Source organism: Mesocricetus auratus, unplaced genomic scaffold (genome assembly GCF_017639785.1).
Source record: "Mesocricetus auratus isolate SY011 unplaced genomic scaffold, BCM_Maur_2.0 Super-Scaffold_100004, whole genome shotgun sequence".
NCBI lineage: Eukaryota > Metazoa > Chordata > Mammalia > Rodentia > Cricetidae > Mesocricetus > Mesocricetus auratus.
Window position 1 is genome coordinate 89,249,640 of NW_024429189.1, and position 57,495 is coordinate 89,307,134.

General features: G+C 41.7%; 1 protein-coding gene and 1 long non-coding RNA gene across 4 annotated transcripts; both read left to right on the forward strand.

Annotated features, from left to right (window-relative positions):
• Positions 1 to 14,456: 14,456 nt before the first annotated feature.
• Positions 14,457 to 29,334, forward strand: LOC121140498. 3 transcript variants are annotated; one of them, XR_005877367.1, is made up of 4 exons: positions 14,457 to 14,500; positions 16,331 to 16,457; positions 25,152 to 25,322; positions 28,787 to 29,334. It is a non-coding gene; the product is annotated as an uncharacterized LOC121140498 (long non-coding RNA). The 3 variants fall into 3 exon arrangements; XR_005877369.1 differs by having other exon boundaries at positions 14,468 to 14,500; positions 16,331 to 16,375; XR_005877368.1 differs by having other exon boundaries at positions 14,469 to 14,500; positions 16,331 to 16,375; positions 25,244 to 25,322.
• A 13,594-nt stretch (positions 29,335 to 42,928) lies between these two features.
• Bloc1s6 (biogenesis of lysosomal organelles complex 1 subunit 6) lies at positions 42,929 to 51,932 on the forward strand. The gene is made up of 5 exons (XM_005068544.4): positions 42,929 to 43,126; positions 46,551 to 46,692; positions 48,070 to 48,157; positions 49,920 to 50,006; positions 50,376 to 51,932. The coding sequence occupies exons 1-5, from the start codon at positions 43,045 to 43,047 to the stop codon at positions 50,493 to 50,495; spliced, it is 519 nt and encodes a 172-aa protein (XP_005068601.1). The 5' UTR covers positions 42,929 to 43,044; the 3' UTR covers positions 50,496 to 51,932.
• Positions 51,933 to 57,495: the final 5,563 nt, after the last annotated feature.

A 57,495-nucleotide genomic window follows, 5' to 3' on the forward strand; every position in this document is an offset into this window, starting at 1 on the left:
GGCATTAATTTTTTTAATCTCAAAAAAGTGTGTTCATTCTGGTCCAGCCAGAATGAAATAAAGCAAATTCACCTGCTGCTGAATTGCTTGTGTTCCCTAAAGAAAAACAAAACAAAACCCAAGATTAAAACCAAGCCTAAATTACCTTTAATGGCTTTAAGCAGACTACAGGAGCACACTCGACTGAGCAGGAATTACTACCTTAACCACAAAGAGTTTGGTGTATAATTTATACTACACAAACCTCATAGCCATCACAGCAGATGATAATTATATATAAACTCTGTAATTACTGTAGCTATTCTACACCAAGGAGAAAGATTTACTATCCTCTTTGTTATTTATATTTTAATAATTTATATTCTGTTCACTTACAAATAAGATGAAAGGCAGCCTTCCCTTTAGTACAATGTAAATGCTAAAATTTTTTCCCGTTATCAAATACTGTTTAATCTTCCTTGTATGCACAGAAACCCATAGACACTAGTTAGAGATGGAAGCCAGCTATCAGAAGTGAGTTCCAAAGGCTGGCCGACCTCCTTGAGAACCCCTGCTCTTTAGCCACCCAGCTATCTTCTGGTCAGAATCCTGTCCCTGGTGACCTGCCCACCTCAGGCAGGGTATCTCCACTCTCAGTCAGAAAGAAGAGATCTGAATATTCTAAACTGTAGGCTTCAGACTGCAGAATTCTGGCACTGGCCTGATCCTGGAAGAGGGCGGATAAGAGCCTCATTGTATTTACAATGGAGCCTGTCTGGCCGGTTGCCAACCTGGTTTGCTTGGGGCTGCAGAGGGTTCCTGGGACTTGGGACTTTGATTTACTGTTACCTGTTTACCTGGCAGTAAGCATAGATTCTGGAACCCTGATACTGACTGATTTGCTGGGTGGGGAGAGAAAATAACTAGGGGAAATAACTCTGTGCCTTCTGGAACCTGCAGCACATTGGGCTGAGTGTTCCCAGGGAACTCTGGGCAGAGCTCCTGTGGCACTGAAAGATGTCAGAGGTGTCTAAGAGTTAGGGCAGTCACCCTCGGCCAGGACTTTGTGGCATCAGGAATCTGGAGCCGTTAATGTCAGTCCTTAGTTCTGCAGCTTCGCAGGTGAGCAGCCAGCATGCGATGGGAAACAGCTCGTCTAAACGAAAAACCATGCCCAGAAACCGAATTGTGTCGCATGTCCTGGGAATATGGCGATGGTGCTCTGGAGAGGCTCTTTCCCAGGAACTAGTGACCGGAGCTGCCTTGCTGTCTTACAGCTAAAGCAAGGGTGTTCAGGAGATTTAAAGAACATTGTTTCCCTTGATGCGTGCTTCCCTCCTCTGAGTCACCCTCCACAGCTGGCTAACTTGCTTAGCTCCAGTTCAAACCCCTGCTCAGTCCTGCTCAGCGGTCCTTATTCCCTCCTCTTTTCATATCCCCTCCTTTACTTCCCTCTCCCTCTTCTGTCTCCCCCCTTCTTATCTGTCTTCCTTCAATAAATATTATTAGAATGCCTAGCAGATGCCAGTCATTAACTTTGACACTTAAACTGTAGAAAAAGAGAAAGCCCAGATTATCAGTCCTGCATTCATAGTTAGAACCTCTTAATCTTTACCATGATTCTTCCTAGATTAAGTGCAGACTGTTACTATCTATATATGTGTGTGTGTTTTTAAAGGGATTTATTTATTTTATTTTATGAGTATTGGCATTTTGCTTGCATGTATGAATGTGCACCATATACATGCCTGGTGACTTTGGAGGCCAGAAGGACACCAGATTCCTTGAGGACTGGAGTTACTAGCCACTGTGAGCGGCCATGTATGTATTAGGAATTGAATACCAGTCTTCTGGAAGAGCAATCATCGCTTATAACCACTAAGCCATCACTCTAGCCCTGACTTTTATGATTATTATTTTTTTTATGTTGCTTGACTGGCTTTGAACCCTGAGGTTCAAGGCAACCTCCTGCCTCAGTCTTCTGGGTAGTTGGGACTGGAGATGCTCATCATTGTACCTGGTTATCAATGTGTAGTTTGTAAAGTGAAAGCGATATTGTATTTGTTATTCCTAGCCCATTTTTAGTCTTGCATTCTGGAAAAGCTCTTTGTAAACTCTGGATAGATGAGATCTGTAGATAAGCAGCTCCATATATTGTGTTGTGATCTTGAGCAGGAAGTTTGCTTAATTCTGCCACAGCTGCCTCTAGTCCAGAGCTGTCATCTCAAAGCTCAGATTCCTGTCTTCACATTGCCAATAATTTGGATATGTTTTATCTCAAAGTACATTACTTTGTATTTTCTTCCACAAAAGCTCATTTTTCAGTTGTCTGATCACATGGTCAGACTTCTGGGCTCTTCTTGTAGAAGGCCGGATAATGAATAATTTCAGCTTCGTGGAAGAACTTGTGTTCGTGACAGCCCACCTTTGATGAAACAAGCAGGAAAGCATGCACAGAAGACAGAAAGCCAGTGACAGTGACTGTGCTCTGGTGACCTTACTTATAGAAACAGTTCATGTAATTTTTACTTGACATAAAGTATGATTTTTCTATTTCCTCCAACCATTGAAAAATGTAAAAACTCTTCTTAGTCTGCAGGTTGTATAAAGACAAGCAGAGGCTGGATTTGTGTCCAGGACCTGATCTAGACCATCACTATTTAGCAGTGTTGTTAAAGGGCACCTGCTCTGCCTTCCAGAGCATCACACTGTACCCGTGGGCCCCACCCAGACTGATGTGGGAGGGGTCAGGCTTTTATGCAGTTATGTTAATCCCATCTTCCATGGATACCATGTCAGCCTGTCCTTTGGAAATATGTCAAATGTTTTGAGAGGTCTCTAGATTAATTGTGCTAAACAGGTTTTTTCTTTAAATCTACATAATATTATTTCCTCAAGAATTAAGCCACCCAATTTTTTCCTTAGATATATCATCTTGACATCTTTTTCTGATGTTTTTTTTTTCTACGTGGTTAGTCTTTGTATGTCACAAGTCCACTGTGACTTCCCCCTGTTCACTTTAGAAGTTTTAAAATAATAATATTGTCCTGCAGTAATGATTTCACTATTTTGAGCTCACTCTGCTAGAAAACCTTATGTAATTTATTTAATTTAATCCTTACAATAATTTCGTAGATGAGACACTGTGAAAGTAGGAACTGAAAACAGTGACATCAAAGTTACCGTGTGAAAGAAGTCAGTTTGCAGAGGAAGACTGAAAGCCCTTCCTCATCCTGGTGTCATCTAAGGAACAGGGCATAAAAAGCAAAGCAAAACAAAGCACAAGAGATATACACAGGAAGTGGGGCACTATAGAAGACCACACATTGTGTGGCTGGACACCTTTGGGACTTATTCTAGTTTGCTTTCTATCACTGCCATGAAGACCATGACCAACAGCAACGTGGGAACAAAAGAGCAACGTGGGGACAAAAGGGTTGGTTTGGTTTTTGTGTCCTGGTCACATTCGGTCACTAAGGGAAGTCAAGGCAGAAACTCAACCCGGGTAGGAACCTGGAGGCAGGAACATTGCTTTCTGGCTTGACTTCCCCAGCTTGCTCAGCTACCTTTCTTTCACAACCCAGGACTGCCCAGGAGTGACCATGCTCATAGAGGGCTGGGATCTCCTACATCCACCACTAATCAAGAAACTGTCCTACAGACTTGCCTATAGGTCAGTTTGATGGAGTAAATCCCACAACTGTTTCTCACTTCCCAGATCTCTCATACACGCCAATAACAAGGGTCTTCCTTCCGCTCAGCATCCCACATCTATTCTTGAGATTGCTATTACTTTTCTTAGTAAAACTCTCTTTGTTCTTCCATGCCTAACTTAAAAGGCAAGGCTTTCTCTTCTTCTTTTCCCATGGTGACTACTGGAATTTTCACCTAAACTGTACTATGTTTTTCTCTTATCCTCAAATAAAATTGTTCCCAAGTTCCCTTCTGAGTAAATTTTTTTTACCACTTAATTATTTTTATTTAAGTAAATTTATAAAGACTAAGAACCCCTAATGGGCATATCAACTTCCCCGGTAAAAAATACTATTATTGCCATTTTATTTAATGAATAGAATAAATTTTATACAATATTTGTTCAAAGTCATAGAACTGGAAATCCGTCAAATAAGGATTTGTAAGAAGTTTGTCTGAGCCTAGTGCCCATCATGATGCCACTCCTATATTTTCCTCTTACATTAGGTCTGGTGGTTAGTGATGGCAGTGGAAATAGTATGTCTGTGATTTTTTTCTCTTAAAATTTAAATGAGTGGCTACACATTTTGGCTAATGGTCCTTAAATGTCATGTTGGACTTCCAAAAGAACTCAGGTGTTGTTCTTGTATTTAAGATCATCATCTATCTGTTCATTCACCCATTCAATATTCTGTACAGGCTTGTATACCAGACACATGCTATGTACTGAACACAGGCCAAAATTTAAATCTCTAGTTTGTGAAAAGACACCGGGAATCAGAGGCATTTGACAGGCTAAAGGAATGACTTCCTGTGGAGACATGACTGGGTCTACTAGTATGATAGGGAATTCAGGGCACACACGCTCTGATTCGTGTGCTCCAAGATGTGAGCGTGGGTGGAGGTGGCGTTCTGTTCTGGTTCAGCACGGCTCTGTGTGGTTTACTGGGATTCTCAGTTCCCTTCCCTATAAGTGTTGCTTTTCTGGTTCTCTGATGCTCTCATTTTCAACGTCATTTCTGGAAATTTTCTGGTGTAGATATTACCTTTGAATGTTGTGCTCTCTGAATAAGTAGCACCTTATTTATCTTAGTAGCTTACTGTGTGTATGTGTGTGTGTGTGTGTGTGTGTGTGTGCGCGCACGCGCGCGTGCCTGTATCTTGGTTAGTGTGGGCTGTGATTTCAGAACACAATACACTTTATTTCTGACAGTTCTGGAGAAGTAAGTCCACAATCACGAACAAGCTGCTGGCACATACGCTGTCTGGTAAGGATCCTCTTTCTGGTTATGGGTAACCATCTTTCCGTGTCCTCATAGTGAGAAGAGACCGGGAATCCTTAGCAATCTTTCCTGTGAGGGTGCTAATTGCATGAGGGTTCCATCTCCATGGAACTTAATTATTCTCAAAGGCTCCACTTCCTAATACATTGCCTTAGAGTTTAGGGTTTCAATTATGAACTTTGGGAGCACAGTCAGGTCACATCAGAGGGGATGAGGTGATTTAGGTGTAGGGTTTTCTTTTTAAATGTTTTCGCTTTTAAAATTGACAGAATTTTAATGATTTTATATTTTATTCTATATACATTACATAATAGCCATTATGAGGTAGTCAAGTTATTGCTGGGCAGTTGTGGCACAAGCCTTTAATCCCAGAAATTGGGAGGCATAGGCAGTCGGATCTCCGAGTGGTCTACAGAGTGAGTTCCTGGACAGTCGGCTACACAGAGAAACCCTGTCTCGGAAAATAAAATATAATAAAACAAAATAAAATTAAAAAATAGTCAAGTTACCTTAACCAGAAATGCCACATTGAAAGGTAATTGCATTTAGGATTCCTGGATACATTTGGAATCCTATTTAGGGCAGTTTGTTATTGGATCCAAACTTAATGGAACTGTGGTCTGGAGTTATTTATACCATTGGGATACATATCTGGGAGCGCAGGTTGGATCCTCTTCCCTTGGACTCGCTTGGGAAGACACTAGGCTTCTCAGAGCTGATCTGGGATGGCTAGCCTCTACATCAGTGGTTCTCAACCTGTGGATCATAACTCCTCTGGAGTAAAACAACGTTTTCACAGGGGTCAAATATCAGATGTCCTGAATAATAGATGTTTATATTGCAGTTATGAAGTAGCAATGAAAATGAGCTTATGGTTGGGAATCATCACAACATGTATTAAAGGACTGCAGCCCTGGGAAAGTTGCAAACCACTGCTCTAGGTTTTCCTAGCCCAGTGTTCCCGAAGGATGTGACTGACAGCTGATGTAGTGGCTTACTACTCTGTCACTTATTTCTATAGTGTGCAATGTGGCTTACTACTCTATTGCTGTCACTTTATTTCTATAGTGTGTAATGTGGCTTACTACTCTATTGCTGTCACTTATTTCTATAGTGTGCAATGCGGAATACAGCAAGTTAGTTCCCCACTGCTTTTGTCAGTGAGATTTTAACAAAATACCACAGTCTGGGTAATTTTTTAAAAGTTAATTATCTTTTTATGAGTTATGGCAATGAAACCCACAACTTCTTTCATGCTATATGATCGCTCTACCACTGAGCTAAATCTTACACACACCCTTACTTTGGCAGGGTCTTCCTAAATTATTCAATTGGCTTTGAACTTGTTTTGTTGCCCAGACTTTCCCCATCACACAGGCTGGCCGGGTAGCAGACACTGAAACACTCCTCTGGGCTAAAGGAATGGTACCTTTCTTAAACAGGCAGCAAGCAGTGGCATCCTCTTCTGCTTCCAGCACCCACTGGCCCCTCTATCCCATGAGATCTTTTAGGAACTTCTATTTGAGAAACAGTGGGGGCCCTTGAGAACCCCCTAACTAATGGCCCAACCTCTCTACCCTGTTTGCTCAAGCCCAGCTTCCTAAATGACCTCCTACTGACAGAGATGGCTGAAGTAAAACCACCTTGGTCATTCTATCTCTTGGGAAAGGTAGACATTCTGTCTCCTCGGAAAGTCTATCTGTGCTCAGATCTGAATTGCTGATAAACTGCCATATTTGTAGAATGAAAATATTAGTTTTAGGAGACACATTGCAACAGCCTAACGAATGCCTCACTGACAGCAGGCTGAGACTGTAACCTAACGCCACATTTCATTTTGTGTTGAACTTGGAGGTTTTAACCAGTCTTTCCTAACTTTTCATTGTGATTCGCCAATACTGTCTAGTGTTGACATATTAAGAAAAAGTTACACAGAGTTATCAGCAGTGATCTTCAAAACAGAACATTGTTAGCAAAACCTCTGTATGGGGGGCTGAGGATGTGGCTTAGCTGGTAGAGAGGAGTGCAAAGTCTTGGTTCCATCTTATAAAACCGCATGGGTTGGTAGATGTCTGTAACTGTAGCCCTTGGGAGGCAGAGGCAGGAAGATCAGAAATTTGGGGCTATCTTCGGCTGTATAAAGAGTTTAAGGTCAGCCTGGGCTACACAGGATCCATGTTCAAAACAACGATAAAAACTTCTGGGAAATAGACTGAAAGTAATGAGGGTGGGGACTTTTATCTTTCCCTTTAGCTCTGCACAATTTGAATTTTAAAAAACATGCAACTATTGCTTCCATAAATTACAAAATTAAATATAGAATGACATTAAATAAAAATACTTCACCAGTGAATCATTGATTAGGTATATGTAATGCTATAGAATGGAAATTTTTTTTCAATGGAAAAAAGTGGTTTTATGTGAATTTTAAGGAAAACAATGATATGGGGGGGCGGGGTGGTAGCGGTGTAGCTTTGTGTATACATGTATACCAAACTGGAAGGATACACATAAAAATGTAGAGATGACAGCTGGGGACACTTTCACTTTCTACTCCTCCATATATTAATTATTTTCAAGGACCATTTACAAACCACAAAAGATTGTAGAATATTGTGTAGATCCATGAAAAATTCTGAGAGCTTTCCCTTCTTCCTTCTTTCTTTCCTTCCTTCCTTCCTTCCTTCCATCCTTCCTTCCTTTCTTCCTTTCTTTGATGTTTTCATGAAATAGGTTAAGGGTGACTATATCGCTTTATGATGGAGTCAGAATCTCCACACTGGCGTGTAGTTAGGGTCTCTGTCCTGAGGTGTTACAAAAGGGAAATCTGTGAACTGATATGTCCCCTCTCTGTGATGTCCCATCTTTTTTTTTAATGTCAGCACAATTTCACTAGAAGTTTGAATCATAGTTCCTTTTACATTTGTAGAGTATATGTCATTAAGAGAAAATGGGTTTAATGCCCCCCCAACCCAGTCTTTGATGACTGCCGTAAGATCCACCACACACTTGGAGTCTTGGATTTGGGGTTTTGACTAACCAATATACCCACTAGAATTCTTTAATGATCTTGGCAATAAAGCCACTGACTCTGAGGCCCTGTATATTTATCTCCCTGCTAGGAGACTCCCATTGATCTCATCTTATTGCCTACATCCATTGTGATGAACTAATGAACACATGTGAAAATTATAAATGCTGGAAAGATAGAGGATTGTTATTAGTCCAAGTAACAAAAAGATACATAATACCACAGTCACCATGTTTACTTCTCTTCCTACCACTGGGAAACCACTCCCACCAACCAACCCTCTACCCCCAAATACAAAAAGGATTTTTCTTGTCAGGATGACTGATGAGTGCCTTCAGAAGAGTGCTGGGACTTACAGCATGCCCACAAACTTGTAGCAAAGTATTTCCCTTTTAAGCTTCTGCCTGGATTTGTCCCTGGCAGTATTAGGTAGGTCTTTTGTATCCCTTCCTTCATGATTTTTTTTACTAGAACCAAGGCTTATGCATCCTCATTAACAGGTCTTCTGATGGGGCTTTAATTATTTTAATAATTATTACAAATTCCCTGCCACTGCCCTTGTAAGAGTCGGGTTTGTATTCCTGTCATATCTGGGGTGAACTCTTTACTGCTCTGGGTGGTAGAATACAGCAGAATTGCTGCTGCTAACTCCCAGAATACTGTAGCTGTGGTCCTGGTCATTAGAACATTTCCTCTGATGCACTGCTTCCAGGCAGAATGACCAAATACACAGAGCCATTGCGCCAGAGTGGACCTGGGAAGATGCTCTGGTCAACCATCCTCCTTTAGTCTAGGCTTCTGGCCAAGAAGTCAGAAATGTGAGTGGAGCCATCTTGGAACTTCTGGACCTGGGTCTGCACAACTACCATCCCAAGTCTTTTTTTTTTTTTTTTGATGGTTCATATGTTGTTTGAACTTTTTATTTTTTATTTATTTTTAAATTTAAATTTAGATTAGAAACAAGGTTGCTTCACAAGTCAGTTCCAGGTCCCTCTCCATTTCCCTCCCCTCCTCCCGTGCCCTCCCCCAACCCCCCAATATCCCCTCATTTCCCCAGGGAGGGTGAGGCCCTCCTTGGGGGTGTCCATAGTCTGTCATTTCATCCAGGGCTGGGCCTAGACCCTCCCCTAGGAGTTCAGGGTGAGACTGCATCTCACATTGTTGGATGGGAGTCTAAAGTCCATGTGTATACTCGGGATAAATACTGATCTACTGCCCAAGGCTCAATAGATTACCTAGGCCTCCTCACTGACACCCCCATTCAGGGGGTCTTGATCAGTCCCATGCTGGATTCCTGGGATTCAAGAGTTAACCCTTGTCAGGTCAGCTGTTTCTGGGGCTTAAACCAGCCCAGTCTTAATGCCTTTGGTCATCAGTCCTCCCTCTCTGTTACTGGCTTTCTTGAGTTCAGCTCAGTGCTTAGCCATGGAAGTCTGCCTCTTAATGTAATATTTTTTATTTAACTTTTTACACATGTTATTCTCAATTACCTCTCCCTCCCCTTGTCCTCCCCCCTACCCCCTCCCTATTCCTTCCAACTCCCCATCCCACTCCATCTCCCCTCCACTCCCCAGGGAGGGTAAGGCCTTCCATGAGGGATTTTCAGAGTCTGTCATGTAATCTCTCGGGCAGGGCCTAGGTCCTCCCCCATTAGCCCAGGCTCAGAGAGCATCCCTCCATGTGCAATGGGCTCCTAGAGTCCATTTGTATGCCAGGAATAAATACTGATCTACTCTCCAAAGTCCCTTAAATTGCCAAGGCCTCTTTTCTGATACCCAGGTTCTGGGGGGGGGGAAGGGTGTCTGGATCAGTCCCATGTTGGTCTCTCAGTCATCAGTCTGGGGTCCATGCATTCCCCCTTGTTTAGGTCAGCTGCCTCTGTGGGTTTCACCAGCCTGGTCTTGATTCCTTTGCTCATCACTCCTCTTTGCAACTGGGTTCCAGGAGTTCAGTTCTGTTTTTTGCTGTGGGTGTCTGCCTCTGCTTCCATCAACCACTGGATTAGGGTCCTAGGATGGCATATAAGGTAGTCATCAATCTCATTATCAGGGGGAGGGCATTTAAGGTAGCCTTAATGCCAGTTGGTGCCATTTTTGTAGACCTCACTAGTGCCAGATTCCTCCTCCACCTTATAATGTCTCCCTCTATTATGGTATCTCTCATCCTTCTCTCCTCTATTCTTGCCCTGGCTCAACCTTCCTGCTCTCCACCCCCTCCCCGTGTTCTCCTCTCCCCTCCTCTTCTCCCCCTCTCTTTCTCACTTCTCCCTCTCCCTCCCCTCCCCCCCTGCTCCCAAATCCAATTAGGAGATCTCCTCCAATAACCCTTCTCCAGGTTAAAATGCATATCTCTCTTAGGGTTCTCGCTGCTTCCCAGACTCTGGTAGTGGAATTGTAGACTGGCAATCCCCTTGCTCCATGTCTAAAATCCATATATGAATGAGTACATACCATGTTTGTCTTTTTGTGACTGGGTTACCTCACTCAGGATGGTTTATCTTGGGGTAACTCTAACCAAACAGGTGAAAGACCTGTATAACAAGTACTTTGAGTCTTTAAAGAAAGAATTTAAAGAAGATACCAGAAAGTGGAAAGATCTCCCATGCTCTAAGATAGGATCAACATAGTAAAAATGGCAATCTTACCAAAAGCAGTCTACAGATTCAATGCAATACTTATCAAAATACCAGCACAATTTTTCACAGACCTTGAAAGGACAATCAATTTTATATGGAAAAACAAAAGACCCAGAATAGTCTGAACAACCCTGTACAATAAAGGAACTTCAGGAGGCATCACCATCCCTGACTTCAAGCTCTACTATAGAGGTATAGTCCTGAAAACAGCTTGGTATTGGCACAAAAACAAACAGGTAGACCAATGGAATGGAATCGAAGACCCTGATATCAACCCACACATCTTTGAACACCTGATCTTTGACAAAGAAGCTAAAACTATATAATAAAAGAAAGAAAGCATCTTCAACAAATGGTGCTGGAGTAGCTGGATGTTGACATGTAAAAGACAGCAGATAGATCCATATCTATCATCATGCACAAAACTTAAGTCTAAATGGATCAAAGATCTCAACATCAACCCAGCCACATTGAACCTCTTAGAAGAGAAAGTGGAAAGTACCTTTGAATTAATTGGTAGAGGAGACCACTTCCTGAACATAACACCAGTAGCACAGACACTGAGATCAACAATTAATAAATGGAACCTCCTAACACTGAGAAGCTTCTGCAAGGCAAAAGACACAGTCAACAAGACAAAAGGGCAGCTCACAGAATGGGAAAAGATATTCATCAACTCCACATCTGACAAAGGGCTGATCTCCAAAATTTACAAAGAACTCAAGAAGCAAGTCTCCAAAACACCAAAGGATCCAATTAAAAAGTGGGCTACAGAACTAAATAGAGAATTCTCAATAGAGGAGTCAAAAATGGCTGAGAGACACTTGAGAAAATGCTCAACATCTTTAGCAGTCAGGGAAATGCAAATCAAAACAACTCTGAGATACCATCTCACTCCCATCAGAATGGCTAAAATAAAAAACACTAATGGCAGTTTATGCTGGAGAGGATGTGGAGAAAGGAGAACACTCCTCCACTACTGGTGGGAATGCCAACTTGTACAGCCACTTTGGAAATCAGTATGGAGATTCCTCAGGAAAATGGGAATCAGTCTACCACAAGATCTAGCAATTCCACTCTTAGGCATATACCCAAAAGATGTACACTCATACAATAAGGACATCTGCTCAACTATGTTCATAGCAGCATTATTTGTAATAGCAACCTAGATGCCCCTCAACTGAAGAGTGGATAGAGAAAATGTGGTATGTCTACACAAAGGAGTACTACTCAGCAGAAAAAAAAATGGAATCTTGAAATTTGCAACCATCCCAAGTCTTTCTTGCTTGTTTGTTTTTAGTGTGAAAGAGCCCAAGTGTTATTTCACTATATCACATGAGAGTCAGAGTGTTAAGTTGACATTTTTTCTTTTGGCTGATCTATCCATTGCATGATAACAAAAAGAGTTTGCCATTAATTACCATATGTTGATTGTATAAAGCAATGGGTTTCATGTCATTTTTCTGCATGAATATAATATACCTTGATCATATTCACTCATCTGTTCCTCCTTTCTCCTCCCACATCCTTAGCAGTTCCTCTTTTATATATAAGAGAAAACATGTATCTGCCTTTTGTGAGTCTGGCTTATTTTATTAAAGTGATACTCGAGTCTACTCATATTCTTGCAAGTGGCATTTATTTCTTTTAAATTATTTTTTATTTATGGCTGGATAAGACTCCTTTGTGCATATATTTCATATGGCTAGCTATTCTTCCTTTGATGGGTAGGTACCTAGACTAATTCCATAACTTGGCCATTGTGACAAGTCAAACAATCAATGTAGGTGTGCAGGTGTCTCTATAATAAATGGCTTTGAAGATTCACCCAGAAGCTGACACTGAAATTCCCGATGGACCAAGGATATTCTCTGCTTCTCTGCCCCATGTTTTGTTTTGAGACCTTGACTGAGGCCAAACCAAGGTTCATAGATTCAACATACTTGTGCCTTAACATCACTTTCGGTGTGTCCTTCATTAGTGTGCTTGAACAAATTCTCGAGCTAATGACATGCATAGTTATTTGGGGGCAGTTTTTTGCATAGTAATTGGGAAACAGAAAGGGGCATCTATTCCCCCATCACCATTTTGCTTAACTTTTGAGGCAGATTAAATACAATAATGGAATCAATTTATCTCCTGTGGTAGTTTGAATGCATTTGACACCCATATTCTCAAAGTGAGTGTCATTCTTTTTTATTTTTATTATTTTTTAAATTTAAATTAGAAACAATCTTATTTTACATATCAATCCCAGCTCCCTTTCCCTCCCATCCTCCAATGACCCCCACGACCCCCATCCCATCCCTTTCTGCTCCCCAGGGAGAGTGGAAACTCCCATGGGGGGATCATCAAAGTCTGTCATTTGGGGCAGGGTCTAGGCCCTCCCCTATATGTCTAGGCTGACAGAGTATCCCTCTGTGAGGAGTGGGCTCCCAAAGTCCATTCGTACACTAAGGATAAATACTGTTCCACTACCAGAGGCCCCATAGACTTCCCAGGCCTCCTAACTGACACCCACATTCAGGGGGCCTGGTTCGGTTCTATGCTGGTTTTCCAGCTGTCAGTCTGGGGTCCATGAGCTCCCCATTGTTCAGGTCAGCTGTTTCTGTGGGTTTCTGCAGCCTGGTCTTAACACTTTTGCTCATCACTCCTCTCTCTCTGCAACTGGATTCCAGGAGTTCAGCTCAGTGCTTCCATCAGCTACTGGATGAAGGCTCTAGGATGGCATATAAGGTAGTCATCAATCTGATTATAGTGGAAGGGCATTTAAGGCAACCTCTCCATTATTGCTTAGATTTGTAGTTGGGGTCATCCTTGTGGATCTCTGGACATTTCCCTAGTGCCAGATTTCTCTTTAAACCTGTAACGGAAGTGGCATTATTAAGATATGTGAACTTGTTGGAGTAGGTGTGGTCTTGTTGGAGGAAGTGTGTCACTGTGGAGGAGGGCTTTGAGGTCTCATATATACTCAAGATACCTTCTGGTGTCACAGTCCACTTCCTGTTGCCTTCTGATCAAGATGTAGCCAGAACCACATCTTCTTGCATGCTGCCATGATGGTAATGTACTGAACCTCTGAACTGTAAGAGAGCTACCACAATTAAATGTTTTCTTTGTATGAGTTGCTGTGGTCATGGTGTCTCCACAGCAATAGACAACCTAACTAAGACACCTGCCTTTTCCATTTGTACGTAATTCTTACATTATTTATTTACTTGTGCATATGGCTGTGGGCATGTGTGTGCAGGGGTCAGAAGATGACTGATGGGAGTTTTTTTTCACCTTTCACCATCTAGGTTCCAAGAATCAAAATCAGGTTATCAGACCCTAAGCCATCTCACTGGCTTTGTGCTGAATTTTGGATATGAAAATAATTCTGGTTCTTTTAATTACATCCACCTATATTAAGAGTCTGATTCATTCAAACTTAGAATTTTCTTCTTTCTAATTTAATTTTATTTGGGTTTGCATTTTTGGTATTCTGGGAACTTAAATTGCTATAGGGTTCTTCACTAAAGTCATTTTTTTCTTATTGCTCCTAACTAAAATGTGAGGTTTCTCTTTAATCAGGTGTTTTGTCTGCACCCATTGTGTCGCAACTTTAGATGTATTCACGGTTTTTGTTGCCTAACTATATTTTCACATCTTTTTGTTCCCCTTTTTGCCTTGAATTATCACCACAAATCTAACTAAAAGCTGTAAGCAACAACTATGCTACAGCCTGAGTCTTACACTATTTAAAAATTTCTCTGGTTTAACCCATAGAAACAGCTGACCTGAACAAGGGGGAGCTCTTGGACCCCAGATTGATGGCTGTGTGGAAAGCATGGGACTGATCCAGACCCCCTGAATGTGGGTGTCAGTGAGAAGGCCTAGGTAATCTATGGGGCCTTGGGTAGTATTTACCCCTGGCATACAAATAGACTTTGAGTGCCTATGCTACAATATGGGAGGCTCTCTCAGCCGGGACTCTTGGGGGAGGCCCTGGTTGAAATGATAGTTACTGGAGATCCACCATGGAGTGCCCCACGCTCCTTGGGGATTGGACTGGTGATTGGGTGGGGGACTGGGGGTCCTGGTGGGGAGGGCCGGGGAGGAGGGGAGGGAGAAGGAGCTGGGATTGACATGTGAAACAAGATTGTTTCTAACCTAAATAAAAAAAATTAAAAAGATAAAAAATTTCTCTGCCATGTTACTTAGCCTATTATGTTTTAATTCTGCCTCACTCAGATTTTTGGGATGCAGGCAGACCATAACCAGATTTCCAGCAAGAATAACATGAATGGCCTCTGATCTCATTCCCTGTGGACTCCTTGTGTCTCTCTGACATTAGTATAGTCTTTGTGGTCCACATTTCTGTTGGCATTCTGCCTGCTGTGAGACAGGGCAGTAAAGCCAAACATGAGAAGAACGGCTTCTAGGACCCAGTTGAAGCTTTTTGTCAGCTGAGAAGCACAGATTATAGCACAAGTATCAACTGCTTAAGGTCTTCCCAGATGTACACCTGTAATTTTCTAGAAGCACAGATTCTAGCACAAGTATCAACTGCTTAAGGTCTTCCCAGCTGTAAACCTGTAATTTTCTAGGACTCTTGCCGGAAACTCTGTTATAGGGAAAGGACATGTACTAAACCCCTTGTGTTGCCCCAGTGGCTTCTGGTTTTATCTGATAAGATCACAATCCATCCAGCATCTCCAGAGCCATGCTTGCATCTCTTTGATCAAAGGAGTTGAAAAGGGAGGAAGAGGAGGAGGAGGATGAGGAGGAGATTTTGTAGCAACTTCTGTAGCTGTAACCTGAGAGCCACCAAAATGGTCTGCATAGATAGTGCTAAGAAATGAATCGCTCACCCCTTCCTTAAGAGATTGTCCTCACACTTAGATGCATCTTAGTTTCCGCTGCTGTCCATTGGGAGGCACATACCTCTATCTGTGGGTGTCTCGATTTCTTCTGAGCACCTTTATTTCTCATAACCCTTGTGCTCAAGTCTATATTAAAATATATTTAATAAAAGCTCTGATTCTTTTTCATAAACTGACTAGTCCTGAAGGTTCTTTTTCCATTTGAATCCTTGAACCTTGGTTTGGCGTCAGTCAAGATGCCTAAAACTCTAGGGGAACTCTTTAGGCTGCTGAGGTCCTATCTCACAGTTGGAGGTGTATGATTCTGTTTCCTTATCAGTGACATGTCACATTCCCCCAGTTAGGGCACTATAAGACTTGTTTTTAATCCTGCAGCTCCAAATTCTTCTGTGTTCCTCTCATAAATCAGCCCTGAAGTCCTATAAGTCACATGGGCAGGCTTACCACAGCAATGGTCCTGTTCTTGGTGCCAATTTTCTGGACCAGCCAGTTTTCTTATTGTCAAGCCTGACAGAACAATTTAAGGGAAAGGGAACTCATTTCTGGTCACAGTTTCATAGGAAGGCATGGTAGTTGAAGGGGCTCAGTTTCTGGGAACCTCTGGTGTGGTTTGTTTACATCTTTGTAGACAGTGTACTAGAGACCTTGGCCTTGAATTTGGGAGTGAACATCACCTTCAAAGCATGACGCAAGGGGTCCACTTTGCTTACTAGGTCACATCTGCTAAAGATTCCAAAACAGCATCTCCATCTGGGATGTATGAACCTATGGGGTACAGTTACATATAAACCTTAACAGTGCCATGTCCCAGTTTCCCATAATGCACCATTTCTTTCTTTTCTAGTCCACCAGTTGAATGAAGAGCTGAGGATACTATAGCTGGCCTCAGGTACCTGAATGGCTGGACAGAGCTGAGTTCCAGAACTTTGAGAATCTATGGGAATATGTTGAGAGATAACGTATATATTTGGGTGAGCTTTAGAAATACTAACACGCACCTGTTGCATCAACGTGTGCTGTTTGCCTTAACTCATACTATGGGTATTTTGAATGCCTCTGCTCCTGCTGTGCGCAGTTCCTCAGTCAGGAGAACGGGACAAGAATTATTACTGACTCATTCTAGTAATCATTACAGTTCTTATTGTTTCACTTTTAGTAAACAACCTAGGAGGTTCTGCTGGCATTTTAAGGGTTTGAAAAAGAAATCCCTGGGTTCTTAGTGCTAAAAAGCTTTTTAAAAATTAAATATAAAATAAACCCTTGAATCATAAATTCGTATCGTAAGTGTAGGCCTTTATTAGATAATGTAAGTACAGAGTGTTGATACTGATGTGTCCAGGGAGGTTGCATGGTCACATCTTTCCACCATTCATTAGTTTATTCATTCACTTATGTATACCACATATGGTATATACCATGTATGGTAGACACTGAGAACCAAAAGATAAATGAGACAGATTTAATTCTAATTGTCACATATACAATCATATATTCCCAGGGTAACCAGGAAAAGGGTGCTGATGTGAGGTCACTTTACAAGGGTAGTGCTATCAGCATCCATGTTAATGAGATTGTAATGTAATAAAGTGCCTGCTGTCTACTGCTCAACAAGTATGTGTCTTTAAGAACTCTCACTAATCATTCTGATAGACCTTTTGAAAATAGAAATTTCCAAAGAGAAAATCAAACTCCGACTCTAAATGGGGGTATCTGGTCTTCCCTGCTCTTATTTCCTTCGTACTCTTCAATAATAACTTTGTAAAAATATCCTTAGCTAGTTATCACTTCCCTTAGGTTAATAGCTAGGACTAGAATCCCTGTGTTATGTGATAGATAAGAGTTAAACTTGTCAAGAAACTACGATTTTAGACCTTTATTAGGATAGTTTGAGAGGCCATGCCTCATCTCACCAACTGATATTATATTAGTCTATTTTGCAGCTGAATCAAAATTCTTGACACTGAGTACTGTCAATCTTACCAGGAGAGAATAAGACTACTACCACAATTTTGAGTCAAATTTAAAGCAAGCTTCATTAAATATTGATCAGGATAATAGACAGTGTCCATGCCTGTACCCAGGATTCCCAGAGAATGGCACACGAATTGCATTATTTATGTGCTTATAAAGGCAAAACCTCCAAGGCTATGTACTTCCTGCCTTTGTCCAATTGACACACTTCCTGCTTATGTACCTCCTGCCTATGTGTGATCAAGCACATGCTGTGCAGTTGGGTCAACCAACCTTGTTTACAGAAGTGAAAACATGGGCTGTTTTCTTACATGAACAACAGCCCAAATATTTCAGGAAGTTTACTGTCCTTGGTCAAGTGGGCCTTACAGGTTAGAGATATTTCTGTTTTATAGATCTCTTAAGTACAGTAAGTAATTAAAACATAACTTTATCCTTCACAGTACTCTATAAAGAAAAGAGGGGTTTTTAGTTGACAGTTCTGGAAGCTGAAAGTCTAAGATTGGTTAGTCTATTCAGTCCAGCTTCTGTAGCTAATGGTATCAAGGCAAAAAAGCCAGAGTGCCAGGTCTGCTCTCTCCCTCCCCCCTCCCTCCCCCTCCCTCCCTCCCTCCCTCCCTCCCTCCCTCCCTCCCTCCCTCCCTCCCTCCCTCCCCCTCCCTCCCTCCCTCCCCCTCCCTCCCTCCCTCCCTCCCCCTCCCTCCCTCCCTCCCTCCCTCCCTCCCTCCCTCTCTCTCTCTCTCTCTCTCTCTCTCCCCCCTCAAGAATCAAACGATAACTACATAAATCCGATTATCTTTTAGTGGACTGCTCCTGTGATTCTGACACTTAAACACTGTACCATTAGACACCACAATTTCAGCACTTTGGGTGACACTAAAACCACATCCAAACCATAGCTTGGATTCTCAGGGTTTTTGTTGTTGTGATTCAGGATAAACTTGAAATAATAAAGTTGATATAAAATGTTTACTAATAAATTTGTTGAAGAATTACTAAGTTACACGTGATAGAATATACATAGCTGAAGGAGAGCTGCCTCCAATATTACTGGAAGGTAAGTAGTGGACTAACCTGACTTGTCAGAAACTGCAGGAAAGAAAAGTTTGGAGCAAATTGAGGGTTTGGCTACTGAGAAAGTTTCTACTAATATTTACTCACCAAGACTGATCCCCAGTTAGACTCCATTCTCATGATAAAAGGAGACAACACAGACTCAACCAGCCATTTGGTCATCTCCAAATCAAAGACTAGATCTCTAAAGGGCATCTCAAAGGGGTCAACCCATGATCACAATCCCCAGTGAGTACTGGTCTGCCATTAAGCATCAGGGAAAGCTTCCTTCTGCCAGGCAGGCAAGATGAACCTGGGTAACAACTGTGGAAAGGAATGACACGGATGCACTTAAGGACTATTCTGGCAATGTCTTTGCTGTGAGGCTCTTCCATCTGTCCAAGAGGTCTGCTTAAATTGTTCAAAGTGTAACCTGGGGCCGGGACCTGAAGGAGATCTAAGGATCACAGTGTATGTGATGTTGTGGGATACTTGTACACTGTATAAAAACGTATCCTTGTGATTGGTTTAATACAAAGCAGAATAGCCAACAGCTGGTCAGGAGAGATTAGGCAAGACTTCCGGGCAGAAAGAGGAACTCAAGGGATGAATCTAGATACAGCAGGAGATGCCAGTGGGACATGGAGGAAGTCAGACATACAGAATGGAGGATAAATAATAAGACATGTGACAAAATGTAGATTAATAGAAACAGGTTAATTTAAGCCACAAGGGTTAGTTGGGAACAAGCCTAAGCTAAAGGCCAAGCTTTCATAATTAATAATAAGTCTTTGTGTCATTATTTGGGGGCTTGCAGTTCCAAAAGAAAGTCTGACAAGAAGGCCTGACTACAATGTGAAATGCATAAGCCTGGGGTGTGTCTAAGTTAATAAAACCTTCTATTTGTGACTGGTTTTTCTTTGGGCATTAGCCAGAGAAGGACATGTGCTACATTAAAGACATAGTTCCTTTATTTTTTAAAAAACAATCCCTAAGTGTGTTGGATGATTTCTCACTAAGAAGACATATTAATTCCAGAAAAACTTTAATTTTGATGAAGTTCTGTTTATCTGTTGTCTTTCTTTTGTTGCTGGTGTTTTGGGCATTGTATCTTAGAAACCTTTGCTTAATCATAGTCACAAATATCTACACCTATATTTTTTTCAAGAGCTTTGTAACTTCAGTTTCTAGGTTCTGGACTATGAACTCCTTTGAGTATGGAGTGAGGTAATGGGTCACACTGATTCTTCTGCACATGGGTGTCCTAGGTATTTGGACACTGTTGAAAAGGTGTATCATCACTGAGTCATCTTTGCAATTATTGTGTTGAAGATCATCTGACCACAAATGTACAGATTATTTTTAGGTTTTCCGTCACTCCGCATTACCCTGTATGCCGATCCTTGAGCACAGCTTTTATAGGGTGATTCACTGAGGCTCTAATTTGTGTTTTCCTGATGACTAATGGCTGATTTGGAAGCTTTCTTCCTGCCTATTCTAGTCAAACCCTCACTCCACCCCACATCCAGGCATGTTTTGATGAGCTTCCATCGTAGATTAGCCTTAATTGTTCTAGAACTCTATGTAAAAGTAATGACACAGCATTCACTCACTTATTGGGCAACTTTCACTCAGCATATTTTTGACATCCATCCATGCATTTTGTGTGCTACTTCTTCAGAGTTATTATTATTATTATTACCAAAAAACCCTTTCTTAGATTTTAATTTCTGTTTTCATGTGAAAAATTCTAGTCTGTTGTTTACATTTCTCATCCAGTTGGTTAATCCGTATGGTTAGGGATATCAGACCTTTTTATTATTCCTTGATGACTGTGCCAGAGCCAAGGGTCATTTTCTTCACTTAAAAATAAAAATATCATGCAGTTAGATTAAGGTAGCAATTCACACATTTGTCCTGTTCTAAACACCGAAACCTTCTGTCTTTTTTCTAAAATATTTTCTGTCTTTTGTGTGTATGGGTCTTTGGCCTGCATCCATGTAAGTGTACCACGAGACCAGAAGAGGGTGTCAGATTCCTAGAACCAGAAGTACAGACAGTTGTAAGCCACAATGTAGTTGTTAGGAATCAAACCTGGATCCTCTGCAAGATCAGCAAACACTTTTTTTTTTTTAACAGTAAATCACATCTACACACACTGTTCTGGATGCTTTACTTGCATACAGTATTTTCAATCTTTCTTTTTTTCCCTTCTACAGTATTCTTTTTTCTTTTTTAAAATTTAAATTAGAAACAAGTCTGTTTTAATATCAATTCTAGTTCCCTCTGCCTCCCCTCCTCCTCTGTTCCCCAGCTGACCCCCTATCCCATCCCCTTTCTGCTCCCCAGGGAGGGCGAGGCCTTTCATGGGGGATCTTAAAAGTTTGTCACATCATTTGGAGCAGGGCCTAGGCCCTCCCCCATGTGTCTAAGCTGAGAGAGTATCCCTCTATGTGGAATGGGCTCCCAAAGTCCATTCTTATACTAGGGATAAATACTGATCTACTATCAGAGGCCCCATAGATTAACCAGACCTCCAAACTGACAACCACATTCAGGGGGTTTGGAACAGTCCTATGTTGGTTTCCCAGCTATCAGTCTAGGGTCCATGACCTCCCCTTTGTTCAGGTCAGCTGTTTCTGTGGATTTCTCCAGCCTGGTCTTGACCCCTTTGTTCATCACTCCTCCCTCTCTGCAGCTGGGTTCCAGAGTTCAGTTCAGTGTTTAGCTGCGTCTGCTTCTGCTTCTATCAGCCACTGGATGAAGGCTCTAGGATGGCATATAAGTTAGTCATCAATCTCATTATAGGGGAAAGGCATTTAAGGTAGTCTCTCCACTATTGCTTAGATTGTTAGTTGGAGTCAACCTTGCAGTCCCTGGACATTTCCCTAGTGCCAGATTTCTCTTTAAACCTATAATGTCTCCCTCTATTATGCTGTCTCTTTTCTTGTTCTCCTCTAGTCTTCCCCTGACTCAATCTTCCTGCTCCCTCATGTCCTCCTCTCTCCTCCTCTTCTCCCCTTCTCTTTCTCCTAACTCCTCCCCTCCCCCCATGCTCCCAATTTGCTCAGGAGATCTTGTCCTTTTCCCCTCCTTGGGGGGGCATGTATGTCTCTCTTGGGGGTCCTCCTTGTTTCCTACCTTCTCTGGTAGTGTGGATTGTAGTCTGGCAATCCTTTGCTCTATGTCTAAAATCTATATACGAGCGAGTACATACCACGTTTGTCTTTTTGTGATTGGGTTACCTCACTCAGTATGATGTCTTCTAGTGTCATCCATTTGCCTGCAAATTTCGAGATTCCATTGTTTTCTTTCTGCTGAATAGTACTCCATTGTGTAAATGTACCAAATTTTCTCTATCTACTCTTCAGTTGATGGGAATCTAGGTTGCTTCCAGGTTCTGGCTATTACAAATAATGCTGCTATGAGCATAGTGGAACAGATGTCCTTGTTGTATGAATATGTATCTTTTAGGTATATGCCTAAGAGTGAAATCAGCAAACACTCTCAATCGCAGAGTCATCTCTCTAACCTCTGTTTTCTTCTTTCTATACTCGTATATGCTGCCATCATTTTACATCTGACTTGTGCATATTCATGCAAAGGTCCTATTTATTCAAACTTTAAATTTTATTCTTGCTTTGAGTAATTAAAATATATAGAATACTTATGAGTTCCTGGAAAGCTTGCAAGATTATTCTTATTAGGGAAACATTCTTGACAGAAAAGGAAGTCTGTTCCTTCTCTGCACAGCTATTCATTTGCTGTGTTGGACTTTGCAGATTAATCTGGAAGCACTGGTCATGAAGGTACACATTTACTTCTCTGGTTACAAGAAAGAACAGCAATATAGAAAGAAACCAAAGTGAAGCTGGGCTTTCTGAAGAATAACTTTCTTTCATGCAATCTGCAGATTCTGGTCAGCTGTCTTCTCTTCACCCCACTCCACCCCCACCCCAGTTGTTACAGTTGAGTTTGTGGTACAACCAGTTTTCCCACCTTTACACTGAACTGTCTTTTTTTCTCTCTCCAAATAATGCTTGCCATGGGCAACTGTCAAATTAACCAGAGGTCCTAGACTCCCTTTGTTGCCCCAGGCTCTTTGCCGTTCTGTTCAGGCCTCACAAAGTCCAACTCCAACCAAGTTAGAGTTCAGTCAGGGAATCAAAAACAAAAACAGGAGTCTGCTGGGATACACACTGAATGGAAATGGCACTGTCCTAGAATTCCTCCCCAGAGGGAGAAGTGTCTCCTCCCTCCTCCTGTGGTGGGAAACCAATGAGTTTGTTAGGCTGAGGGGTTATGGGCTGAGGGGTGCTGGTAGCCTTTGAGCATTCACAGGGAAGGTCTGTTCTCAACATGGGTGATGAGGATGGCTGTGGATTGTGGATTCCTTGCTCCATATTCCCACCTGTATACTCTACCCCAACCCCACAGAACAAGTGTTTGAACCCCCTGTGGTGGAACTGTTTTTGGGAAGTTAGGTAACCTGTGGGGAGGTGAGGCATGGCTGGGAGGGGTGGATTATTTTTTGGTTGTGGGCCTAGCCTTTAATGGCTGAGCCATCTCTCCAGCCCAAGGGATGGGTGATTTTTAGGGGTGAGTCTTTGAGGGATGGGATCTGGCCCTACTTCCCGTTCTGTTTTCTGCTCCCTTTACCTCATCACACACTTCAGTGCTTCAGAGTCATTCTACCATGTCTGCCCCACAATGGTGGACTAAAAGTTATGAAACCATGTGCCAAAACAAACCTTTTTACTCTTCTGTTGGGCAGTTCGTTATGGCAATGACAAAAGCGAACTGGTATGACAAAGAAAAGAAGTTAAGAATGACACAATAACAAAATGAAAACCTCTAAGGAATGTGAGAGCTGGGGTAGTGTAGAACTGAAGCCAACTAACTATTCAAAAGTTCAAGACTGTATGGCCATTGTCCCCTTAGTCTCTTGGGATATCAACCATTCTTATTCTTTTATGTCTACAAATTCCTCATCACAGAACTAACACATTTACTGGCGCCCCCAGGTTTCTCTTCACAGACATACCATAACAGCTGCACCTAACATGCCTTCTTTGGGGCTTTCTACAGACCTGTGCACATACTCACTTAGGGGGTACACCTTTCTCCAAAGTTCTGAAGACCAAGTTATTCACCCATCAAATATTTATCTAGAGGATTGGCAGGTAGTGCATGCAAATAAACAGATTAAATTCCTTATCTAAAGACTTTGACTTCTAGATCAGGGGACAGAATGCAACAAGGGAGTGGAATGGAACACAGATGTGACCAGTGTGTTCAGATCGGCAGAGCTATGGAAGCTGTTTGGAACTCTTCCTCTGGTAATTGAAGGTTCAGAAGGATCCTACTGGATGGAAGAAAGCTTCAGGTTAAATAAGCTAGGTAAAAATGTAAGAATTCTTGAAGATGAGGAAATAATTCAGAGATTATTGGCTTGTGGATTTGGAGGTAGATGGTAAATGACTAGATAGAAATTAGGTCAGTACCTTGCCTGGACCAAAATGGTTACACTTAAAAATGGCTAAGATGGGAAATCTTATGTGTATTTTACCACAATAAAATCATAAAAATAAAATGTTCCCTTGTGTCTTTGGTTGGTCAGTCTACTCTTTCCAGCCCAGGAAAGAACTGATCTGCTTTCTACAACTATAAATGGGTTTTGCCAGGTCCAGATCATCTTGTAAGTGGAAGTATAACAAAATGAATTATGAATTTGAAAATGTTCCATGTTCTGTGTACCAGTAACCTTCTCAATATTGTAGCCCATCACACGGTGTGAACAGACTCAATTTGTCTATTTGTTGTCTTCTTGGCCCATAATTCAGTTTTTTTGGAGTGTGTCTGTTTAAGAAATATATTTAACTTTTATAACAATTAGGCTGCCAATTTATTTATTACAAAGCTGAAGTGAAGAAGGAGACACACAGAGAATAAATCATGGGAAGTGACACTGGGGTGTCCCCTAGTCCCAAGAAATAAGTCTAGCTTTAAAATTTAGTCAATGGCAAGAATAGAGTATAAACAGGGAGGATTATTCTTCCTTCCCAGACTGCTAATTGCTTTCTTCCTTTCCTGGGCTTCACCTTGTACATGGCCATCATTGAAAGGCTGCATTTCCTAGTTTCTCCTGCAGTTGTGTGTGACATGGACTAAGTTCTGGGAAGTGGGATTTGGATGGTGGTGCTCATGCAATTCCAGGCCACAACATGGTCAGTCATCCCCTTTCTTCCATCCCTTCTCTTCTATATGTGGACACGCTGGGTCCCTCTCAGACCCAAACACTCAACTGCAATACCCAAGGGATGACAGACCTATAAGTCACGAGGACCCCCCACCTTTGTGTAGAGGGCAAGATATCTATTTTGTTTGAGCTACTATTAACTGAGTTCTTGCTCAGATCACCACCACCACCATCATCTTCATCATCGTAATAATAATAAATATGACGGTGGTGGTGATAGGTGAAAGAGTTTAAAGTACTGACAGAATTCATGATGTACTAGGGGAGACGGATAAACACTTGGTAATTATGGTTCATAGTAGATCTTGGTAGTGGTTTTATTTCAGTAAAATAAAGCCTGGAGAAAGAGGTTTGAGAAGGAAGTGATTCATTTTTATTGTAGTTCTAGGAAAGAATATCTAAACAAACTGATAAGGGATTTGGACAATGTACTCAATTCTGATAACCAGAAGAGGATAAATAAATGTATTCCAGACAGGAACAAAATATGTGAAGACAAAAGACATGGAAGGATACGGCCCAGCCAGAGAATAACCAGCACCAAAGGCAGGAGGTTAGTATTCACTTACAGAGAAAGACAAGTCCCGTTATGTAGGGGCAAGAGTCTGATGGTCCTTGAGTGTGGCTCAGGAAATCTGGTTTCGGATAAGTTGAATTTGGGGTGTTTATGGGGAAAACTGTCGGGAGATGGAAGAAAGTGATTCTGAGTCGGGAAGGAGGTGAGCACTGATGTCTGTGCATCCTGCAGATCCAGGGTCTAAGTGCATTAAGTGAGGAAGACAGTGCAGAGTGAGCAGAGAGCCTGGGAGGGGAAACTGATTACCTCTTCAGGGATGGGAGGAGGTGGCACACAGGAAAGGGGTCTGAAGAAAACCTAGAAGATGACACAGGTGGGGAGAGACTGAGGGGAGCCAGTAAATGACCTCAGTTTACTTCCAGCTAATGCCAAGATTATTCTTTCATGACTCGGTGACCCTTTTCCCGGGGTCTGTTTTAGAGGCAAATCCCTCCAAGCATGTATTACCTCTGGCATTTCTTTTTCGATAGCTTTGGTGTGTTTCTCTTTCTCTTGACTTGTGACTCTGTTTACCGACAGCTAGAATCTTAGGGTGAGTGGCAACCATTCACAGTGTGTTGAGATGTGCTGCTAGGAGCTACCCATCGGCACAGAGGTGCTAACTTCTGTAGCTGCCCCGCTGTCTGTTGCTGACTCACAAATCTGAGGTCCTTTCTGAAGGGATGCAGGAATACAAAGGCTGGATCCTTGCATTTATCTGATACAATGTGAAGAATTTTTACAGCTCTAGAACTTTCCGCAGGACCAGTCATTGTCTCTCATGCAACTCCTTACCAACTCAATAACCAAGTCCTGTTTTCGTCACTCCCTTACAGGTATTTTCCTAAAAATATGTCAATAAACCTGCCTGAAATCATAGCCTCAGAGTCTAAGGGAATTCTATCTAAGACATTGGTCTTACGCTGTAGTAGCAGCTGTCAGGCAAACTAGCAATGAGTTGTAGCAGGCAGCATACAATTAGTGCAATTGTTTATTATTATTATTATTTATTTTTAATTTAAATTAGAAACAAGTTTGCTTCACATGTTAACCCCAGCTCCGTCTCCCTTCTCACAAACCCCCCAACTCCCCACCCAATCCTCATTCCACTCTCCAGGGAGGGTGAGGCCCTTCATGGGAGGGTCTCAAAAATCTGTCATATCATGCAGGGCAGGGCCTAGGCCCTCCCCCATGTGTCCAGGCTGAGAGAACATCCCTCCATGTGGAATGGGCTCCCAAAGTCCATTTGGATGCCAGGGATAAATACTGATCTAGTACCTGAGACCCCAAAGATTGCCGAGGCCTCATCACTGACACCCATGTTCAGGGGGTCTGGATTGACCCCTTTGCTCATCACTTCTCCCTCTGCAACTGGTTTTCAGGAGTTCAGTTCAGTGTTTAGCTGTGGGTGTCTGCCTCTGCTTTCATCAGTCACTGGATGAAGGCTCTAGGATGGCATACAAGGTAGTCATCAATCTCATTATCAGGGAAGGACATTAAAGGTAGCCTTTCCACTATTGCTTAGATTGCCAGTTGCTGTCATCTTCGTAGATCTCTGGAAATCTCACTAATGCCAGATCTCTCCTCAAGCCTATAATGACTCCCTCTATTATGGTATCTCTCATCCTGTTCTTCTCTGTTCTTCCCCTGACTCAACCTTCCTGATTCCCATGTCCTCCTCTCCCCTTTTCTTCGCCCCCTCACTTTTCTCCAGCTCCCTCTCTTCTCCCCCATGCTCCCAGTCCACTCAGGAGATGCTGTCTTATTCCCCTTCTCTGGGGTACCATACATCTCTCTCTTAGTGTCCTTCCTGTTTCTCAGACTCTCTGGCAGTGGGATTGTAGACTGGCACACCCCTGCTTCATGTCTAAAATCCATATATGAGTGAGTACATACCATGTTTGTTTTTTTGTGACTGGGTTACCTCACTCAGTGTTGTCTAGTGTCATTCATTTGCCTGCAAATTTCGAGATTCCATTTTTTTCACTGAATAGTACTCCATTTCTCTATCCACTCTTAAGTTGAGAGGCATCTAGGTTTCTTCCAGGTTCTGGCTATTACAAATAATGCTGCTATGAGCATAGTGGAACAGATGTCCTTGTTGTATGAATGTGTATCTTTTGGGTATACACCTAAGAGTGGAATTGCTGGATCTTGTGGTAGACTGATTTCTATTTTCCTGAGGAATCTTCATACTGATTTTCAAAGTGGCTGTATGAGTTGGCACTCCCACCAGCACTGGTGGAGTGTTCCCCTTTCCCACATTCTCTCCAGCATAAACTATCTTTGGTCATTTTGATTTTAGCCATTCTGACAGGAGTGAGATGGTATCTCAGAGTTGTTTTGAAAAAAGAAAGCATCTTCAACAAATGGTGCTGGCATAACTGGATGCTGGCATGTAGAACACTGCAGATAGATCCATGTTTATTGCCATGCACAAAACTTAAGTCAAAATGGATCAAAGACCTCAAAATAAATCCAGCCACACTGAACCTCTTAGAAAAGAAAGTGGGAGTTGCCCTTGAATGAATTGGTACAGGAAACCATTTCCTGAACATAACACCAGTAGCACAGATAATGAGATCAACAATTAATAAATTGGACCTCCTGAAACTGAGAAGCTTCTGTAAGGCAAAGGACACAGCCAACAAGACAAAAAGGCAGCCCACAGAATGGGAAAAGATATTCACTATCCCCAAATCTGACAGAAGGCTGATCTCCAAATTAACAAGGAAATCAAAAAGCATGTCTCCAAAAGACCAGAGGATCCAATTAAAAAGTGGGGTACAGAACTAAATAGAGAATTCTCAATAGAGGAGTCTAAAATGGCTGAGAGACACTTAAGACATTCCTCAACATCCTTAGCCATTAGGGAAATGCAAATCAAAGCAATTGTTAAAATAGATGCATGCTAAGCCTTGTCAGCAGAGGGCGCTGGAGAGTCACCGCAGGAGAAGGTTTTGTTTGTTTTTGCTCCTCTAGCTCCCCGATTTGCTTGTGAAAATCTTCCACATTTGACTCTGTAACTTGCCTGGCTTCTGTCCTATCCAGCTCCTGAATGCACAAAGCAATATTCCCTAGGCTGCAGGACATACTACGGCCTCGTAGGCAGTTTCTCTATGTATTCCTGAGTGCAACTTTTTAATGATTCACCATGAGGCTTGGAACTTCCTTGTAGGTGACTTCCCTAAGTACCTGGAAGTTCTTCTGGCATGGCGCCCAAGAAAACTTTTCTACTGTTTAGTGAGCCATGGTTATTTAATTTCCAACAAGACCTTGATCTTAGCCTTGGAGGGGTGGGGCAGGATCTTATCGGAGGCCATATCTCAGCCAGTGGTTGTGGCTGTTCTCTATGTAGGCAGTACTTGCAGTGAGAGGTCTCTTTACTCGTTCCTGGATAATCCCGCATTGCCCTTTTTGTCTGGTATATTAATTCCTCATATTATGCCTTCCACTTTCAGATAACTGTAGGTGTTTCCTCTCCTGACGGGCACCTGGATGACGCACTTGTGGCCAGAACCATGGTTGGACTCTCCATGGGGACCTCAAGCAAGAATCAGTTCTACTCACCACTCTAGCTGTCTCATGAGGCAAAGAGAAGAGATGTTCTGATTTCCCACTTATGTCTCCTTTCCAGTTTCCCAGTCTTCTGTCTCTACCACAGTTTTTCCCTTGACAAAATCCCACTGGAAATAAGTTAACACTGGGAATGTAGAACATTCGTGCTCTCAGGGATGGCAGGTCCTCTGTTTTGGAGATGGCAGGTCCTCTAATCTCAGTGATAACAGAGCAGATGGAGGTGAAGACAGCCCTGAGGACAGCCAGGATTGACAGTACCCTTCAGTAGTCATTGATTCTACCAAGTTCATCAACAGACTCTGCTTAGCACTTTAGTGAATCAATACATTTCACCCCGCATCCCTGGCACACATAAGAGACTTTTCTGAAACCTTACTAGGAAGTAGGACATTCTGAAATCTTCAGCCATCAATAAAGCTAATGCCTGTGACTATACCCTTTCATTTAGTAAATTAAATAAGTAGTCTAGAAAAAGCACTCTATGATGAAGGTACGTGAATAATTAATTTAAAGACAGCACTTGCATAAAATAGAACAAGAGATGCTGACAAGAAGCTCAGAGGAAGGCCAATACTAGGACAATAATTTTGAAGTTATTTGATCCACTAGCATTCTTTTAATCAAAAAATGTAGCTGGAGTGTGGTGATATATTGCTTATGATCTAATAAAGCTTGCCTGGAGATCAGAATACAAAGCTATCCACAGCCACAGAATCTGGGCAGTGGTGGCCCACACCTTTAATCCCAGGACTCAGGAGACAGAGGCAGATGGATCTCTGTGAGTTCAAGGTCACTCAAGACTACATGAGAGTGAATCAGTCTAAAAGAGAAACAGAGTTCACACCTTTAGTCCCAGCACCAGAGAGGTATATAGATAGGAGTAGGGCATTCAGTATTCAGTCTTAGGCAATTAGTCTCCAGCTACTTTGAGATCAGGATCTCCCCAGTCCTGGTAAAGGTTAAGAGTTCTCTGGTAGCTTGGATGCTTTGCTTCTCTGATCTTCAGCTCGAACCCCAATATCTGTCTCTGTCTATGGATTTTTATCATTTGTGCTATACTGGAGACCTGGAGTCTCAAGATTGTTGATCTCATCACATTAGAAAGAAACCCAGGGGCTAGAGAGATGGGGCTCAGTGGTTATGAGAGGTTGCTTCTCTTGCAAAGGACACAAGTTTGGTTCCCAGAACCCACATAAGGTGGCTCATAACTATCACTCTAGTTGCAGAGGCTCTGATATGCTCTCTGGCTTCTGTGGACACCTGCATGTATGTGATAAACACATGCAGGCACACTTACACACACACACACACACACACACACACATAAAATAAAAAATAGACAAATCTCCGAAAAAGACATAGAATTTTTGAAGAGAATGAATAAGTTCATCTTGTTTCCAGCACTAGGAAGTTTGCATTTCCTTTTGTCTCACCTTATTCTCCAAATAATTAACCAACACAATCATCCTTTCCCAAAAACAATATGAGAAAACATTAAAGAACAAACCCCAGAGTGCCAGTCACGAGGCCTCCCAATCAGTGTACTCTTTCTTTTAGGTCAGAAAGGTCTGGGACTTGGTGACCTGAAGACACTGTAACATGCCAAGAGAATTACTACTACACTTAATGACATTTGCCACACCCAGATGGCTATTGCTGCCATAGGCTTGCCTGAGTACCAGGCTTTTTTCTTCTCAGAAATCACTGGCAGAATGGAGTTTGGATGAGTATCTTCTAATTTATACCCACTTGCTTTTTGCCAACAAAACTGATTCTTCTCCTGTTACCTTGTGTCTTGAGTTTTTATTGGCTGGCAGAAGAGTGGACTTCTCATGATTACTAATTTGTCTGACCAACCAGAGCCAACCTTAGACTGGGGGAATACGTCCATTAGTTCCCACAGCTGTTAGGGTTCCTTAGTCTTACATTCCTTGAAGTTGGATGCCTTTCACATTGTGATGGAGTGAAGCAATGGCCAGGGAAAACCACTGGTTTTCTCTGGAGTTGGGTTAGTCACTTGGATGTGCATACTCAAAGATTGTCTTCACCTCTTTCTGGACTCTATTTCCCTATTCCGTGTGGAAAAGGAGTAAGAGTGAGGGCTTTGCCTTTTCTAGTTTGTTCTTTCTTGGTCTCTGCCCTGTCATTGTTTCTGTGTTGCTGAATGATAGGAAACATGTCATCAGTTTTCATCAAGAGCCCTCTGGGTTTAATTTTGAATAAGTGGGCTGAAAACAGCTATGGTTCCATGACAAAAATGATGTTTTTAAATTGGTAGTACTGTCTGAAGATCTCAAGAGGGATGATCAGTAAGGGATTCCCTATCCATTACAGCATTTTACACCTATAATTACTCTGCCAAGAGGAAAGAAGAAAAAAAGATGAGTTCCCTTATGTGAAAGGTTTCATGCTACTCTATCAAGACAAGAAAGGTTGGATAAATAGGATTTTGTTATGTTCAAAGACCAGGGTGGGAAAATGGAGAGTAAAATGGAGAGTGAAGAAGATGGAGAATTGGCTTAATGCTTTATCTTAGCCTCCCTGTCTCAACTACACATGCTACAGAGGCACAGAACAAAGCACAGAACTACCATGTGGGATGGGGGCTGAAGTGTGCTCTGAGATTTTCAGAACACTGGATAGGGTTTCTCCTCCCTGGTCCCAACAAGGAATAAAATTCAAAGGAGGAGCTGCACTGCACTGGAAATGGGCAGTCTCCATCATTCCAGTCCCCAGCAGAAGCAAATGCTCATGGAGAAGTAGATAAAAATTTAGCATCAAGATCTGTCCTTCACATCAATCTGGAGACACAATGTGTATATGGAAGTCTAAATAATTTTACCCCTGAAGCCCTAAATGAAAGCACTCAAAGGATTTCTTTAATCTACACAGAAGCCTAATGAGGAGAGCTGTTCTCCAAATCTGAATGGCATTAGACACTTTAACTGCAGCTCCAGGAGGGACATGTGTGATTGTGATGGCTATTCTTGGTTGTCAACTTGACTACAACTGGAATTAAGTAAAACCCCAAAATGAAGAGCACACTTGTGAGGGATTTTTGCTTAGTTAAAGTAGGAAGATCCAGTTCTAAGGAAGACACACCTTTAATTCAGATTATTTGATCTGGGAAAAGACATATCTTTAGTCTAGATCTTTTGAGCTGGGGAAACCCACCTCTAATCTGGATTCTTGTTGGGTTAGGTGGACCACAGACTATAAGTCATTCTAATAGGTGTTCCCCCCATCTCTCCCACCCATATGTTGTTACTCTAGAGAACCATGAATAATGCAGTGACTTTACTGAAGTTGAATGCTGTGTATATATTCCAGATAACTCAGAAAAAATGTCTTTTTAGTCCTGTAGGGAATGCACACCCAAGTAAAGGACATAGCTGATGACTCCACTTTTAGTTTCAGTGAATGGTTTAAATAATCGTTTGGGGGACACTCTTACTGGATCTGTCATGAATCATTTGCACAGGCCTGATGTATGCTGTGAGATGTATTGTTATGATGGGATGATGTCCTACCCAGGGACAGAATTAAACTAAGGGCCATACAAGGAGGCCAATGTCACAAGACATTAGAAAAATAGAGAACTTTGTCCTTTAATTGTTTTTGATTGGCAGGTCTCTTTGTTCTATATACTGAGACCCCCTTATTAATCCCTGTCAAGCAGGTGTAGCCCCTCAGCCTTCTCCTCATTTGTGATGAAACACACTGACAGTGGGGAGTGGAAGGTAAGTGTGCTAACTTGACCTCAGCAACAGTAAGTCTGTTAGTAAAGTCCATGAATGGTTAGCTCCCCCTAGTGCTAATAAGTCTGTCATTTACTTTGTTTTCCTCTGTCTGGATCTCAAAATAATGAATGGATGCGGTCATCCATGACTGAAAAGAATGGAAGCAAACACGAAGGAACACCTATCACGTGACATAATCAGTAACCTTTTGGGATGTTATTACAAAGCTGAGTGACCATTGCAGTGCTCACCTGGCTGTGGCTAGAATCAGACCCCTAGAGATCCTTACTACATTTTTATACTTAAGATCTGTGGAAAGATGGAGTTAGGGTGAAAGCCTCCATTTTCCATCTGCCAGTTCACAAATAAAGTCCCCTTCCCCCCATCACCAACTCCATCCGATAACAGAACTGGAGGTTTCACAGTTAGGGTCCCACCTTGTGGTCTGATGGATATTTGTAAATTTACCTACTTGGCAACTAAAACACTTTGAACAATAAGCAGGAAATAAGGACTATTTTGTACTTATTTTTTTAGCAATTTTAAATGAGGTAGGATTGAAATAGCATAGTTAATTTATATAAATGTATCCCCAAGGGAAAGCTGAGCATTGGAATAATTGGTGATGCCCATAGTCATTAAAACAACATTTCTGCATAATACACAAGAAAAGTGAATCAGTAAGATGGATGTTTTGGTATTACACACAAGATTAACAAATGGGTTTTTGAGGTACCCACAGCAGAAAAGTCAGCATTTTTGAACAGTCATTTGAGTGAATGAGCACTTACTACTGTGCTCATCAACATTCTTAAAACATATTTCAAATGACTGTCACTTGGTATTTTGAATATTGACTTAGTGTCAGAATTATAATTTTAAAAAAGAAAAATACAAGGACTTTAGAAAGCAAATGAGACATCTTGTTTCTTCAAACAGGACATGGTGGGAGGCTGGAGAGCTGGTTCAGCAGTTAGAACTCTCGTTCCTCTTGCAGACAAGATATTCATACACGTAAAAGAAAGAAAACAGCAACAGAGTGGACGTGGTGTAAGGAAGCCGTGGCCTAAGTGGTCTTCCCTATCCTTCACGGCTTGACTTTGCACCTCTGCAGGGCTAGAACCTCAGCTGGCAGCTTAGCCAGTGGTGATTTATCCCCCAAACCAGAAAAGTTAATTCATAGAAAAGCAGAATTGCCAATCTTCTGATAGTCACTTAAATCATTGGGACTCTCATCCCAGCAGAGGAGTTAACTTAACGAACTCAACACTGAGAGCTCACTTGAGAGCTCTCACTAAGCTTGGTGAGCACCTGATCCCAGCACTAACCACACCAGTAACTTTTCTGGTATATAAAATGTCTAGGTAGAGACTGTCATTTACAATACTGCGTTATAATTTACATGTTTCTTTGACTACTTCATTCTCATAGAACTATAGCAAGTAATGGGTCTGGTGTTAACATTATTAAGCCTCATTTATTAATTTTAAAAAATTATTTTTTCCAGCCCAATCACAATCCCCCTCCACCTTCTCTTAGTCCCTGCCCCAACCACAACTACACCCCGCATTCACTTCTCCTTCTCTCTCTTCAAAAAAGTACAGTCCTTCCATGTATATAAGCTAGCTGATGTATACCAAGCTACACTGAGACTAGACACCTCCTTTCCGATCGAAACTGGGCAAGGCACCACATTAAGAGGAACGGGTCTCAAAAGCAGGTAACAGAGTCAGAAACAGCCCCTGCTCCCACGGTTAGGAGTCCCACAAGATCAAGATACACATACATATGCAGTAGGCCTAAGTCAGTCCCATGCAGGCTCCCTGGTTGTCAGCTCAGTCTCTGTGAGCCCCTATGACCACTGGTTGGTTGATTCTGCGTTTTCTTGTGGTGTCCTTGATCCCTCTGGCTCCCACAATCCTTCCTCTCCCTCTTCCACAGGATTGACCAAGCTCCATCTAATGTTTGACCATGGGTGTCTGTATCTGTTTCCATCAGTTGCTGAGTGAAGTCTCTCTGTTGACAACTGGGCTAGGGAACAATCTATGAGTATAGCAGAACATCATTAGGAATCATTTCATTGACTCTTTTGGATAGTCATGTCCTGACCAGATTGGCTAGGCTGGAAAGTCTTTGTGCCATCCAGCCTCTGGGTCCTGGCCCTCCAGGCAGTGGCAGAGGTGGGCTCCCTCTCATGGTATGAGTCTCAAGCTGGACCAGTCATCGGTTGGCCACTCCCATAATTTCTGAACCATGTTTATCCCAGCAGATCTTGTAGGCAGGGCAAATTTTAGGTCAAAGTTTATATGGCTGGGTTGGGGTCCCAATCCTTCCAGTGGAAGTCTCTCCTGGTTGTAGAAGATGGCTGTTTCAGGCTCTGTATCCCTCCTATTGCTAGGAGTCTTAACTAGGGTCACCCTCATAGATTCCTGGGAGTTTCCATTGCATTAGATTTCTAGCTTATTCCAGAGATGCCCCTCAATTCTAGTTGTCCAGATCCCAGTGCTCTCTCCCTCCATCTTCCCTCCACCTGATCCCTCCTGTTCCCATGCCCACTCCAAGACCCCTTCCTCCATCCACCTGCGATGTCTATTCTATTTCCCATTCACAGTGAGATTCATGTGTCCTCCCTTGAGCCTTCTGTGTTACTCAGCTTTTTTGGGTCTGTGGATTCTAACATTGTTATCCTTTACTTTATGGCTAATATTCACTTATGAGTGAGCACATACCATGTTTGCCTTTCAGTGTCTGGGTTACCTCACTTGGGATGATCTTTTCTAGTTCCATCTATTTCCCTGCAAATATCATGATGTTTGTTTTTAACAGCTGAGTAATACTCTATTGTGTAAATATATCATTTTCTTTACCCTTTCTTTGGTTGATGGACATCTAAGTTGTTTCCAGTTTCTGGCTATTATGAATAAAGCTGATATGAGCATGTTTGAGGAAGTGTCCTTGTGATATGGTAGAGCATCCTTTGGGTATATGCTAGGTCTTGAGGTAGATGGATTCCCAATTTTCTCAGAAACTGCCATATTGATTTCCAAAGTGTCTGTACAAGTTTGCACTCCTACCAACAGTGGAGGAGTGTTCCCCTTGCTTCACACCCAATCCAGCATGAGCTGTTACTTGCTTTTTTTTTATCTTAACCATTCTGATGGGATAAGATGGAATCTCAGGCATTTTGATTTGTATTTCCCTAATGGCTAAGTATGTTAAGCATTTCTTTAAGTGATTGTTAGCCATCTGATATTCCTTTGTTGAGAATTCTGTTTAGATCTTTCCCCCATTTTAAAACTTGGATTATTTGGCTCGTTGATGTCTAGTTTTTTTGTGAGTTCTTTATGTATTTTGGCAGTCAGCACTTTGTCAGATGTGGGGTTGGTGAAGATCTTTTCCCATTCCGTAGGCTACCCTTTGTTCTTTGACAGTGTTCCTTGCCTTACAGAAGCTTTTTAGTTTTATGAGGTCCCATTTACTAATTGTTGATCTTAGTGCCTGTGTGATTAATGTTCTGTTCAGGAAGTTGTCCCCTGTGCCAATGTGTTATAGGCTATTTCCCAGGTTCAGTGTATATGATTATATGTTGAAATCTTTTGAGTTTTGGGCAGGGTGATTGGTATGGACCTATTTGCATTCTTCTATTGCCGATAGCCACTTAGATCAGCACCATTTGTTGAAGATGCTTTCTTTTTTCTACTTTATATTTCTGACTTCTTTATAAAAAAATCAAGTGTTCATATGCATGTGTATTTATGTCTGGCTCTTTCAGTCCCATCGACCAACTGTTTTCATGCCAATACCATGTGTTTTTTAAAAATTACTATAGCTCTATGCTACAGCTTGAAATCAGGGATGGTGATACCTCTGAGAGTTCTTTTATTGTACAGGATTGTTTTTTTTTTTAGCTATCCTGGGTTTTCTATTTTTCCAAATGAAGTTCAATATTGTTCTTTCAAGGTCTGTAAAGAATTGTATTGGAATTTTAATAGATGTTGCACTGAATCTGTAGATTGCTTTTGGTAAAATGGCCATTTTTACTATGTTAATCCTACTGATTCATGAGCATGGGAAATCTTTCCATCTTCTGGTATCTTCTCAAGTTGCTTTCTTCAAAGACTTAAAGTTCTCGCCATACATGCCTTTCAATGCCTTGGTTAGAGTTACACCAAGATATTTTATATTATTTGTGGCTCTTGTGAAGGCGTTGTTTCCCTCATTTCTTTCTCAGCCCATTTATCTTTTGTATATAGGAGGGCTACTGATTTTTGCTAGTTAACTTTGTATCCAGACACTTTGCTAAAAATGTTAATCAGCTGTAGGAGTTCTCTGGTAGAATTTTTGGGGTCGGTTAAGTATACTACTATATCATCTGCAAATAGCAATACCTTGACTTCTTCATTTCCAATTTGCATTCCCTTGATCTCCTTTAGTCTTATTGCTATGGCTAAAACTTAAAAACTATATTGGATAGATATATAAAGAGTGGGCAGCCTTGTCTTGTCCCTGATTTTAGTGGAATTGCTTTAAATTTCTCTCCATTTAATTTGATGTTGGCTGTCAGCTTGCTGAATATTGCATTTACTAAGTTTAGATATGTTCCTTGTATCACTGATCACTCCAAGACTTTGTTGGATTTTGTAAAAGGCTTTTCAGAATTTAATGAGATGACCATGTGTTTTTTTTTCTTTCAGTTTGTTTGTATGGTAGATTACACTGACAGATTTTCAGATGTTGAACCATCCCTGCATCTCTGGGATGAGGCCCACTTGATCATGGTGGATGGTATTTATGATGTGTTCTTGACATGGTTTTTGAGTATTTTATGGAGCATTTTTTGCATCAGTGTTCATGAGGGAAATTGGTTTACAGTTTTCTTTCCTGAATTTTTGTGTGCTTTGGGTATCAGGGTGACTGTGGCCTAATAAAATGAATTTGGCAATGTTCCTTCTGTTTCTATTTTGTGGAATTATTTATGGAGTATTAATATTAGCTCTTCTTTGAAGGTCTAGTAGAATTCACTAAAATTACCTGGTCCTAGGCTTTTTTTGGTTGGGAAATCTTTAATGACTGCTTCTATTTCCTTAGGGTTATGGTCTATTTAAATTGTTTATCTGATCTTGGTTTAACTTTGGTAAGTGGTATCTATTGAGAAAATTGTTCATTTCTTTTAGATTTTCCAATTTTGTGGAGTACAGATTTTTGAAGTATGACCTAATGATTCTTCAGATTTCCTCAGTGTCTGTTGTTATATTCCCTTTTTGTTTCTGATTTTGTGAATTTGGATATTCTTCCTCTGCCTTTCAGTTAGTTTGGATAGTGGTTTGTCTATCTTATTTTCTCAAAGAACCAACTCTGTTTTATTGATTCTTTGTATTGTTCTGTTTCTATTTTATTGATTTCAGCTCTAAGTTTCCTGTATGCAGAAGGAGGATTGATTCTGTTTTCATATCCATTCTGTTAGCCTGTATCTTTTTACTGTGGAATTGATCCATTGATATTGAGAGATATTAATAATTAATGATGGTTATTTACTGTTATTTTGCTGCTATTATGTGAAATGCTTGTCTGGGGCCAGGGCACATTTCGGGGTCAGATAGAAACCCAGTGCAAGGGAAACTCCCATCAGTCTACAAGAGGACTCCAGCTAAGACTCCACCTCTATCAACAGTGGATACATAGCCTGAACTACTATGACCAGGCAAGACTTCCAGTGTAGGGATTGAGACACCAACCAGCCACATGACCTTTGACCTACAGCCTGTCCATTCTATGGGAGGTATTGGGGTAAGATCTGTGCTCCTCAGTGGGCAAATATATTTTTACATTATATGTATCATATTATATAATATATTTATATATAGTTTCATATATTTATTATATATGCTCATTCATTAATTACAAATTAAATCAGTATTAAAGGATGAATTACCAAGTTGTGAAAAGATTTAATGGAAACCTAAATACATATGCTATGTGGAACTAATTAGTCTGAGAAGACTATATACTGTATCATTCCAACTATATGGCATTCTAAAAAGGCAAGACTATGGAGACTAAGTGTTCATTAGTTCTTCCTGGCTGTGGCAAAATAATCGAGAAAAGCCATGTAAAAGAGGAAGGGTTCACTTTGGCTCACATTTTCAGAGGCTTTGATCTACCATGGTCAATCATGAGTTTAGGAGTTTTGGGGCATCATGACAGGTAGTGTGTGGTGAGCAGAGAAGTTCACACCTTGCAATGTTAACCAGAAAACAGATACAGAATACCCTGCTGCCAAGCTTTTTCCAGTGCTCCTCGCAGTCCATCTTGGTTCCTGGCCCATGGAAGGATGCTGCCCGCATTCAGGGAAGGTCTGCTCTCACTCTTTTAGTGAAGCCTGTCTGGAAACACTCTGACAGGCACACCCAGAGGTGTGCTTGAGTAATCTAGGTGCTTCTGAATACAACCAGGTTGACATCTCAGCTTAACCTTCACTCTTGATGAGCATCAGTAGCAGGGGGTAGGGGACAGTGAAGAGTCCTGAGAATATTGAAGGCAGGGGAATTATGACAATATCATCATATTGATAAACTGTCACTTGCTGTCTGAGACCACTGAGAAACTGGAAGTGAAAATTATGTTTGGATGACTCCCTCCCCCACATTCTAGAACCAAACATGTATTCTCCAAGGCCCCTTGTCTGGGTATATATAGGCTGGCCTGTCTAACTCTGTGACAGGGATGTCAAAATAGAATAAAGACATCATGTCCTTGAGAACTTGAGAAGGTAAGCCATTTTCATTAGAGGTTACTATTGTTTATCCCATGATATAAATGAGTGTGAAAGAGAAACCAGAAGTTCAGTCATGAGAAGTTCATCCACAGAAAGAAAGTGCAACAGGGACTTCCGCTGACTGCCTCAGCCTCCTCAGTTGATTTCTGCTGGATTTTTTCCTTTACTTGGAGACTTTATCTTAAGGGGCACTCCACTATTCCTGGGGCTCTCAGAAATTGCTGCCACAATGGGCTTCCACAGTCAATTTCTGCTGGATGTTTTGAGCTATTAATTTGATTGTTTTACTATGTATCCATCCATCCACTTGCTATTTATTCTTTTACTTTGGCTTCCTGTATACTTAATAAACATTTACTCAAAATCAAAAGTTTGCAAACTCACAGGACATGCAACACCAAAACAAACTTGAATGTAACCTATGGAATTTGGTACATAACAATGTTTCTGGTGGACAGGAAACAGAGTTCTATTTTCGGTATATCCTCTAAGGTACCTAGTTCAATCTTAAGAAATACTACATTAAGGTATTTGGAGTGTATACCTTTGGTCTATAAAAGGAAAAACTAAGGACACTTCAAAACGACTCACTGCAACTCACCTTTTGTGTTCTTTGCAATTAAATTCCAGCATTTTGCTTCTGAGCTCTGTGTCACATGCAGAGGGTCCTTAACAAGGCAGTGGCACGTTGTGGGGCTGAAGTGATGGCTTAGTGGTAAAGAGCACTGGTTGCTCTTCCAGAGGTCCTGAGTTCAATTCCCAGCAACCACATGGTAGCTCACAAGCTTCTACACTGGAATCTGATGCTTTCTTCTGGCATAAAGGCATACATACAGATAGAGCACCCATGTAAATAAATTTTAAAAAATCTTAAAAAACATTGAATTGCCATCCATAAGAGAAAATAGAAGGAAAACGTTCAGAGAGAAAAGCAAGATGAGTCCGTAAAACTGTTTGTTTAGGTGGTTTTTGCTACAACACTGAAAATGTTGAAAAACAATACTGAAATTCCTAACAAGAATTCTCCTTAGAGCAAAAAAAAATCATAAAGACAGCAGTTTACTTCACCCATTAAATTTAAACCAGTATTTAAAAATTCATGAAATATATCTACCTAATATTTCGCAAGAGATGAAGGATATGCCTCTATCCCAAAGGGCCCTACTACACTGTTGGAACATAAAGCTCACAGCCAATCGAGGTTGCTTGTGTTTTATCAGCTGCCATGTCACACAGCTGAGATTTTGGAAAGTATACATACTCGGAATTAGGGGCTAGGACATCAATAGTTCACTAATAATCCACTGGGGATTATTTTGGTTCTCTGTGAATAAGGGTTTTTATTTGGCTAATGCAAGGAGGAACCAAGAGCTAAATAGCAAGGGGATGTTTGTAGTTATGAAATGTTATCACTGTAACTTCTGAATGAAAGGGGGAAGTGAGGTAATGAATAACTTCTAAAGTAAAGGTATCTCTGAGTGTGGTCAGCAATCAAAACACTTCCCTGTCAGGGAGAGGCTGGAGGATCAAGAGTTCAAGGCCAGCCTTAATTACATACTGAGTCTAAGGCTAGCCTAGGCTGCATGACACATTATCTCACAAAATAAAACAATAAAAATAAAGATATTGTTCTAAAGCACTTTGAAAGATGAATAGGCCTTTGAAAATGATATTTCAGTTCAGAGCAGGAGCAAGCACACTGCACACATGAAGGACTATTCTAGAATACCCAGATTGCATAAGATGATTGAAGAGTGGCACAGCGCTTTCCAATTAGTACGACAACACTAATCATTACTGTGTTACAGCTCTGAGAGGGACGGTTTCCCCAATGGAAATGAATCCGGGCCTTTGGGAGCCCAGGAACACCACAGAGTCACTGTTGTAAACAGGCAAAAGAGGGACCTTGGTGGGTGGGAGCCAAGAAGCCCCAAGGAAGGTGAGAGACAGATACACCATGCTGACAGAGCTCACGTGGAAAGTTTCACTGGGGGAATGGAAGAGAGGGGAGAGAGAAAGGGAACACAGAGTAGCGATGAGGAGAGAAAGAGAGAGAGAGAGAGAGAGAGAGAGAGAGAGAGAGAGAGAGAGAGAGAGAGAGAGAGAGAGAGAGAGAGAAGAGAAGAGAGATAGAGACACAGAGAGACAGAGAGGAGAGACAGAGACAGAGAGGAGAGACAGAGACACAGAGAGAGGCAGTGAGGAAAGCACGAGAAGGGGCGAAGAGGAAGAGGAAGAAGAGGTTCTGCCTTTTTAAGGGTGTGGCGACTGCCTGCATATTGGGCATGCTGCAGGGGTGAGGCACTTGCCAGGTCTCTAGGTTGAGGAGCAGGTATGTCTGAATGCTAACAGTCACACCAACAAACCTCACACAAGAGATTTACTGGGAGAGACGCAAGAGGGTGGCTGCCTCTGCTTTGGTGAGAGGCAGCAAGGAACTGAACAGAGGCAAGCTTTACACAGGGTTTCATGGGGATTGTGGTGTAGGCTTCCGGGGATTGGCCTGGGACTGGAGGGATTTTGTGCCCTGATCTTGGGCTTTTTTTTTTTTTTTTCTCTAAAGGGTGGAGCCAGGTAGGGCTAGAAACAGAGAAGTCTGGGTGACTTACAATTACTCAAGTTCTATATTTCTGTAGCCTCACAGGAGATGAAAATCCAGGTAATTCGCAGGGTCGAGTTCCGCTACTATAGGGAGGAATCAGTTTCCTTACCTTTTTCTGGAGGTCACCCACCATTCAGACTGAAGACTCCCTTCCTCTGTCTTCAAACCCACCAGTGTTATATCTGTTTAGTCACCCTTTATAGTCAAATCCCTTTTTTGACGCACCCCTCTTTCCGTTTTAAAGACTGCTACCTTGGACCCATGGAGGAACCTTCCTATTTTAAGGTAGGGTTAACTAGTAACCTTTATTCGTTGCCATGCACCCTAATGTCTTTAGAGGTCTCGGGGATTAGCTGTGGACATCCTTCCTTAAGAGAGTAAGGAGGTGCTTGAATTGTAAAGTGGCTAAAAAGAAACAGCTTGAACATTCTGATGACAGCAATTGGGAGCCAGTGCATTCCCGAGGCGTGACGTTATTATTATTATTAATATTATTCGTTACATTCGCTGAGGAGCTGTCTGTCCGCATCTACACAAAACTTTTGATGTCGTCCCACAGGATCTCAGCAGGTGCTTTTGGTAATTTGGCTTAATTTGTCCAAATGATGCTCCAACAAAGCCAAAATCATTTGCAAGCAACTGGAAGAGATTCTAAATCCACGCTTAAGCTCACAGTTCTGAATAATTTAGCGGTTCACGTTCTTAAAGCTTTCGTTAAAAAAATCCACTCGGTTAGGGCTGGATCGAGTCCTGGGACCGTTCTTCCCGCTACCATAGCCCACCCTCTGAGAAACTGAACACGCACGCGCACAACTGCGCCCGCCGCTCTGACGGGGTGGGGGTGGGGGTTGAGGGCGGGCTTTCCTGACTGGCTGTAGCGGGCGATGTCTTCCGCTTTCGTCACTTCCGTGTGCACCTGCGGCTTTTGACCGGCCGGGAGCCGGAACCGGTTAGGGTCCTGCTGCTGGCGTTTGCCTCCTTACCTTCACTCCACTCACCTTACGCGGCACTCGCAGCGGGGACATGAGTGTTCCTGTGCCACCGCCCCCGGACGGGGTCCTGACCGGGACCTCCGACAGCCTGGAGGCCGGCGAGCCCACGCTGGGTACGGCTGTTTGGGGGAAGCGACTGCCCACCTGGGCAGGGACCGAGTGGGTGGGACTCCAGCGCAGGCTGCCCTGTTGCTTGGGGCCCCCACGCGCCGCCACCTGGGTGCCGCAGGGAAACGCACAGTTGCGTGCGGTCCGTGCTGAAAATCTGCGTTTGTGTTGTCTTTTGACTGTCATAGGGTCAGTGGTTGGGGATGAGTTTGTCAGAAAGACGGTCGATTTTCTGAGACCTATCAAATACTGGCTACTCATGAAATACTCCGACTTACTTGGTGGCATTATTTTACCCGTCACTCGTCGTTACTTACTCCAGCAGCGGTCCCCACAGTTCCCGGGAGAGATTTAAACATTAATGCCCGTAGGCATCCTTGAACGAAAGGGTTAATTTATTATGCAGCCAGATGGGCAGTGTTCATGGAACACCACCGTCTTTGTGAGGTTGTGAACGCTTTGATTCATATGATGGATCTTAGATAAGAAAGGTTTGTCGGGCCTTCTAAAAATAATTTATTGGTTCCAGAAATAGGAAGCTACAAATCACTTTCAGCATTTCCGGGCCGTGCTTAATGGCGCGCCCTCTTCGTGACTGGTTCAGTTGTGTCTGTAAATATCCTGTATCACCTACTTGCAGCTGGAGCCACTTTTATACTTTTGTACAGAGCTCACAGAGTAGCATGCGCATAAAGAAAAGCAGATGTCAGAGAGCGGGCAAGAGGTGGGGATAGGTGCTCCAGATTGGTCTCAGGACTTCGTGCTAAGCAAGTGCTCTGCTGCAGAGCTAGATCCCTAGCCTCAAATGTCCGATCTTCTGTTAATGGTGTGAGGTTACTCTCACATGAAACTTTGAAATTGCGTTCAACTCTTCTGTTGCCTTCCCTCTGTTTAGTCTAGAGGATTCTACAATACAGTTATCTCCCTTTTGTGTTTGCACCCTGGAGTCTACCTCAACCGTTCTAAAGCTAGTCCACCTCTAGTCTCTTACTCTTTCAACATTGTCTGTTCTATTATTACAGTACTTCTCCAAGAAAGCTCCAGTCATGTCATTCCCCTGCTTAGAATCCTTAAATGGCTTCTTACCACTTACTAAGTTTAGACCCATAAAATTGGCACTCGGATCCTCACAGGCCGGCTGCATGGTATATGTTAATAGTTTACTGTTGCTTTTCTGTCTATGCCGTGTTCCAGGCACGTTGTGTTCCCACCGCTCCTCTTTCTGTTTCCCCAACAGTGTTTCATCCTTTACACTCATATCATAGATTTGTGTCCATTTGGAAATGGTGGTGGTAGTGAAAGTTGGTGCCATCTTTTAGGAGGGATTTTTGCAGTGTAGAAGATTGCACAGATTTCCCCTACTGTTACCTAAGAATTTATTCCATAGAAACAGGAATGCGAAAAGATTAGCTAGGAATATCACTGTAGATTCATAGCAGCTAGAAGATCACAAACATTTTCACTGTTTGAAATAGCAAAAAGTGAAAATAATAATGTAGCTACAGGAGATATAGAATTTGGTTCTGCTAAGAGCTGAGTAGATCCTTATACATTGTGCCACGTGTGGTGGCACATGCTAACACTTGGGGAGCTGAAGCAGGAGGATCAAGGCCAACCTGGGTTGTGTGGCAAGACTTCGTCTTAAAACAAAAAATAGAAGGCCTCCAGAATAGTGTGTTTCACTTACGATAAAAAAGACCATGTGCGTGGGCTGGGTAAAACAGTTTCTAGATGTCTGTCTGTGTGAGAAAACTGCAGAGTGACTTCCTTTTCATTTTATTTCATTTTATTTGTGTGTTTTGCCTAATATATACATATGTACTATGTTCTTGCCTGGTAACTTCGGAATCCAGAAGATGACATTAGATCCTTTGGAATAGGAATTTCAGATGGTTGTAAGCTGCCATGTGGTTGTTGGGAACAAAACTTGGATTCTCTGTAAGAGCATCCAGTGCTCCTAACCACTGAACCATCCCTCCAGTCCCATCTTAATTTGATGTTACTAGACTATAATTGATAACAGATATTTCAGAGATTAACGTTAATTGTGAAATGCTTTGGGGGTACAATTTCAGTGAAGTGAACTTTTACCCTTTTCTCATTCAAAATCAATGATTGTAAAAACCTTATAAACATCCATTGACTCCACTTTGAAGTGACTCTGTACTTTCTTCCTGGAAATAGTAATTGATGGGTATTTATTTTAGTCATTTGAATGCCTGGACAAGGATGAGACATCATTCCTGGCATCAGGTCTAGATTAGCCCATGACACAATTAGAATACATTATTTCCTATAGTAAATTAAGGCACTGATTTTTTTTTTTTCTTCTTGAATTGAGTCAGCACACATCACTGAACTTGTGGGTCCTCCATTTCCCAGCTGACTTTCCTAGCTTTGGTCCTGGTTCACACAAAGTGCTGAGTCTTAATTAGTACATGACACAACAGCCTCCTTTATATGTAATATTAAACAAAATAAATGGCCTGCATTTTTCTTTCTATTGTGTTTGGTTTTTAAATATTACATTTTGTTTATATAATTTTTTAACAATTTTTATTTTCTATTAGGTTGTAAGCCTAGACTTTAATGGTTGAGCCATCTCTCTAGTCCTCCCTGTTTTTATTTTCCTTATTATTGTTTGTGTGTGTGTGTGTATGTGTGTGTGTGTGTGTGTGAGAGAGAGAGAGAGAGGGAGAGAGAGGGACAGTCAGAGAGAGAGAGAGAGAGAGAGAGAGAGAGAGAGAGAGAGAGAGAGAGTCAGAGAGAAGAGAGAGAGAGAGTCAGAGAGGAGAGAGTCCTTACTGTGTCCCAGTGAGAGTCAAGAGAACAGTTGTCAGGAGGCTTCTCTCCTGCTCTGGGTTTCAGGGATGGATATCAGGTGGTGTGGCTTGTATAGCAAGCACTTTGACTCACTGAGCTGCCTCACCAGCATCTATGTAATTTCTGCATGCTTTTCAGAGCATTAATGTATTAATTCACGAATTCAGCAATTCAATAACTATTACTCATCCTTCAGTCTTACTCCTTAGTAAACATAGCGTGAATTTTATGCAAACATGTAAAATTTGAATACGCTAATGAATATAGCCTTTGTTCTATACTTGCAACTTAATATTACTTTTTTTCCAGGTTTGGTGATACACAGTTCAGAAGGCTGAGGCAGGGGGATTGAGAGTTCTAGGCCAGCATGGGCTACACAGGGAAGCCTTGTTTCAAAACAAGAAAAACTTAAAACAACATAAAAACATTTTTGGGGCCATGTTTTAGTGCAAGCTCAGAAGGTGCGCATTTGAAAGGAACGACTGCTGTAGTTAGGAGAGGTGCGCCTCTTGTGGGCGTCCTCCCTTCTCCCTGGCTGAGCCCCCCCAGCCTCCTCACAGTGCAGCAGCCTTAGAGCTCCTAAGTTTGCTTTTCTCTTGAGCACAGGTTTGAGGGATGCTTCTCCAGATGAAGGACTCGTGGAGGAATTCACTGCGGAGGACAAAGCTGTGGAGCAACTGGTGGGAGGCCTGCTGTCCCACTACTTACCAGACCTGCAAAGGTCGAAGCAAGCCCTGCAGGAGCTCACGTAAGCCAGTAGAAGCCAGCTACGCGTCAGCTCCTTCTGCGTAGTCAGATGCCATTTGGTAGTAACATATAGGGTGACAGTGTTGTCGTTTACAACATTGATCGTTGAGCATTTCTGTATTTTGTAAATGAGATTCACGGAGTAGCTCATAATCTAAACGCCAAAAGTGAAATGAATACTCGTAGAGAGTCTAGTTTCTTCATAGGAAAATTGAGAATGAGTGGTCCTTGTGCAAGCCTGGATAACTGGTGTCTTTGAATGAATTAGATCTAAAGTGATCTAATGTATCTTCAGACTTGTTGGAGTTTATTGTCCTTTTAATACCATAACAGCAGTGATGATCATCTCTTCCATGAAGATACTTACAATTTGTGTCCTTTTTTTTTTCTTGTTTGCACTGGCTGAAGGCATTTATTGATCTCAAAGCTTTGGTTTTCATTATTTAACACCAGCACCCCTCACCCTCTGTTGTTGTTGTTTTTCAGTTGTGACCTCCTGTCTTTTGCTGTCCTGTTCTGCATTCTGTACTTTCTCTCCTGTGATCCCTCCTCTGACGTGAAGGGACAGATTAGTGACCTATTGGTACCCAGGTCTGATGGTGAACATGTGATTGACCTTCGGTCTCATTGCTAATTCACCTATTATCACTGCTCTTTATTTTGCAACAAATCACGTTATATTTTCCTTTAGAACGTTCATTTAGGTGACCCTTCTGTGTCACTAAACCCTGTGATCGTATTTGATCAGGAGAGGAGTAGGAAGTAAGTTAGCCTCCCTCCCTTCCTCATAGGATTTGAATCCAAATGTTAAGGAACCCTTGGAGTTGTCTGGTCTGACCTTCTCTCTGTATAAGTGAGAATTAAGTCAAGAGCAGTAACGTGACTTTCCTAGGCCACACAGCTGTGAGGAAAAGGCCGTGTATGCTTCTTAGTCCTGTGCTGATTCCACCCAGCAGCTCATGTACAGGGCTATCCTTCATTGCATCTTTTCCAAAGCCAAATCAGGAAACCCTTTGTTTCTCATTTACTTTTGGGGGAGGCTCCAATTTTTAGGATGCAGAGAAAATGGAGTTTTGTGAGCAAAATGCTGTGAAAGAGAATGCTTTGGGGGATAATGCAGAATGTTGTTAAAACAGTAAAATACTTTTCAATAATCTGGCTATTTTTGTTATGAAGATTTGAAATTGTGACAAGTGTAAAGCAATCACTTAGTTGTCAGAATATGTCTTTGAAATCTGATATTGGGAAAGTAAGGCGGTGTATGCCAGCTGGGTTTCCAGCTTTGCTCATTAGTGGGAATGAATGTGATTCGATTCCTTCTAGTGAACCCATACTTAGGAAATGTAAAGTTTGCTCTGGCTGTGTGCTTCTGTTTCAGACAGAACCAAGTCGTGTTACTAGATACACTGGAACAAGAGATTTCAAAATTTAAAGAATGCCACTCCATGCTGGACATCAATGCTTTAGTAAGTACAATTTTGCCTAGGGAACTTAATAAGACCTTGTTTCAGAAAGGCTTTGTACCTCTGCATTTTGACGATCTTATCCTCTTAACTTTTATGTGTAGAATTTGTCTTTTTCATAGGGAAATCGTGGTTGCTTTGTTAGAATTCCCATGGTTTCTGTCTTTCACATGCTGAATATGTATTAGGAAATTCAGTGCATTTGTGTTGTGGAGAAGATCTCAAGAAATGATGACATAAAAAGACAATGGAAAGTAAGGGACATTTGAGACACTGTATTTATGACTAAGGAAAGTGCAGTTTCTTTTGCAGGGTCAGTTCTTTGGAGTCTTAATTAACATTTAATTACTAGTATTTCTAATGCCGTGGTGAGATGGACATGTTGAGGATGAGTGGTTGGATAGTTGGATTCACCGTTAGTGGACATATCCTCGTTAAGAAAAGGGTTGGTTGCTCCTTTCCCTTTCTGAACATTAGCGTGACATTGTAAGGGTTCCTTTACACTCACAAGTAGACTTTGTATGACAAATGTGGCTTAGACCATTTCCTTACGTAGCCACCAGTGTTCTCCAGCCCTGACAGGCTTGCCACAGAGAGAGTAGTCCTCTCAGTAGCTGACTGACTTCTCGTGGAGGAGGTAGCATGGCCGTACACACTCACTTGTTTTTTCCTCAGTGTTGACATTGTGATTGGATGGGTATTTATTGAATGAGTGAAAGTTGAGTAATAATAATAATAAATGAAGCAAATTCTGTTGCATCAACCTGGAAGGACAGAACTGAGTTTTTCACTTACTTCTTCTGTCTGTCCAAGAGTGGTTTTAATTCTCATGTAGGAATTGGGAACTGGACTACTTTAAAAGCTTACAGACATAGAGGCTCTGAGCTGACTTTACTGATAGTTATGTGGGAGGCAGCCCCTCTCTCTGCAGGCCCATTTCTTATCCCTTTTTTCTCTGTCTCTGAGGAAAAGGTTCCCTTTCCATTCTCTCCCACCTGTCTGGACCTCCATCACCCTTCAGCTTCTCCCAACAGGGCTGTTTGGACTGCAGGTTGCAATACGGAGTTGCACATTATCTCTGGGGAAGCAATATGTGTCCGTAGTGGCTGTGTTGTCATTCTGGCTTCAAAAGCCCAAGATACATGACTGTGCTTGTTGGCTATTCTCTCAGAATCTGTGCTCTGACTGATATTTTCCTACGGGAAGGCACATCACTAACTGTCCTGTGCTCTGACTGATATTTTCCTACGGGAAGGCACATCACTAACTGTCCTGTTCTCTCAAAAAGGCAGTAGTGACTGTTTTAATTTCTGGATTATGTGGTATATTTTTGAAGCAAAATATTGTTTATAATTTGTTTAATATAAATGTCTGTTTTATGTTTAATAATCTATGTATGAGAGAGAAAATGTGCAGTGTGTGTGTGTGTGTGTGTGTGTGTGTGTGTGTAGCCCTGGGTGGCTTGGAACTTACTGCACTGACGATGCTGGCCTCAGATTCACACAGATCTAAAGATCCCTGCCTCCTGAGTGCTGAGATCAAGGAGTGTGCCATACTGCCCATCTTTAGTAACTTTTTTTTTGTCAATTGAATCAAATGTTTTCAAAATCCTGCTAATGGTTGAATGAAATCTGGATCATAGAACTTAAAATATGGACAAAATTGAGGTTTTAAAATGTATCAGTTCAGGAAGGATGAACCGTAGTTTAGATGTTGACATGATCATCATTCTTGGCATTTCTTTCTCTTTTATCTGACTGTCAAGTTCACGGAAGCGAAGCACTATCATGCCAAGCTGGTGAATATAAGGAAAGAGATGCTACTGCTTCATGAGAAAACATCCAAGTTAAAAGTGAGTGGAACCCTTGCATGCTCTTTTTAAAAGTGGAGTTTTGTTCTTTATCAGTATTCATGATTTGACTTTTTGTACTTCTGTATACAGTAAGATACTAACTCATGCTACATTATTTCCCTTTAAAAATAAAATCTCTTGGCTCCTCCACTGGTAGCTGGGCTGGTAGGCTCATCTCTGCATATGAAGTTGCAGTTTATATTTAGTGAGCTTGAGTAAAGTTTTTGTTGTCCTTAAATTACTCCAAATACATATCAAAGTTAAACATGGAATTTATTAATATGTATTGATTAACTCAAGAGAAACATTATTTTTAAGTTCTGTCATAACTGCAATGCCTGACACTCCCTCCCCACCATCTCTCTACAGAAGCGAGCACTTAAGCTCCAGCAGAAGAGACAGAGAGAAGAGCTGGAAAGGGAACAGCAGAGGGAAAAGGAATTTGAAAGAGAAAGGCAGCTGACAGCCAAGCCAGCCAAAAGGACTTGAGAGCCGAGCTGTGGGTGTTTGCTGCCCTGCCATGCTCCCTGGGTCCCTAGTGCTGTTCACAGAGAGGGTGCAGATGGTGCCTTATGCCATGGCATGTTTGACATCCTTCCCAGGGTTTGTCGTGTCTCCGTGACTTCATTTCACTTCATTCATGAAGCCTGGTTTTTGATATTTTCAACTTCTGCTTAATTTTAAAATTTATGATTTTTATCATTTGTAAACTGGAAAGCACTTCTGTTATTACAAGAGTTTGGACACTAGTTCAAAATGAGTGCTTGAGCTTCTTGAGAATTGATCCTAACATTTCTGTCTGTCTCACGATTACAGGCCTGTCTTGCACTGCAACATTGAGTTTTGACAATTGCTTTTCATTGCTTAAAGAGAAATTCCAATTGTCTGATCACAAATCTGGGAAGGAAGCCGCCAAGCCTTTGTGAGGAACACAGGAAGTGTGTTTATACTGGAAATATCAGCATCTTAGATGTGGGTGAGGGGAGGGAATGCCAGACAGATTCTTCCAGCCATTCTCTGATTTTCAGTGTTGGTGCTTTTGTAGATTTTGGGTTCTAAGTAGGAATCCATCCATTCCTAAAGCTGTGCAGCGATGGTGGACCCACCAGATGCTCTGCACACACTTATGCTGGGACAGTGTGTCTGTTCTTTTTCTTTTTTTCTCAGATGAGTTCTCTACAAAGTCCTAGCTGTCTTGGAACTCATTATTTAGACCAGACTGGCCTCAGACTCATAGAGATCTACCTGCCTCTTATTTCTGAGTGCTGGGATTAAAGGCATGTGCCACCATGTCTGGCTCAGGGTTTTTAGAAGTAGAACAAAATCTGATGTTGCTTGTGTCATGTGTAATTACAGGGTTGGTGGAATGTCAGTAAATTAATATACAGAAGAGGCAGCACAATACCTTTAGTTATATTCCTGATGTTATATGTGGGAATGTACTCCGTAGGGCAAATGAAGTTTCATTGTTAGCAATCAAGACTATTAGTATGTGTTCCCATGTTAGTGTTTCATATGCAGCTGGGTTCTAACCCTACTATGTGTGAGTGGTCCAGAACTACAAAGGTGTCTGAGTAGAATGTGCATCTTTCATGTTCCATGTTCTACCTTTAGTAAGCTGGAGTCACTACTGCTGGTCACATACTGGGTGAATGATAAAGAGGCCATAAAGATGACTGATGTACGAACTCCTCAGTTTAAAGGCTCAACTACTTTGAAAGAGCCTTTTCCTTCTTTAATGAATGAATCGTGGTCCCACAAGTCACTGCTCTGACCTTCTTTTAAGAATACAAATGCGTCTATTTGAAAGGCTATTATTATCTTTCGTCACTTTCTGTCACTCCCAGAGCAGAAGTCACTAGGACTTTCAGGACAATGTCATTAAATTACGGAATATACTGTTTTAATAAAATATCTGACATCTGACAGAGGCTGTAGGTTGTTTTTCATGCTGATTTTAGACAGATGGTGGTGGTGTTTAAAATGCTGTTCCTGGACACTTCCCTCAGCCTATGGAAGAGACTCTGTTCTTTGTTTTGCTTGAAGTGTCCACTGGTAATTCTGGTGTGTCTTAAAGGTTAGACACACCCCTAGTCTACTCAACACTGTCAGGTTTCCCACATTAAGACACGTGTCCTTCTCACTTGGGAACTTGAGAAAACACCGGAATCCTCAGATCTCACTCACTAGTTCTGATGTGGAGCCCACAGAAGTTTTAGAGTCTAAAGATAATTCTGACATAGGGAACTGGTGGTACATATAGATTGTTCAGTGACTTACATTTGTAAACAGTGGAGTAGTTTCAGAGCTACCCAGTAATTTGTGGAGTTAATCTTAAGAAATAAATTATTCACTACTGCTTTTGATATGTAATCAGATTTAAAACCGAGCCAACCTTTGCTGGCAGGAAATGAAAAGAGACCTGGTTAATTAATTGAACTTTCTGACCTGTATTAAAATAAATCATGTTTAATGAATGAATAGCAAGGCACATATGTTATCAGAATTATATTAAGTTTTAAAGACTTTAAGATATCAAAAGATGGGCTGGAGAGATGACTCAGCAGTTAAAAGCACACACTGCTCTTGCAGAGGACCCAGGTTCTCCTCCCAGCACCTACGTGGCTGCTCACAACCCTCTAACTCTAGTGCTAGGGGATCCAGTGCCCTCATTTGGCCTCTGCCAGCACCAGATACACATGTGGTACAGTCACGGGTAGGCAAAACACTCATCCACATACTACAGAAAAGATAAATCTACAAAAGAAGTGTGTGTGTGTGTGTGTGTGTGTGTGTGTGTGTGTGTGTGTGTGTATAATTATCCTCTATTTTAAGGTCAGTGGTTAATCAGAAGTATGGTAGGTGATCAAACCCTAAAATTTTAGCTGTATTTCAGTAATGTGGAAAAATAATAATCAAACATGTAACCTTATAATAGTCTTGCTGTGTTCTTCAACAAATAGAAATTGACTGAAAAAAGTTGCCCTTGTTTTGAAACAATAGACATTCACAGAGCTGAAATGTTGGGTGTTCATTTTGTGTTGACTTTGTCACGAGTGTCACATAAATATTGACATTGAATGTAATGTGGATGTGTCCACAGTGAGTTTTGGTATGGATTCAATTTATCAGTACCAATTGAATTCCCAAATACCTTTGTCTGATTTTGATCTTATAAATGAAAGCTACTTTTTATGGACCTAATAAAAACATCAGAATCATGTAGTGCTATTTATCACACACTGTTCCATAAACAGCAGTATGTATTTCTCTTTATGTACATTACTTCAGACATCTTTTTTTACTACCTCTCCTGTTTTGTTCCTCTTCATGTCCTCTGTGTACTGAGTGCTCTTTATGTTTCACTTTTTAAAAATTGCCTGTCCAGGGCCTAGAAAGTTTTCTTAACTTCTCTTGCAGAGGACTCAGGTTTAGTTCCCATGTTAGGTAGTTCATGATCACCTATAACTCAAGTTCCAGGGAATCTGACATCTCTTCTGAGCTCCATGGGCTCCTGCGTGCCATGGTTCACATACATGCATTCAAGGACTCAGACATACACATAAAAAAGATACTTATAAAATTAAATAACTAGTCCACTTTGAAATCCCATCCAGACATGTGAGAAGGCTAGTTGAAGTGCTCCAACTCCATGAAGTTATTTATTTGGGAGTACTATATGCTGGGTGTGATAGCAGCCATGGGTAATCCTCAGGATTGAAAGTTTGAGGCCAGCCTGGCTACATTGTGAAACCCTGTCAAGAACCCCAAAAGCCATCACTGTAAGTGGTTTGCTAGAAAGTATTTTAAAACCATTGCTGCCTTGGTAAATGTTGCCTTTAAATGGTAGAGATTTTCAGCTAAAAGAGTATTTTAGGCTGGATTTAAGGTTGGTGAATGGCATTTGGAGAGGACAGGAACTTAGAATTTTCTCTGAAAATGGTGTGTATGTGTATGTGTATCTCTCAGGGTTAGCTCTATCCATCCCATCAAATTCATTTTATATGTATTTCACCAGAATACATATAATTATTCTTCCAAAGTCATCATTCTTAAAATTGAGCTCCAAATTGTGCTCATGTTTTAAAAGTTGCCCAGATTCTGAATTTTTCTTTTGTATGCAGACAGTCTTCTGTTCATTCAGGTCAAGCAGACAGCATTTCTGTTAGTTTACTCTTGCTCTGCCTGCATGTATGTGGCCAGATTCCATCTAGGAGGCAAAGCAGGAACTCTGTAGAAGCAATGCAAAGGATGGCAGGCCCAGGAAAGATGGGTGAACTTTGGGGAGTGCTGGGGGCAGATTGAGGGGGGATCAGGTATATTCTCTGAATATGTACAGCTGATAAATATGTAAAGAAATGAAAATTCATCCGTCTTGAAGTGGTAAAAGGTTGTTCCTACTGTCATTTCACTGTAAACTGAAGAAAAGATCATTGCTGATTAGCGCTTAGAACAGGGACTCTTGGGCTTTTCCTTCTTGAAATCTTTCATTGAGAAATTCCTATGAAGCTCCAAATTAAATATTTACTGGTAATATACCATAGGACTTTATCATAACACAATTCATATGTGTATGTGTGTGCCTATATATTTATGTGTGTACATGTTTGTGAAATATATGTATAAAGATTTACCAAGTGTCCTAGTTTTCTATTTCTGTAATAAAATACCTGATAACAGCCGTTTAAGGGGGAAGGATTTCTTTTGGCTCACAGTTCTAGGGGATACAGTCATCAGGGCATTGAAGGCAAGGCAGCAGAGCACTGGGAAGCCGAGAGTAAATAGGAATTGGGGCCAGCTATAAAAGACACGGTGACATACATACTTCCTCTAACAATGCCCCTCTCCCAAAGGTTCTACAACATTCCCAACCACCACCAGCAGCTGGGGACCAAGTGTTGAGACACGTGAGCCCATGGGGATGTTTCACAGCCAAGTCACACCACCGTTCATTAAAGAGAAAGGCAAATTTGTGTGCTAACAAGGTGGACATGCTTATCTTCCATAAACACTCAAATCTCCCCTGGACAGTGAGCAGTGCAGGATGATGTACCAAAACATCGTCTGTGTTTTTCATCGTTGATGATTTTCTATTTTATAATTGTCAATTCTGAGAGCATCATTCATAAATTCATATTACAAAGTAATAGGAGTGTGCTTAAGGTTATTATAGAAACTGTTGGCAGGAGGTCATTTGTAACCCCAAGTCAAACTTCATTCAATTTTTCTTTTTAGAATGTCATGTCAGCCAATCAAGCAGCAGTTTAAAAATTTCTACCACAATACAACTCAAGGATACACTTATTTGGTGGGTACTAAGGAAGATGGTAGGGAAATGTTACAAATTGTCATTTTCTGTAATTTGAGCTATTGTGTGGGAAAATTTTTAGTAATCACAATAAAAACCGCAACTGACAACATATAACACTCTTGACTCTGAGCCAAAGCATTGCAGGCAACATTAATTTTGAGATATGATGGTTTATGTAGCACAAAGTACATGTTGGGTGTTCAGAACTAAGGTCAATATGAAGTATCACAGTGCTAGTGAACTCTCCCAGAAGCACCTCAGATTCATCACCTGCTTGGTTTTGAATTAATGTTTGATTATTGCACATTCAGAAATGTTTTAGTTGACAACATTTTCATGGTACTTGCATTTAGCTATGTGACTTCATACAGGGTCACAGTTTAAGATGATAGGGTTTCCACCAGGAATTGGTTACTGCTTTTTGAGTTGTTTGTCAGTGGGGTCATATAGACCCCCCCATGCCCAAACATTGCTGGCTATGTCAATACTCTTGACTACCCTTCTGAACTTCATGGTAAGACCTTGTTGGTGAAGACATCACATACTTGAGTGACAGAACATCATATACTTGAGTGACAGAACATGGAGAAGCCAAGCTGGTGCTCTCCAGAAAGCTTAATCCCTACTGGATGTCATCCATGGTTCTGAATGGTCCTGGTCCTATGCCTGATGCTGGAGGAGGAAATTAATCCTCAATCTCACCCAGCAGTGAAACCTGCAAGCCACAACAGTGACTGACCTGACAAGACCTACTCACTGGTACAATAGTGGCACGAATGTTATGGGAATAACCAACCACTTTCCCATTGGATCTAAGGTCTACTTCATGAGTGTAACCTACACAGCACTGTTAAAGAGGCTTAAGGCTAGATAGGTCCTAGGTCCTGGGGAGAACCCAATACTATTACTCTGCTAAATCAGCATAGCATGACATGACTCCTAATGATTTACAAAGATCAGAGCATCTCTCAACCTCCGTCAGTGAAATTTCTTGCAGTAGGTGGCAATCAACCTGTAGACCCCCATCCATGAACCAATCAGTGTACAGAGAATAAATGACTGTGGTATGCTTAACTATGAATGAGGGCACATATATCGCATCCTTCCCTGCCAGTGCTCTGGGCTCTTCACAGAAGAGAGGGCAGAAAGGTTGTAAGAGCTGAAGGTGGCCTATAGCATCAAGGAAACAGTGTTTCCCAGCAATAACAGGGCAGTTGCACCCACAGCCATCATGACAGCATGCACAAGTCTTGCACATGCTCCAGAAATAAAAACATTCCAGCACAGAGGGCAAGATGTAGGCATGTCAGTCTTATCATTAGCTGAAGAGCCACTGGCATTTGATAGCTGCTGAGACAGTCCACAGGCAGGCAGAAGTCCCTGTTCTTAAGGACCCCTCTCAAGAGAAAAAGACCCCTGGTTGGATAAGCCCTTCACTTCCACCCTGTATTCTGAAGGGTTCTCTGCTTCCTGCAAATGATGTGCTCTGCTGTTGAGGAAATCCACTGGGTGACATTGGAACAGGGCTGGGAAGTTTCTCAGGATTGCTGAGAAGCTTTGGCACACTGAGGTGGGCAGAAGAAAAGGGGGCAGAAAGGTTGTAAGTTATGCTGGTCCTGCCACCCAGGGTCTCTCTCTCTCTCTCTCTCTCTCTCTCTCTCTCTCTCTCTCTCTCTCTCTCTCTCTCTCTCTCTCTCTCACACACACACACACACACACACGATTGATCCCAAGGCATCATACATGCTAGTCAAACAGCACTAAACTACACCTCTGGTCCCTCAGATTGGTTCTCTGATAAACAGAAGGAAATAAAGAATAGAACAGGCATGTAGGTTCTGGCCAGTGCTATGGAGAAACAGTTCTATGAAAGGGATGAGGGCCCAAAGAGGACAACACTGGGCCTGTGTATTCCAGACCAGCGAGCCAGGAGCATGACTGATGAGTCTCTCCCCTGATGTATTCCCAAAGAAACAGCTACAGATCTATTCTGTTAATAGTTAATACACTTTAAAAGTATGCTTCCATATTTTAGTCTCACAAAAAATCTCATATCACTAAAAAATCTCATAGCATCATCTAGACTAGAATTTGACCAAATATCTGGGTACCATGACTTACCTAGGCTGCTATGTAGAACTCACCAGCACAATTGGCTTTTGGTATATATTTGAGTAC

Excerpts from the sequence above, each read along its gene's own strand:
- Bloc1s6 (XM_005068544.4), top strand. The coding sequence starts at position 43,045 with ATGAGTGTTCCTGTGCCACCGCCCCCGGACGGGGTCCTGACCGGGACC. Across the intron at positions 48,158-49,919 it reads TGCTGGACATCAATGCTTTA|TTCACGGAAGCGAAGCACTA; the intron begins GTAAGTACAATT and ends CTGACTGTCAAG. Across the intron at positions 50,007-50,375 it reads AGAAAACATCCAAGTTAAAA|AAGCGAGCACTTAAGCTCCA; the intron begins GTGAGTGGAACC and ends ATCTCTCTACAG.